Consider the following 71,493-nt stretch of genomic DNA (forward strand, 5'->3'; position numbering starts at 1 on the left):
TCTTGATATAGTGCTCAAAACAGTCCACTACTGAATTCCATGGCGTGTCTTGTGGGAGAGTTAGCTTGGTTCCTCCCACTTTTTTCAGAGCAGCTGCTGCAAAGTGGTTGTTACAGAAGTATTTTGCAATTTTAACAACATTAGCCTTTATTTCTGGAACACTGAAGTCTTTGGTAGGAGGTGCATCAAATGAGCACTGTATGTTATTAGCTTGGGACTCTCTTCTAAATTTCTTCTCATCTTGGATACTGTGATGGAGTCTGCTTACCTGCACTAGCAGAAACAGGGTTAAGCCCATATTATTGACAGTGGAAGTCCCGCCTCCCTGGCGAGACTGGGCAAGCTCCAAATGCTCAAGCAGTATAAAGGGAGAGAACCCAGCTCATTCTGGGCTGGAGGCTGCAGGGGAAGGACTTGTCTGGGAAGTGTCTGCAGCGGGCCAGCCACAGCCCCTGACTGTGCTGGGAATCAGAGCCGCCCTGGGCCCGGCTGCAGCCTGGCGACTGGAGGAGCCATTCAGGAGACTGGCCCTGCCGACCATAGAGAACCCGACATCTCATGGGAGACCCCAACGCAGACTCTGGTAGGAAGTGACCATGGGAGGGTGGTGAAGTGGTACCTCCCATCTGGGAAACCTCAGCGTGTTGTGGTAGGACCCCCCTGCTGAGTCAGTGGCAAGCTGTGATGCTGCTGTTAGGGCCCTGGGTCGGGGCCCAGTGGAGTTGGATGGGCGTGGGTCCCCCCTATGGGGTCACCACACCCCTTAGTAGGTGCCCCAACTTTATAGATTCTGGCCAGTAGGCCCCACTGGCCTGCACCGGAGGGTGGCTCTGTAGACTCTGGCTGCTAGGCCCTGCTGCCCTGCACCGGAGGGGCGTGGACTGTCACAGATACATTTGCAGCATTATCTGTGACCAAGCTGTGTACTAGATAGAATTTTTTTTCAGTTTGTTATAGCTTTTACTGCTACTTCTTGTAAGTATTCTGCTGTATGTGCATTTCCTGATGTATCAATTGTTTCTGTAGTCACACAAGCACATACAACAGGATCATCGTGGACATTGCTCCACCCATCAAGTCTCGGGGTAACAATTTCACCCTCTAGACCTTTTGCACACTGCTCAATTTCTCTTTCATACACTTTATCCAGCAATTTGTCTGCGATGTCTGCTCTGTTGGGTGGACTGTATCCTGGTCTTAATGACTGAACCGTGTTAATGAAGTATGGGTTCTCGATCATGCGGAAAGGAGAGTGTGTTGCATAAACAAACGGGGCAATTTTTTCATCAGTTACCTCTTTTTGTAATCTGCTGGTTCTTATCACAAACTTATCTATGGTTGTTTCTGGATGATGGCAATTTTTTTTCTTTTTGCTACTGTGGCTATGTGATATACATGATGTGATTGAAACACTATCATTGGCAGATAACTCTGAAACTAAAGAAAATGATGGTTATCTTGAAGGTGGATAGTCTTCAGAGTCCTGTATGTTGAGGATGGATTCTCCTAAACAAAATAAGTCAATGCAGTTATGTAATTATTATTACCCTACTGCTCATTTAGTATTACTTATTGCATTCACTGGCACTCAGTACTACTTGAAAGGTGAAATTGTAAAAGGAAGATCTGCCTATTTCTGCTATTTATTTTTTCACAACTGCATCTAAAATGATAATACCATAGAGTAACAACTATATTTTTTGCTCAAACATGAGAATTCAAGAATAGTCTAGAAGGAAGACAGGCAGTCCTTAAGAAAGAAGTATGAAATAAAAAAGTTTACCAACCTGAAGATCCTGCATGTTCAGATATGTTCCTTTCATCATCTTCAACACCGCTTTCTCCTGAGAAGGAACACTTCTCATGATGTTGTTTCATTTGGGCAACCAGGCCTTGCATTTCTTTGTTGCACTGTTTGCATTTTGCACGCATGCCTGTCTTACCCACAGGTAGAGGAACTTAATTAAAATATTCCCAAACTAGGTCTCTTTTATGGCCTGCTGCTATTGTAGATTTTCCCGTCTAGTGAGAGAATGGTATGGTAGATCTCAAATCAATGAAGGCTACACTCAGACCTCAAGACTTCTGGAATATGCTGCTCAAACAGTTTCACTTTTTTTTTCTACTGCCTGTCCCACCCTTCTCACATTTATCTCCAAACTTCTTCTCCTTGTCTAGATCTATTCTGCCCCAAATCATCTTCTATTCATTTAACTTTTTGAAACTTTGCACTTTTAGAGAGAGGTAAGGGACTGACTTTGTGTACACAATTTGCAGAGGGACAATAGAGTTGAGGTCTATTATTTCTCATCTCTATATATTTATGTAAAACTATTTTTGCTGTTAACAAGCATGTTATCTCTGGAAACACAAATCCACAGTTTGAGAATTGCAAAACTAAGCACCTCTGATGGTATCTTCTAGACTGAGCACTGAGTCCCATTGGGTAGATAGAAAGATTAACCTGAATAATCCATCCAGAAGCCCCTGGAACCCCATAAAATTGGATCCCTAATCCATGAACTACTGGAACTCATTTACAAAACTTTTCTTAAACATGAATATATTGTCTCATACTATAGAATTAAAATTTATAATCCCTATTCTATGATGAGATCTTTGAGCTATAACGTTTCTTAAGAAAAACTATCTTTAGATAGGTTTTCTCCTCAAAAAGCATTTTATCAAAGAAATCCGATTTAAATAAAAAAAATTGGATTTTTTTTATTCTTTAAAAAATGATTTTTTTATCCACCCTGATACAAGTTCTCTCAGTCCTACTTCTTGTTCAGCCAATTGCTAAGACAAACAGGTTTGTTTACATTTACAGGAGATAATGCTACCCTCTTCTTATTTACAATGTCACCAGAAAGTGAGAACAGACATTTGCATGGTACTTTTGTAGCCAGCATTGCAAGATATTTACGTGCCAGATATGCTAAACATTCATATGCCCCTTCATGCTTCGGCCATCATTCCAGAGGACATGCTTCCATGCTGATGACGCTCACTAAAAAAAAATGCGTTAATTAAATTTCGACTGAACTCCTTGGGGGAGAATTGTATGTCCCCTGCTCTGTTTTTCCCGCATTCTGCCATATATTTCATGTTATAGCACTCTTGGATGATGACCCAGCACATGTTGTTCATTTTAAGAACACTTTCACTGCAGATTTCACAAAACACAAAGGAGGTACCAATGTGAGATTTCTAAAGATAGCTACAGCACTCGACCCAAGGTTTAAGAATCTGAAGTGCCTTCCAAAATCTGAGAGGGACGAGGTGTGGATCATGCTTTCAGAAGTCTTAAAAGAGCAACACTCCAATGGGAAACTACAGAACCCGAACCACCAAAAAAGAAAATGAACTGTGTGCTGGTGGCATCTGACTCAGATAATGAAAATGAACATATGTCGGTCCACACTGCTTTGGATTCTTATCGAGCAGAACCCGTTATCAGCATGGACACTTGTTCCCTGGAATGGTGGTTGAAGCATGAAGGGACATATGAATCTTTAGTGCATCTGGTACGTAAACATCTTGCGATTCCAGCTACAACAGTGCCATGAAAACACCTGTTCTCACTGTCAGGTGACATTTTAAACAAGATATGGGCAGTATTGTTTGTCTGAGCGATTGGCTTAACAAGAAATAGGACTGAGTGGACTTGCAGACTCTAAAATTTTACATTGTTTTATTTTTGAATGCAGGTTTTTTTTACATAATTCTATATTTGTAAGTTCAACTTTCATGATAAAGAGATTCCAGTACAGTACTTGTATTAGCTGAATTGAAAAATACTATTTGTTTTTTTACAGTACAAATACTTGTAATCAAAAATAAAGTGAGCACTGTACACTTTGTATTCCATGTTGTAATTGAAATCAATATATTTGAAAATGCAGAAAACATCAAAAAATATTTTTAAAAAGGTATTCTATTGCACGATATTCTCACGATTAATCGTGACTAATTTTTTTTAATCGCTTGACAGCCCTAATTTTCTCCTAAACGTATTTTGAGAAATGTGTCAGCTACTTTTGCTGAAATGTTCAACAAATTTTAGCTTGATGCAAACATCAGGCATGGGAAATTTCAGCTTGAACAGTTAGTTTGGCAAAGTTGTACGGAACTGAAAACCGAGTCTTATGTAAAGTGTTGAGCAACCTTAACTATTATTATGAGTATCAGAGGGGTAGCCGTGTTAGTCTGAATCTGTAAAAAGCAACAGAGGGTCCTGTGGCACCTTTAAGATTAACAGAAGTATTGGGAGCATAAGCTTTCGTGGGTGAGAACCTCACTTCTTCAGATGCATAAGCTTTCGTGGGTGAGAACCTCACTTCTTCAGATGCATGTGAAGAAGTGAGGTTCTCACCCACGAAAGCTTATGCTCCCAATACTTCTGTTAATCTTAAAGGTGCCACAGGACCCTCTGTTGTATTATTATGAGCTGTGACTACACTACCTGGGTTCTGTTCTGATGGCCTCTGAGAACTCAGCATACCATCTCCACAGGACCTCTTACTGAGTTTGATAATCTGGTAGACTTTTTAATTCAGCACATAGCAAGGCCTTGGTGGGCCCTGGTACAAGAATAAAATAGGAACTCCCTTCCTGATTCCAAAATCCACCCCCTAGCTCTCCCACAGCCCCAATCTAGCCCCTGCCTCCTCCAGCTTCTGCCTAGCTTCCCTGAAGTTCTGATCCAGCTCCCCCTCAACCCCCCTCTAGTCTCCTTCAGTCCAGCCCCCGGCTCCAGTCCAATCACCCCTCCAGGCCCACACCCACACCTATTTAGCCCTCCACAAACTCTCCAGCTCTCTGGTGAAGTGGCAATCAGATCATTAAAAAGTTTTCGCCTACCCATTAAGTAGTTTTATGCACTAGTTTTCACTAATATATAAAACAAATCACAAGTTTTTAGACCAGGGACTCTCCAACGTTTTTCATGGGCTGGATCATATCTTAATAGAATGATTGTCTGTGGGATCCTGTTCCCACCCCCACTCCTCTTCACAATTATGTAACATCTTAGTAAGCAATTGCTGTACTTGCCACAAAATTAGAAAGTGATATTAGTCAAGTATTGTATTTTAATGAGATTTAGAAGTGGGAAACAAAATCCCCAATCCTGCAAATGGAACACTGGTGGGTAGGATTGAATCTGGGATCTCTGGAGCTAAATGCACGAGTTTCTACCACATGAATTAAAAGCAATCTGCCTCTTAGCTAAGGCCATAGAGCAGACTCAGTCTTTCTCTAAGTGGTTTCGGTGCTACTAGATGGAACAGAGCACCACACAGAGGGGGTGTGTGGGTTACACAAACACTTAAGCACATGTGTAACTTTACTTGTGTGCATAGTATCATTGATGTCTACTCATCTGAGCTAAACTATGCACATCTGTACATGCTTGCAGGATTGGGGTTTAGGAGAAAAAACATCTCCATGTGACCAAACAGTTGTGCTCAGACCATTAGCAATTACAGCTTGGATCACCAACGGTCCCTTGACCAATTTGGTAACTTCTTTTTAGACCAAACTAGTTTTGTAATATATGTGGACAAAAGTTTAGACTTTTAAAAAGATTAAAAACTTCTGTTTGTTTTTCCAAAGCTCAATATGTTACAAATTACTTGTCTCATTAGCCTTACCCTTTACAGCAAATAATCTGCTTTGGGTGGAGGCTGCACAAGTAAAAGATGGAAGGGAGACTATTTCCAGAAAGTTGTTGGGCAGGAAGGAAGTAAAATTTGGACTTTCTATAAGAGAAACTGTCACATGGTTATACATACATGTTAATATGCACAGCCCTACACTAAACATTGCGTAGACACATTGCATTATACACACAACCTTGTACATAAAACCCATTGCATCATGTACTCACACAACTGTACACACTTGAATTACAATGTCAAACTGTAAGGCTAGTTAGTTAAGGGCTGGAATAGGTTACCGAAAGAGGCTGTGGAATCCTATGGGTTTATGAGGTCCCTTCCAGCCCTACATTTCTATGACTATATGCACACAGCCTTGTGTTTATGCATGCATGTCACATACATCACACATGTAGGGTTACCATACGTCCTCTTTTTCCCGGACATGTCCGGCTTTTCGGCAGTCAAACCCCCGTCCGGGGGGAATTGCCAAAAAGCCGAACATGTCCGGGAAAATGGCGGCTCTGCTCCTCCCTGACTCTTCGGCTCTGTTTAAGAGCCGAGCTGCCCGAGAGCTACCGGCTTCGGGCAGCCCCCGTGCCTCCAGACCCTGCGCCCCCAGCCAGGCACTTCCCCGCCCAGGCTCCGGCGGCGCAGGGTCCGGAGGCACGGGGGCTGCCCGAAGCCGGTAGCGCTCGGGCAGCCCGGCTCTTAAACAGAGCCGAAGAGGAGCAGAGCCTCCAGCCGCGGCGGCTCTGCGTAACTGACACTCACTGTGTAAGTTACACAGAGCGGAAGAGGAGCTGCGGCAGCTCTGCTCCTCTTCCGCTCTGTGTAACTTACACAGTGTCAGTTACGCAGAGCCACAGCGGCTGGAGGCTCTGCTCCTCTTCGGCTCTGTTTAAGAGCCGGGCTGCCCGAGCGCTACCGGCTTCGGGCAGCCCCCGTGCCTCCGGACCCTGCGCCGCCGGAGCCTGGGAGGGGAAGTGCCCGGCTGGGGGCGCAGGGTCCGGAGGCATAGGGGCTGCCCAAAGCTCGAGCGCTACCGGCTTCACGGTTTGCCGGGCAGCCTCCAGACCCTGCGCCCCCGGCTGGGCGCCTTCCCTCCTGGGCTCCAGCTGCGCTGGGGAAGCGCTGGCTGGGGGCGCAGGGTCTGGGGGCTGCCCGGCAAACCCTGAAGCCGGTAGCACTGGGGCAGCCTTTTCCCCCTGGCTGGGAGTGGGAGGGAGGAGGGGGCGGAGTTAGGGTGGGGAAGGGGTGGAATTGGGGCGGGGCTAGGGGGTGGGGAAATGGGCGGGGCCAGGGCCCGTGGAGGGTCCTCTTTTTTTAGTTAAGAGATATGGTAACCCTACACACATGCCACATCTACAGAACTCACACAATATATTCGTGTGTTACAAATGTTATAGACATGTTACACACATAGTCCAGCCCTACACACAACCCCCCCCCCTTGCATGCATGCAGATTGCACACAGTGGTTACGTGCAAAGCTCTGGGCAGGCTCCATGGCACGCATGCATCCCGCCCGTCCCTTGGGGAGCATTCCCCCAACCCGCCCTTCTCGCGGTTCGCAGGGAGCCTTAGCTATAGCCTCGCGCGCGCCTCGCTTCCCCGGGCCCCAGGGGGCGCGCGCCGCCTGCCTCCGCGTTCCGAAGGCGAACGTTGGAACGTTTGAGTTTCCACGGCAACGCCACGCTTCCCCTTCCGGACAGCTGTGGTCGCGGGGTGATCGGGACAGCGGGGTCGGGGGCGCGGCCGGCCTGTGAGCGGAGGCGGGGAGACCAGCCCGCATCCCCCCAGGATGCCGCTGAAGGTGGTGGTGGAGCTGCAGATCCACGCGGTGAGGCGGGTGCAGGGCCAGAACTAGCCAGGGCAGCGAGCGAGGGAGGGGTAGGGCAAAAAGTGGACAGGGCTCCAAGGGGCGGGAGCAGCACATACAACCTTCCCAGGTAAGTACACGCGACAACACAGAGCCCTGACGTGCATCACCACCCCGCTGCCCTGAACAAATACCATTTCGCTGCCCCTGTCCCCAGAACTGTGCGGTTATCTCTACTCGCTCTGTCTTCTCCCTTCTCAGGGGCGCTTAAAGGAAACTGCGTGTTTAAAGGATTCTATGCGGTAATAATAAACACTCTGTGAAGCAGAACGAAATAACCTTCTAATTGCTTTTACATGGCCTTCGCCCTTCAGCCCTAGGACATGATGGATGGCAGCCCTGATTTCATATACGATGTACACTGCCTGTAGGGTGGAAACAATGGGAGTTACACAGAAGGGTGTGATCTAAATCAAGGGGAAAGGGGTTTAATGGTAAAGGTTAGGTAAATGTCAGGACTCAGTCCTACAACACTGTGTGCAATATTAATTGTGTAATAGTCTTTTTAGGGATTATTGTGTCAATTCAAAGTCTAGCAAGAGCAGATAATAATAATCTATCTTTTGTATAGTGCGTTTCATCAGATGTGCAAATAGTTATTTTTAAACATTTCTCTCATCTCTTAGCCTTTTAATTCCCTCTTCTGGCATCAAATTAAAATATTTCAGTTTCTGTTCAGTAAAATGTTAAAATCCATGAAATTTCTTCACCATAAATAGAGTTATTGAAAAAAGAAAGTCCCAAATATATGAAACATAAAACCAGCAAATGCACAACACATTAACACTTTTTTAAATAAAAAGGAGCAAAACTAAAGAAAACATTTTGGGCCAGCTCACACAGGCCAGCCACGGGTGTTTTTCTGCAGTGTAGACGTACACTTTTAGCCACTTTTGATAATCCCACTTCAAAAACTCAATTCTGCCCTTAGTTATACAGCTATAACTTTCATTGGTGTAATTCAGGGGCGGGCAAACTTTTTGGCCTGAGGGCCACATCAGGTTTCCAAAATTGTATGGAGGGCCAGTTAGGGGAGGCTGTACCTCCTCAAACAGCCAGGTGTGGCCCATCCCCTATCCAACCCCCCCCCCAATTCTCGCCCCCTGACGGCCCCCCTGGGATTCCTGCCCCATCCACCTCTTCCCCGTTCCCTGATAGCACCCCCGGGACCTCTGCCCCATCCACCCTGCCCCTGCTCTCAGTCCCCTGACTGCCCCCCAGGACCTCTGCCCCCATTCAACCCCCCTGTTCCCCGACCTCTGACTACCCCGACCCTTATCCATACCGCCCCCTGACCACACCCACAAACTTCCCTACCCTCTATTCAACCCCCTGTGCTCCCTGCCCCCTTACTGTGCTGCCTGGAGTACTGGTGGCGGCGGGGCTACAGCCGCGCTGCCCAGGGCACCAGGACAGGCAGCCGTGCTACCCAGCTAGAACCAGCCATGCCACCGCACATCACAGAGCATTGGGTCAGGCCACGGCTCTGCAGCTGCGCTGCCCCGGGAGCTTGCAGCCTCGCCGCCCAGAGCCGGCAGCGCAGTGAGCTGGGCTGCGGGGGAGAGGGAACAGCAGGGGAGGGGTGGGGGGCTAGCCTCCGGGCCAGGAGCTCAGGGGCCAGGCAAGAGGGTCCCGCGGGCCGGATGTGGCCCACTGTCCGTAGTTTTCCCACCTATGGTGTAATTGAAGATAGAACTGGACCCTAACTGGCACCCTTGTCAACAGAGAAGCCCAGGGCACAGATATTGTACTACCTACTTGACCATAATGGTAGTCCCTGCAGATTGTGCATGAGGCACATTGATGGGACAGAGTGGGGAAGGCTGCCCTAAAAGAATTCTGATCACCATGATTGTTTTCTCTCTTTCATAAGATCACTTGCCCTGGTGTGTTCCTGCCGGAGAAGCATGACATTTACCTCAGTGTCTGCATCATGGGCCAATACAAGGAGACAGAATGCCTTCCTCCAATTTTCCCTCTCTTGTTTCATGAGAAGATGTGGTTTGAAAAGGTGATTCTCACTTATTACATGCTTTGGGCTTGATTCTCTACTGCCTTCCACTGTGGATAGTTAGTAGAAGATTTTGATTTAGTATCATTTTACACTTGATTCCCATGCAAGGTAGCAAAGAATCAGTTCTGTTATATCTTTGAGGTACTGTAACTGGGAACAGGTTCTAAAATTTAACACTTTGCTATCTGAATTTTTATTCATGGCAATAACACCCAAGGTTGTGGATCACTGGTTAAACTGGAGTGTGCTCCCAGGCAAACAATCCTATATAATCCCAGAAAGGACATTAGTGTGATAGTTCTCTTGCTTGGTATTTATTTGGTTGCGATCCCATTTCTGTGGAAACAAAATAACATCTCCACTATGGGATGACTGTCATCTGATTTTCATGATCCTGGCAGGCATAGAATTAAATATAATGACTCAAATAAGTGGCAGATGAACGCTTTAACCAACATTTTACATGCCATTTAAAAATCTGAAATAATCAAGAACACAAGCCTTCAGCCTGAATTTCCTTGGGAGTAAATGATTTGGCCAACTCTAAAATGTTTATAAAAGATTTTTAAAAAATACTCTCTCTGCTCATTGGCTATCATATTGATGAATGGTGATTTATGCTTGATGATGGTTTTTAAAAATGATTTTAGCACAGTTTGGCGTTGCCCATAGTGACAAGAAAACTATGTTGAAACCACTACAGGTAACATAGTTTTAATACACATGTCGACATTTTTTAAGAGTACAGAGCACATCTGTTACCTTTGTTCTTTCCCTAATGGCTCTTGCTCTGCTCTGTTAGGAGAATCCCTGCTTTTTGCAGACAGCTTTCTGTGTGGCTCTGTTTCCACAAATAAATTTTACCATATCTCTCATAAGATTCCACTTTCTAAGGAATACGATTAAATGCCTTTCACTTCCTAGACCTGCAGTGACAGTTGAAGAAGACTTGAGAGTGAAATGAGCCTTGTCTTCACTAGGAAAAAAGGTGTGTTCTTACCTTGTGTTAGCTAATCCGCGATAACTAACATGAAGTAAAATCCTGTGAAGACAAGGGAGTTATAGTTTTAACAAGTGTTAGCAGGTCGAGATAAATCCTAGGCTCCCACATAGTCTTTACTTTGACCTGCTAACATGTATGAAAACTACAAACTTCCTTGTTTTCGCTAAGATATTACCTCATTTTTATTATCAGGTGTTAGCTTACACGACATAAGACCATACCTTTTTTCATAGCGAAGATGCTCTCTTTTGAGTTTCCTTCCTCCAAAAAGCCTGTCACTGAAGTACTGTCCTGAAAGCTTCAATATTATCAGAAGTTGAAAGATGTTGACAAATTGGGTGGAAAACAGAAAAAATCCTTAATCCTATCTCAGCACAGAGGGATGGGCTAAATGATCTCTTGAGGTCCCTTCTAGCCCTACATTGCTATGGTTCTGTGAAAAGCAACAAAAATGATTAAGGGCTGGGTTAAAAGATGACTCAGTGGAAATATAGCTGACCGTAGCTGCTTGAAAGAGGTAAAATACAAAGGGTTAAATTCTGGCCCTATTAAAGTCAATGGCAAAACTCACATTGACTTCAAAGAGGTCACGTTTTCACCCCAAGGCAGAGGAATCTCTTTTAGGGTGGACCAGCAAATTGTGGCTAGGAGTAATGGGATGAAATTAAGCAAAGTAAAATGTATTTATATTCATTTCATGTTCATAAAATGTTCTGATTTTATGTACAGTCTTTACAAATTACATAAAAACAAATAGGATTGTCACCTTAGACCAGTGGTTCCCAAACTTGTTCCGCTGCTTGTGTAGGGAAAGCCCCTGGCGGGCTGGGCCGGTTTGTGTACCTGCCGCGTCTGCAGGTTCGGCCGATCGTGGCTCCCAGTGGCTGCGGTTTGCTGCTCCAGGCCAATGGGAGCTGCTGGAAGTGGCGTCCCTTGGCCCGCGCTGCTTCCAGCAGCTCCCAATGGCCTGGAGCAGCAAACCGCGGCCACTGGGAGCCGCGATCAGCTGAACCTGTGGACACGGCAGGTACACAAACCGGCCCGCCCCACCAGGGGCTTTCCTTGCACAAGTGGTGGAACAAGTTTGGGAACCACTGGCCTAGACGCCTGAACTCCTCTCTTGTCTATATAGGGCTTGTCCTGAGCTTCAGGGTGATGGCAGCCCGCACTGTGGGTTGAGGCCTCTGGTTTGATCAAGAACCCTGTATTCCCCCAAAAAACCCTGTGTCCACTCTATACATTGCTTCTAGTAGTAGAACTATACTAATGTTAGTGCAACAGTGGGAGATTTCCTGAAAAACCCTTTAGACTCACTTCTAAGTCTGACTCAGAGGCTACAGTGTGTGAAATTTCAGGTTTAAATAACTAAAATTTTCAAGACTTTACATAACTTTTTAAACAAATTGTTGCAGCACTTTACAGCTGACATTAATAAACATGTAACACACAGTAAAATATATAGTATTTCCACAGGTTTATTTGATTTGCTTAATGACAACACAGCATGGTGTAGGGAAATATTTGTTGAATATATAAAAATGTTCATATAAATGCTAGATTATAAAAATGCTTTTTGTATTATAAAGGACGAATATACTCTGTATTACTTTCCTCTAGGTATTTGAAAGTGCTGTAGACCCTGCTGCTGTAACAGAGATGCTTGAAAGTAAGTATAATTTAAAGAACATTCTGAATGCATGTATAATTGAAGACAGTGTAGTTGCTCCAAATCTATCTATCCTTATTTTTTATTGTTATGCTACAGGAGTATTTTGAATATATTATCATTTCTCAGCCACCTTGACATCATTTATTTGTCTTCTTCTAGGCAATGTAACAACGTTTGGATTAATTCAACTAGTATCTTCAGGTAATGGACTAGTAAATATTTTACAAAATAGCGATTTATTAGACATTGAAAGGAGCATCCTAGTGGGTGTTAACTTTGAGCCTTGCCTCCCCACTTTCTTCCTCTTTCCCATCTCCTCTTCTAGGGGGCTTCAACTATCTGCTGTCCCCAATCCCAACTCTGCATACACTTTGATCATCTACCAGCGAAATTAAGATACATTTTCTGACTAGTGACTTACTGGTTGATTTGTTAGAAATATTCAAATTTATCTAATTTCTTTCCCCTGTCATTGATCTAATTTCTTTCTCATCTCTGTCACTATTATTGTTCCCCAATGATATTTAAATGTAACATGAATAATAATTTAGAGTTCCATTTGGCAAATATTAGTATTGGCTCTATAACAACTTTTTATTGTGGTTTTTATAAGTTAGAAAAATCAAGTGGACACAGGGTGGCAGAATAACCCTACTTTTTAAGGTAATCAAATATGGAACAATTGTATATATGGTAAAATCACTGGCAGTTTTCATTACTAAAAAATAGGTAGTGCTCTACCACTAATATAATATATTTAATGCATTTTTATATTACCGGTTGCTTTGTTAGGAGTATTCAAATTACTTTAATTTCTTTTTCCAGATTTTCTCATCTCTGTCACCATTATGGTTCATCAATGATATGTAAATATAACATGAATAATAACGTAGAGCTCTGTTTTTTGTTGTAGCCCTGCAAAAATATGTAGTTAGATTATTTTTTTTTACAATGGGAAGTTTGTATCTTTTTCACTCTTTCTTCACTCAGAAAGGTGGATGAAGGGATTTTGCTCAACTTTTAAAAAATCCAACTTTTCAGCTTGTTATTGAAACCAGCACTGATTCCAGTTTGTCTTGTACCGGGGTCAGCACCAGTGCAGTGAAACTGGTTGCTGCCATGTTTCTATTTTCTAGTGTAAACAAGGCCCAAGAGGGAGTTCTAGAGAGCCCCTAAAAATGACCCAGCTGAGAAGGATTAAGAATCTTGCCCTCTTTATTACCTTTTACTGTAGTTTTCTATCTTTTTGACTCTCTGTGTTAGCATCAGAGCTGCAGGCGCTAATACACCATCGCTACAATATGCAGCATCTTTCATAAGGACAAATTGCAGCGTAGCCCTCACCCTAAATTTTGAACAAAAATAGTTGATGATTTTCATTTGATGCGATACATCTCTCTGTGTTTTTCCCAAAGCTTCACCACCTTCCATCAGAAGCCTGATTGCACACTCTAGAGAGTGAGAACTGGCAGCTGCTCATTAGACAGAAGTAAAGGCCAGATTTTCAAAACTTGCATAGCACCTAGTAGCTCCCAGTGTGGTCATTCAAAATGTTGAACACTTTGAAAATGTTAGTATTTCATTTATGTGCCTACTTAGGAGTTAAGGTCTTTGAAAATCTGGCCCAAAGCCTTTTATGAAAACCAATAGGCCATACATTGCCTTTGGAGAAAAGTCTGAAGTTTAGGGTGTTTTAGTTCAAAGGATGTCTAAGGGTATGTCTCCACTGCAATTAAAAACCTGAGGCTGTTCCATGCCCATTGACTTGGACTCGTAGGGCTCGGGCTAAGGGGCTGCTTAATTGCAGTGTAGATGTTTGGGATCGGGCTGGAACTTAGACTCTAGGACCATTGCAAGGTGGGAGGGCCTTAGACTAAGTCTGAATGTCCAACAGCCCCTGAGCCTCGTGAGCCCATGTCAACTGGCATGGGCCAGTCACAGGTGTCTAACTGCAGTATAGACATATATTCTAGGTGGATAAAGCTTTGCCTTTAGTCTCATTATGAGTGGGGCAGGGTCCTTGTATCTGAATGTCACAGAACCGATTCAAGCGGGGGAGTAGCAACTTTTCTGGCAGGTATTCAGAACATGTTCTTATCAGAAATTTGCAGGGCTACTACTTGGGGGTTCATGAACTGGTCTTTGCTTGACACTGCAGCAAGTTTAGATGCTGGTTTCAGGAAGGCTGTGCCTCAGTCACAGTTTAGCAAATGGTGCGTCACAGTCCATCTCCTTGTTAGTCTTCTATCCTGGGAAAGCAATGTGATGAAGGAGAAAAATGAGTTGCTTACCAAAGTGGCCTTTGTCTCTGAATATATAGCTTATATAGTGCCATACTGACCGCTCTCCTCCCCTCTGCTTCAGAGCTCAATGTCATGGGCTTCTAGAAATAGAGAAGAACAACAGGATGGTTAGAAGGGTGGGGATATTTATACTCTAAGTCAGTTGAATGCTGGACTCAGCAGTACTCAAAAGGGTTTCATGGTTGGGTGGCTGGGTATGTGACTCCTGCACTGTGGCTGTATGGAGAGAGTACATTCAAAGAACAAAAGTTACCTTGGTAAGTAACCCCTATTATTTTTCCTGTCATCACTTGTGATGAAGTAATATCTTTTATTGGACCAACTTCTGCTGCTGAAAGGGTCAAGCTTTCGAGCTACACATCACTCTTCTTTAGATCTGAAGCAGGTAACCAAGTGTCTGAGATAAACACAAGGTGGGACAGGTTATTAAAATGAGGGGTACACACATGCTATAGAAGACCCCTTAAAATGAAGTGGGCCATAAAGGATTAGATTGTTAAGCATAAAGGGACCACAGCATGAGTGAACCCCTTATGCTTAACAACTTAACCTTTTATTACCCACTTATGCTTAACAGTCTGTCCCACCTTGTGTTAAGCTCGACGCTCTGGTTACCTGCTCCAGACCACAGGAGTTCGGTATAGCTTAAAAGCTTGTCCTTTCCACCGACAGAAGTTGGTCCAGTAAAAGATATTGCTTCACCCACCTTCTCTTTCTCATATCCTGGCACCAACACGGCTACAACAACACTGCAAATCACTTTATGACGACAGCTATACTGAACAAACATAAGAATGTAAATATGATTTTTATAACCCCATTACAAGTATTCCTGTTTGATTTTATTTAAATAGACAATTAATTAGGTTAATTAGTAGTTTGTACAGTGCTTCAAAAAAGTAGAGCTCTCTCTAAATGCTAATGAGCTAAATCCTAATGCCCTGAGGATATTAAGAAAACTCCCAGTGTACATCAGTGGGATCAGGATTTGACCCTGTATGGATAGACAGATACACTCTGCATATTCTGGAAGGGCCATGCTCGGTAAAGGCAGAATCTTGAATGCTTTCTTCTCCTAATCACATCAGTGAGATCGATGGTGCTCAGCTCCCCTGAGCTTGGGCCCTAATAAAGGATAAGCGACGGACAGATTTGAATTTGGTGTGCTCTCCGAAGTTCCACTGCTTTGGAAATTCCCCACAATACATGTGGATCGTTTGTCTCTGAGGTTATGCAGTTATTCCGATCCCAAAATAGTTTGGGGCACTGGTGACAAACTGAGTGTTAAAGATGGCATCAAGCTCCAGTGTTGCTGTGCTAAGCCTAATCTTTCATTACAGATGGAGGAGTAAATGGCCTCTCTCCCTTCTGCCTCCTTCATTTCACTTTCAAGATAGAGACATTAATCAGAAGCAGAGTAGTCAGAGCAATGGAAATGAGACTAACAAGTCATTTGATTTAAAAGCAGTTATTTTCTCAGTCCCTAAGACTAGAAGTATGACCGACCTTACTGGAGCCTTTTTCACAAATTAAAAATGAGCACACAGCTCAGGGCCCAAACTGAGGGTCCCCCATTTGCCATTTGGAGCAGGGCAATATACCAAAGAGGAGCAAAGTGCCGCTGTCCTGAAAGCTTCCTACATCGAGCCCCGAAGGACTTGTGCACCTCCTCATACAATCTCAGAGCAGATCCACAGGGGATACCACCCTTTGTGATTCCCTGTGACACTCCTGCCGGTGCACACCTATCCCAAAGACCTCATGTACTTCTGACTGAATCATTCCTAATGTGGAAAGAAGGGCAGGTCTCCTAGTGAGCCAGGGAGGGCTTGCACACTCTGTGAAGGGCTTGCTATAGAATGTGTGACTTTTCAAAAAATATTAACCATCTTGGAAACAGTTCTTCCTTTTTTCACTCTTTCAGTGGGGGACAGTCTCGCTTTTTATGAAGAGAATACTCGAGATTTTCTCTTCCCAGAGCCCAAGCTGACTCCTGTGTATCCTGGTGTGGAGAGAGAGTTACTAATGAAAACATCTCCTAGTTTCACAGTAAGTTGTCTCCAAGTGGGTGTTTGCAATGGGTAGCTGAAAAGAAGAAAGTGGGAGAGGTCTGGCCCAGCAGGCTAGTGTAACAGGGCATGCTACTTTGTGAGGATCTCAGTTTGAGACATGAATTTGGACTGCTCTTGAACAGAGAGACATGCTTAAGCACCTTGTATGGCTCTGTAGTGTCCTGAAAAAAGTACCAGGCATTACCTGACTGAAGATTAAACCTACTAGCCAGAGGCCAATGTAAAAGATGGGTGAGGGGCCCAGCCGCAAAGTTCCCATCCTCAGCTGCTGTGAAAGGGCAGGGTGTTGGGTAAATTTCCAGGGCGCTGCTCATTGACTGTGCTGGGTGGCATAGTCTTTCCTAGCCATTTACACACATGCACACACAAACATGCACACACATACATACATGCACACACATGTTAACACACTCTCTCTCTCTTCCGTAGTTTACTCTACTCTTCTCCGAATCGTCTCTTTGGGGGGGTCTTCTGTCCTTGTAAATATGTCCAGTGCCTGTCTTTCCTGATGCTCTTAGTTTTCTGAAGCAGAAATAGAAGAATAAAATTGACAAAATTCTCATCAGTTTCACTGAGACTGATTGGATTATGCAGTAGAAGCAGGGCCGGCTCCAGGCACCAGCCGAGCAAGCTCGTGCTTGGGGTGGCAGATTTCAAAGGGCGGCATTCCATCTAATCCTTTTTTTTTTTTTGGTTTTGTTTTGTTTTGCGCTTCACCGCTTTGGCCGCCCCTGCAGGTTTTTTCTTTTTGGTTTACTGCTTCCGCCGCCCTGTAGGGGGCGGAGGAGGGGAGCGCCCTGCATCAAGCCCGGTAGGGCAGCCCGCGTCCTTCCCTGCCTGCCGAACGGAGCCACGCGGAGCCCTCCCAGCAGGCGGCACAGCGGGAGGGGCCGCGTGGCAAATGCCCCGCTTAAGGAAGCCCTGGCCGCCCCCCTTCCCTCCCCCCCCCCGCTAGCCGGGGTGCGCACTCCACTGCCCGGGGTCTGCAGGGCCGGGAGTCCCCCTGCACCCACGCTCCCACCGCCCTGCAGGTATTTTTTGTTTGTTTTTATTTTTTATTTTCTTCGCCACTCCGGCAGGCCGGCCGGTTTGTCACCCCCCACCCCTTTGCTGCTCCGGCTGGCCGGTTTGTTCTCCCCCCTCCCCCTTCGCTGCTCCGGCCAGGGGCAGGTTTGTTTCCCGGGCCCCCACACACCCCCCTTTTGCCGCTCCGGCCGGTTTGTTGTCTCCCCCCCCCCCCCCCCCCGGCTGGGGGCAGGTTTATTTCCCCCCCCCCCCTTTGCTGCTCCGGCCGGCTGGTTTGTTCTCCCCCCCCCCACTTCGCTGCTCCGGCTGGGGACAGGTTTGTTTTCCTCCTCCCCTCCCGCCCCCTCCTTGCTGCTCCGGCCGGCCGGGCGTTTTTTGCTTTGGGCGGCAAAAAAGCCAGAGCTGGCCCTGAGTAGAAGCAATAAAATTGACCAAGGTTTTGTTCATTTCATTCCGTTACTGCTCGGGAAAGCTATGAGCAGCAATAGTCTGCTGGAGCAGTCTTGCTGCAGACTCAGAGCTTCATTGGTTCACATTTAGAAAATTATTTTCAGTACCCTAAGGGCGAGGAATGTAATTATTTTTAAATAAAAATTTAAATTCTGCATAAATTGCTGGTTTAGGTTCACACATACCAGGAACATTTTTCTACTCACCATTGGCAAGTTCTGCCTAATACAGAGATACTTTAATGGCACCATATAAACTTATAACACCTGAGTTACTGGTGTACATTTAGTCCAGTTTTCTTTTATGAGAATGAAATATTATAAAAGAATATAATTAATATCAGCCACATGTGTAGCATTTTATCGAATGTGTTAGGTAGGTCAAGGGCAGATTATCTGGAGATGATCATGTTGAGTATTTTGATGTGGTGTTGGAAATCTGAATATTTTATTAGGTTGCCACAGTAATGAGAGAAGAATAATTTCTCAATTTTAAGGCAGTCAATGTTTCAGGTAACAAGCCTTTGAATGGCTTTATTAACCTCAGCTTCCTGATGTTCCCTATAATTAAGATTAAAGAAAGTAAATTACCATTGCCTTGATTGAGAGTTAAAATTCCTATACACGCTTACTTCTGTTCTTTCTCTCATTCTAATTGTCTGTCTCAGTTAGTCAGTCTACTGGTACTGATGTTGTACAGCTCCCCTTCAAATCTTCCCAACTGCCTTGTAGGACCAGTGCTGGAACTTCATTTATAAAGAAGTATTTGGACTACAAGGATTGAATGTGTAAAAATAGCCCATTGCATTTCTTCATGCTGAGATTTCAATGTGGGCAAAAAATAGAAGGCAGCATTAGATTTAATTATCTAAAGTGGGGCTCCACTAATACTAGCTACGATTATAGCAGCTAATAGCTAGGTTTTGATTAATGTTGTGTTATTAAAACTAATTCTGTTAATTATTATAATACATTACTGTATTCTTGATACCACATTCATCTCTTTTGTTGTCATCCTTAATTTTTTCAGTATTCTAGTCCATGAGACATTCTAGGTGTATCTAACGACTCTTATTTGCTGTGTCTGATTGTTTCTGTTAATAACGTATACATTTTTCAGTTTAGCTATCTTGATTTTCCGGGTCCAGTCTTGTGCTGTTTATAATGCTCTGCGGAGTACATTGCATTCATACTTTAATTGTGACATTATTTACTGCAATAGTCTAGATTTTCACTATTATATTGATGACTTACTACTAACACAATGGCCTTCTCTTACTCCCATTTATGTTTTTGACAGGATGGTTTAGTGACTTACAAAACTGGATGAGCAAACCCTTTGTGTCCTAGCAAAGCAAAAGTGAAAAGTTAAATGTACTGCGCTGGGCCATCCAAATTTTCGATCACATTGCTAAGTCCCATATTATGATCCTGACTGACTGACGTAGTTCATAATTTGAGTGTATTTTTGTACATCATTTGAATTTTATATTGATACTATATGTTACCTAAGGGCTCAACTTGCAGGCTGACTCATGTGAACACTTCACTCGTATGAGCAGTTGCATTGAAATAACTGCAGCCACTAATATGAGTAAGGCTGGCAGGATTGGGCCCTGAATGTGTCCCTTCCTATCTTTACTGCATTTCATGCGATCCATCTTCACAGGAATTTGGGTGGCCTAGTGGACTTTCTCTAAACAGAATCTTTGGGCACTGGGATTTTTATGTCAGGCTGTTGTTACATTGCTGTAAATCCATTGAGTTCACCACCTTTACTCCTGATTTACAGCATTGTAAATGAAAGCAGAATCATGTCCACTCTGCATGTCCACTCCTTTGTGAGGTTTGGCTTTACTGACAACTGAAATATCAGCAAGTAAATGTAAGCATCTTCCTAAGCGTAGCTGTTCCTAGGGTTTCCCTACAGAGATCTCTCTGTCCTAGACACAGGCTCCCTATGCGCAAAGCCTCTGTCACCTCCTTCACATATAGGGTAGAGTTAATGAGCCACATCTGCCACAATGACTTAGCAGGAATCAAGCAGCATCTCCCTGAGGGGTCCATCATCTGCCAACAGGGTGGATCAACAGAAGAACCTTGCCACCACATTACACTTTGATACTTCTAGACTGTAAGACTGTGTAATAAAGAAAACGACCTGTTTTACAGTTGACATAAAGCATTTGTAATATTTAGAGATTAAATGCTGTAAAGCTATGTTAGTGCAGTATTAAGGTTGCACAGTTAAACCTTAAGTCCAAACATGCAACCTTAAATACTGTTCTACTGTGGAAAGTGACTCTGTAAAACGCTAGTTTTGTAGGATTCCAGTTTATTGTCTTGAAATTAATTACATCTTCAGTGTCCTCCCCTCAGGCAAAATCACTTGTCCACTGGTACCTAAGAATTCAGCTCTGGCTTTTCAACTAAAAAGTGGTTGATCCAGTTGTGGGACTGTCTCTTTCTCTTAAGAAAACTAAAGTTAAATATTGTTGCTGCTGTGGTTGTCTACGGCATTTCTCTGCATTCTGCTTGTTCAGTTTTATGCTGCTGTGACCAGGTGTCTCATTTTTATTCTCTTATTTTTAGTGTGTCTGACTCTCACTTGGTGTTATGTGTTTTATTTTGTCCCTCCTTTAATATAAATTTAAATGCCACTGCCTCCACCACTCTGAGACAATGAGTCAGAACTGGGAGTATGTAACAATTCATTTAGAAACTGAGAAGAAAATTCTAATACTCAATAATATTATGTGAAGTGTCCAAGTGGACTTCTAGAAATCTAGATATGACCATAGGGCTTCATCCAAAGCCCACTGAAATAAATGGAAAGACACCTTGACCTCAGAGGCTTTGGATCAGGCTCATACAGAGTAAGACAAGTGAAGTGCTCCATTAGTGCTGCCTTTTGTAACTGAGAGTGAATCTGTAAGTGTCCCCTGTCAAGCCAGAAAAGAATAGTCCGATGGGGCTGGAAGGTCTTCTACTCTTGAGTCATTCACATGTTTCTACATCAAGTTTTGGCATGTGCTTTGCTGCCTCTATGTGCCTGGGCTTATTTAGTTCAGTTAAATTCATACAAAGATCCATGTTCTTCCACTGTAATGCAATTGAACAATGAAAACAGAATTTCCATCAAGGTCAATATGTCCTGAAAGCAGGTGGCCTGGTGGTTAAAAGCTTTGTTAAATGTTTCTGCACTCTGTCATTTGTTGCAAATTTTATAGTATTTAAATATAATTTTAGAGACAACAACTGACATATTCCTCTCCTTTCCCTCCTCACTCAGTACCTGGGTAAAGTGGCCTAGCAGATAGTCAGTTTGTACATTGTCATAATGGGTTGATTCTTCTTTAGTCACTAAGCCACTATGTGGAGTAAAAGCACTGAAACAATAGGAATGCTGATTTCTATAGCCTGCTGAGGCTGCTGGCACCCAAATGTTCAATAGCAGCTTCAAGCAGATAAATTTGATTTTTTCTGCAGTGTTGGCAACACAGTCCCAGAAGTTCTTGCCCCTTCAAATTTGCTACCCTTAAGGAGTTCAAAACAGTTTTCAGTTGGCCGTTAGTAGCAAGTGTCATTGACCGGAGATTGAACCTAAGAATAAAATGTGCCTGAATGCATCTTGTAATCAAGGAAGCCTCTAACTGTGCTAACTTGATCATTTGGTTGTTAATTTTGTTGTGCTGATCCAGCTAAAGTCATTGTAGTTAAGCTAAAAGTCATGACGGGCTGAGTGGATTTGAGGAGACCTAACATAACTCAGTTTTGAAACAGACTAGATTGGAAGTTGAATGTCTCCCTTTAGGGCTAAATTGTGCCTCTTAGAGGGTAGAGTGATGTGAGGGAGGGGGAGAACTTTTGGAGAAGTGTGGTGAGCAGCAGGACTTGCTGCTATACATTTAGGCTCTGGCTACACTATAGAGCTTACAGCAGTTCTGCAGTGCTGCTAGTGCAGGTGCTCTAAGCCCATGGGAGAGAGCTCTCCCGTTGACTTAATTACTCCAGCCCCCATCAGCGGCAGTAGTGCTGTCCACACCGACAGTTAGGTCGATGTAACATATGTCGCTCAGGGGAGTGGCTTATTCACACCCCTGAGCGACATTAGTTATACCAACGTAAGTGGCAGTGTGTAGAAGTCCTCATAAAGGTATAGCCAGTGCTTCCCACAGAGGTCCCTTGCTTGCAATTGCTGCCTGTGCACAGGAATGGGCCCTGACCTGCCTTTTCCCTGTGCAGATGCACTTTCTCTAGGGCTTTGAACCTCGCAGGCACTGCTAGCTGGCACTACCCTTACAATGCAGAAAGTTTATGGCTTCTTGCTCCATCTCTCGCCATCTCAGTGCACAGATGTAGGGGCAGGCATAATTTGGTCCTTAATGTTCATACAGTTACGATGACTTCATAGTTACTGCTTTTAAAGAAATTGGAACTACATTAAATACAAATTCCAAAGCTGATTGCAAGTTAACAGATTGTGTTTATTAATTACAGATTATAATTGTCTTTCCGCAATATTTGTCACCGTTTCACCTACCTTGAAAGGAAAACTGAAATATTGATTCAGTTTTCACAGCTGTTTGGAGCATGAAGGGCCCATTAGGAAGACTGGTGTTTAGTAAATACAGCCGTTAAACAAACAGGAAAGAGCTGCCTGCCCCCTCAAATCTATAAAAAGAATTATTCTCCCATTTCATCCCAGCTATTACTCTTTGAGGAATGGGATATCTCTCTGGGGTTGTGCTAGTATCTTACATATTTTTCTACATTGTTGGCCTTGACCATCATCTTTCCCCACTTTGCAAGGATTAGATCCATAAAGAGGGTCCATTGCCTCTCTGCTCAATATCATGTTACCTGAATATGCAACCCAAGAGCACTTAGCTTCTTTTTACTGCCATATTGCACTGCAAGTTCATTCTCATTTTGCTATCTGTTATTACCCCTTTTTGGTTTTAAGTGCTTCCTCTAGTCACTTCTGATTCTGAAATAACAATTAAGAAGCTTGAGGAAATGTCTATGAATTAGAGGTGCTGTTGCTTATCTCTGTAAAACTGTAACACCTGCACTGTGACATTATTTTTAGTGATTTCACCTCTTTATTATTTTTAAGGGAATTGCACCAAAAATAGAATTTTCTACAAGAACAACCATTACTGAGCTTCCACTTCAATATAGAAAGCAGTTTTATGTAAGTACTTTAAATAAAGGACACAAACATGGACAGAAACATCAATGTTTGATCTGATCTGTCACAGTGCACCTGTCACCATTGCATTTAAGTGCCTCATACAGCAATAAGAATCACACCGATTCTGCACTGAAAGGCAAAATTTCTTTATTCTTCCCTCAGTTCACCTGCTATGACAAGAGGGCTCATTATTTGGTGGTTGTTGTCAGGAGGAGGATGTTGCTGATTATTCTGGGAAAGGCCAACACGAAAGAATGGGGCTTGCATTGTCTCCTAAAAGAGGCTAGACTGGGCAGATTGTGGTCTGTGGTGGGAAGGATTTCCCTGACCCATGGGCCTTTACTGACAATGGTTTGCTTCTGGCTGTGAGGGTTTCATTTTTGCAAGCTGTTGGTTGCTGTTTCTTCTGCTTGGTTCCCCCAATCCCCCCAACATAGCTTCAGTTTTCTCTGGATTGAGCTATAACCAACTAGCCAAGACACAATCTCCAGTGTCATTTGTTCCTCTGCACCAGCAGGGTTAGGTACATTACCAGATAATTATTCTTTATCGTCCAAATTTTGCAGTCCTTTCTGGAACAAAGTTCTCACTGAAGTCAAGGGAGTTTTTTTCAATTAAAGGTTGCAGAATTTGGCTCATTCAGAATTACTGCTTCTTCAGAGCCAAATGCTCAGGTCCTTACTCAAACAAGCTCTCATTGAAGTCATTACCTCAGGATTTTGACTTTAGGTCTCAATCCTTTGAGCTGCTGAATGCTTCTTTACAGATGCTCTTATCTCCAGTTGAATTCAATAGAAGTTGGGACTACTAGCACCACACAGGGGGCAATCAGCATCTCGCAGGATCAAGCCCTGGATGAGAAGTTGTCAAACAAAGGTAAAATGGATAAAAAAGATAGGCTTGAGTCCCTGCTCCCTTCTTTCTGTTATTGATTTTCTGTCGCTTCTCGGCACAGAGTCACAGATTCCCCAGTTTTAATTTGTAGCCACATAGAGCCATATTCTGCTCTCAGATGTGTAGGAGCCTCCCGTTGACTTTAAACCCTGCTCAGCCGACTGTCTTTTACAGAGAGGTTTGCAAATAGTTTGTACATGTTTCTGCTTGGATAATTACTTTATGAGACAATTAATTTATCTAGCAGGGCAGAAACAGAATGAGGATACAAAGATCTGCCTCTGTATCACCCAGGCGAAGGAGCATTTCACCAGCACGATATAAGACAACAAAGAAAAAGGATAATAAGATCTGTAAGAGTCTTACAAGGTTATTAACATCCCGCTCTCCATCTCCAAATGCTACAAAGCACCTGTGTCAGTTCTGCAAAGAAAACCAACAGCAGCAGTCAAGGCTAAGCCTGGGATCTGTTGGGTACAAACTGGATGCTGAAACCAGGCCACCATTTGTTGTTAGACACGTAAGTCTTAAAATTGCTGTACTAAGTTAATTTTTTTTATTATTGTGATGATATTAGAGTAAATTGGGTGCTCCTGTTATCCTTCCTCATAAAGCAAGAACAAGAGGAGACCCAGAGAAATTAACCAGCAGCAAACTTGTAAATGTAAAAAGAAATGCTTAATTGATCTGTGGAACTCTCTGCCACTAAATAGTATTGAGGTCAGCTAGTTAGCAGATTCAGGAAAAGATTAGACATTTGTATGATTAATAAGAACATCCAAAGTTACATTTAGATGGGATAAAAATTACAAGAGACTTAAACCCTCATTCTTTAGGCCATCAACAAACCACTAGCTGTCTGGGGTTAGGAAGAAGCTGTCTTCATGGACCAGGTTTTTCCTTAATGGTTCATCATAAGATTTCTTCCACCTTCCTCTAAAGCATCCAGTGCTGGTCACTCTCAGAGACAGGACATAGGACTAGATGGACCATTAGTGTAGCAAGATATAACAAACCCCATTTTTTTAATACGTTGGATTTCTTAAATGGCGAATCTAGAGAACATTCAAGTCAGTGGGAAGACTTCCATTGATTTCAGTGGGCTTTGAACTGATGGGGCCTTTCATCTGAAGATCTCAAAGTACTTTACAAACACTAGCTAATTAAGCATCACAGTGCCCATGTGAGGTGTGTGTGTGTGTATATATATATATATATATATATATGGAAAAGGGGTGGGGGATTTAAAAGTGCTGTATCTCAGTATTTTTATGTTAAGGTGATGGGTATTGTAGAGAAGCCTAAATTAGATCCTGGCAGAGAGACAGACAGATCTATCTAGTTACTTATCTATCTACCTATCTATCTAAACACCCCAGCCAATCCACTACATTATCTATGTATCGTTTTCCCCAGTTTGTAGTTTAATTTTATTTTAAATGGTCATTTATAATGTTTTAAATTTTTATAGATACCCTGTTGTAATCCATGAAGGGCATACATTTTTTGAGTCCCCGTTCCATGAAGATGAAAGATTTTTTGAGTCTTCGTGAAGATGAAAGCATTTTTCAAAACTGTCCTAACCACAGATTTAAAAGAAAACTCAATGTTCTAGTGCCACAGCCACTACCTTTTTTTATAACAAGATGGTGTCTACATACTGGTCATTTCCTTATTCTGAAAACATCAGTGATGTCAGAATCCCAGTGTTTTTTAAACTAGGTGGTTTTGCTGAAATGTCTGCACTGTGCTGTGTATATCGTTTGCCTCTTTTGTATATTTTTGTAGTTGTGAAAGAAAGAAATGGAGGGAAGGGAAGAAACAATATTTTTTTATTCTTTTCTTTATAGGCTGTAAGCAGCTGCAAATATGTTCATGTCCAGACCTAGTTTTCACAGAATAAAAAATGCAGCTTCATATTATTCCTTCATTTTAGATAGTTGTTTGCAGTGTTTCTGATTGTTGTCACACACTGAATATATGAGTAGAGACACTGGTTTTATGGTCCATGCAGGGCTGGCTCTGGCTTTTTTGCTGCCCCAGGCAAAAAAGCCGCCGGCCGCCCCCCCCTGGCGGCCGGGGGGAGGGTGGCCGGAGCCCTGGGAGGAGGGCGGTGAGCCCTGGCGGGGGCTCCGCTCTCCCCGGGGGCCGGAGCGCCGCGCCGCCCCCCTCCAGGTGCCGCCCCAAGCACAAGCTTGGTGGGCTGGTGCCTGGAGCCGGCCCTGGGTCCATGACAACTGTTTGTGACATATCCTGCTGCCTAATAACCCTCGATTGGCCTACTTCTGCCGAAGTGTTAATTGCCCACTTCATTTTAAGTGGTCTCCTACAACATGTATAAACCTAGCAATCAGTCCCACCTTGTATTTAGCTTGGGCCCCTGGAAACCTTCTCCAGACCTGAAGAAGAACTCTGTGAAGCTCGAAAGCTTGTCCCTTCCACCAACAGAGGTTGGTCCAATAGAAGATATTACCTCATACCATATCTCTTTCATTTCAGGTAGACAGTTCTAACCCATTTGGTGAAAAATCTTCGTCACAGTTACTTTATCGAAATCCAAAACAAAATGTGAGCTCAGCAAAGAATTCGCTTGAATTTCAATTGAAACGAGGTACTTTATAATTTGTTTTTAATAAAAAATAAAATGATGCTAATTAAAGAAGTAATAGCACCATTTATCCTAATTCTGAAGGTGTTTGAAAACTATGGCCTGCATTCTTCCACTCCCATTTCAAAGGGGCTGTTTGAGAATTGAAGCACTACTTGGAGTGAGTAAGGGTGGCAGAATCTGGCCTGAAATGCAAAAATATGCTCACCGCTGAATTGCAGCCATTGCTGGGATAGAGGAACATGGCTGCTGTTTTACAGTATGCATCAATACTACATGACAGTTTAGCGTGGGAGCTGATTTCTCTCTTGTTTAGTAGCATGCTCTTTTGAAGGAAAGAGTTGTTGTCCACAGACCAACATTACCTCCTCTTCTCCATTGTTGTGTGCTACCTCCGTCAGGAAGTCTTTTCTCTAAGGGACTTGTCCAAAGGCCATTGAAGTTAGTAGAAATACTCCCATTGCCTTCAATGTGCTTTGGATCAGGCCCCCTGAGGCCATGAAGATATATAATTTTTTGTATTCTTTGTTCTGATCCTTGTCACAAGCTGAATATTCGTCAAGTAATCAGGACACTAGGAAAAGAAAGAAAGTCATATACTCAAAGAGGAAGTTCTTCAAATAGTCACTTCTACTCGGAAAAGTGACTTTGTAAAAATGCCACCTTCTTACTCATGTATTTCCTTTAAGGTAGTTAGACTCATATCTGTTGCATTTATTAACAATGCTATGATTATAGTTCTCTTTGCTCCTGTTAGCCCTGCAGAGCCAGCACAGGTAGGACTGAGGACATGATCCTCCAGTGCATTTCACCTGGCAAAACTTCAGTGCCTGAAGAGACTTTCTCATTAGTAATAATTCACAAGATGGAGACAACAGAGTCTGACATTCAGATCCCCCTCCCTGATCCTGACAGTTCCTCCTCTCTGTGTCAAACGGATGTTGGCGAAGGAGAGAATCTGGACCATAATATTTCAGTTTCTTGGTCATTTGAATTAACCTCAACATATCCACTGTCAGGGGTTCTCAATCTTTTTCTTTCTGAGGCCCCCCCCAACATGCTATAAAAACTCCACCACCCATCTGATTTTCTTCATATCCAGTAGATAAAAAGCCAGAGCTGGTGTTAGCGAGTAGCAAACAGGGTAATTGCCTGGGGCCCCACGCCACAGGGGGTCTCATGAAGCTAAGTTGCTTGGGCTTTGGCTTCAGCACCAGGCGACAGGACTCGGGCTTCAGCTTTCCGCTCTGGGATCTAGCGAATCTAATGCCGGCCCTGCTTTCTGCTTTATTTTGGCAGACCCCCTGAAACCTGCTCGCAGCCTCTCAGGGGTCCCTGGATCCCTGGTTGAGAATCACTGCACTATGTATTACTTCTGCAGTTGGTGGTCTAAAGAGACTAGGTCATCTGTTGCAATTCCTTTGACCAATGGGAGGTTTTAAATTATGACTGTTACATCAGGCTGTAGAAATTGTAAGTGGCAGTGAGTTACAGAGGGATCTCACAAAAATGGGTGATTGGACAACAAAATGGCAGATGAAATTCAACATTGATAAGTGCAAAGTAATGCATATTGGAAAAAAATAATCCCAACTATACAAATATAGTGATGGATTCTAAATTAGCTATTCCCACCCACCCAAGAAAGAGATCTCGGAGTCACCCATGGGTGGTTCTCTGAAAACTTCCGTTCAGTGCGCAGTGATAGTCAAAAAGGCTGACAGTATGTTAGGAACTATTAAAGAAGGGATAGAAAATAAGCCAGAAAATACCATAATGCCACCTTGAATACTGTGTCCAGTTCTGATTGACCCATCTCAAAAAGGATATAGTGAAACTGGAAAAGGTTCCGAGAAGGGTCACAAAGATGATCAAGGGTATGGAATGGCTTCCCTATAAGGACTGACTAAAAAGATTAGGGCTACTCATCTTAGAAAAGATGACTAAGGGGGGATATGATAGAGGTCTATAAAAATATGACTGGTGTGAAAAAAGTAAATAGAGAAGTGTTGTTTCTCCTTTACCACAATACAGGAACCAGAGGTCACCCAATGAAATTAATAGGCAGCAGGTTTAATGCAAACAAAATGAAGTACTTTTTCACACAACACACAGCTAAACTGTGGAATTTGTTGCTTTGGGATGTTGTGATGGCAAGAAGTATAATTGGATTCAGAAAAGAACTGGATAAGTTCATGGAGGATAGGTCCATCTGTGGCTATTAAACCAAGATGGTCAGGGATGTAACACCATGCTTGGTATGACCCTAAACCTCTGACTACCAGAAGTCGGGTGTGCAAGACAGGTGTGGATCACTCCATAATTGCTCTGTTGTGTACACTCCCCCTTCTTCTTAGTGTATGTGCAACATGCCTCAAGTGGCACGTGACCAGGATTCATCACCAAATTTGGTCTGCTGGTAGGATCATTGGTTTCCCTGGCCCAGGCTGGGTACTGATGGGGAGTGCGACATGAACACTGATCCATGCCCCTCTGCGCTCCCCCTGAAGCTCTGGTACTGGCCACTGTCAAAGACAGGGTACCGGGCACGATGGTCTGACCCAGTATGGCAGCTCTTATATTCCTATACTCTACAAGGAACATTTTTAGTCATCTTGTGATTACGTTTTGAGTTCAATGCTAATATGTTGATGAACAGTGAAAGTAGTAATGTAAGAGTAAATGTTAATAATCAGCCATTGAAATGTCTTTTTTCTTTTAGCTTTATCTTTTGATAGCTGTGAAGCATCAAATTCCTCAGTTAAGGTAATTTAAAAAATAACTGTAAAATTATATCTCGTCTGTTAGTAGTTTAATCTACATATTTTAAAAAGAGAATTAAATGAGGGCAGTTGATGGCTCAGGGGATAGTAATGGCTAAGTCTGGTTATCTGTAATGAGAAATTATGAGAAAAGCTCTGCTCTGGTTATGGGGTGGAAAAAACCTCACAAATTTGTAGAACACAATGTCAAAAAGTTACAGGTCACATTGTTTTCAGCAAAAATTCTTTATTTTTCCATTAAAAATAGGTTGAAACCATTTAAAAATCAGGCCAGTTACCCATACTTCATTATACTGGACATCTACAGAGCCAAATTTGTAAAGCTCCTTAGAAGAATCTAGCTCACTAGAGATCTGGCCAGGGTGACAAAGACCCATGACTTTAGATATTAAGGCTGTGACAAACCTACATGGAAATCTATTATAATAGAAATCATGGCCTAGACAAACATACAGTTTTAATAATGGAATATGGCGCCATTTGCCCTGAAATCATCACTTCAATTCAATCTCAGAGCAGTATTAACAGGAAGTCATTACTCTATCTGACAGCTGTTTGGTAAGCTACTGTATGTCTCTGTGAAATTAGTTAATAGTCTCAGTTTGGACTGGTATTCACATAAAAAAATCCACCGCCGCTCTGATTGATATCCTTCTCAGCAACTTTAGCAGAAAGGCCAAGAAATAAATGTGAGCTATCTTACTTCTACATGGTCTCTACACATCTGGGTTGAGGCACATCGATAGGATAGCATCGGAGGGTTTGCATTACTGTTCTGCAATACACATCTCCATCTCCGGTGCTCTCAATCTACCACCTTTCACCAGTACTAAATTCACTTTGAAATATTTAAATCCTACCAATGTGCCAAAATCTAAGACCACATTGGAGGAAAAAGGTTGTCCATTCTCCATTGCCATTCAATCATTGGCCACTGTAGTAGATGTGTTAGCGCCAATTGTGATTATATTTTTTTTCTGATTTTGGCACAGTCAGGAGTCTTGGCTCAAAAGGGATGTATGGGGTTGAAATAGATATGGGTATTTTGGATCAGGATTGAGGTGTACTATGGAAAGTTGCACCACACTTACCTGGCTTAATCAAGATAGCACTATCAGAGTTAGTTCCTGGCACTACAGTCCACCCATAGAATAAAAAAGATTGTGATCAGAGACTGGCTTATCCATCAGCATCTATGACCAGGTGTCAGCACACAGGACCATGTGCAGGGGAGCAAAGCGATTTGAGCTGACTCGCCCTGGTGGCTAGGCTAGGAGGAGCTCATTAGCTTGACCTCAGGAATGTAAAAGGCTAAAGAGGAGTTCTCTGAGCCAAGAGAGAGTCACATGGGTTGACCAGAGCTATTACGGGGAGGATCCTGAAGCATAGGCTGCTCAGGAAGGAGCTCGGGCTAAGATTTGCCTTAGCCCTTGCATTAGTTAAGACTAAATGCAAATACCAGGGATGGGGTGAGTTTGGACCAAATTCCATTGTGCTTGTGCTGCATTACGAGTGAAGTAAAAGTCTCGTCCTTTTACAGTGCCCCTGAGTCTTTCTCCATAGCAGAATATCTGATGAGTGAGCTCATTTGGAAGTCACCCTGTCTCTTGTTGAACTGTGTTACACTGCTTCATCACTGACTGATTTGAACAGTAAATGGGAAAGTATCTTACAGGTATATTTTTGTGGCAAACAATGGAATGAGGTACTTTTGCCCCAGGTGGCTCTTCTAAAGAAAGTGTGCCAAATTCTGCTCTCCTTTTTACCCAGCAATGTCATTAACTCCAGAGAGGTGGGTTAGATAGGTATAGCTGGGACAGAATTTGACACACCACATTGCAACAGGTTTGGATTCTGCAAGGTTTCTGTTGGGTTTTAGCCAGAGAACTGAAGAGCAGTATCCAAAGTGGGACTGCTTCAGGGCCTGAGAGAATGGAGATGTTTGCTTTGAGTGACATTGTTGCACAAGCTCTGGCCCTGTATTTAATTATAAGCTCTGTAGACAGACCTATTTGTTGTCCTATCACAAGCACCTTGAAGTCAATATTCCAAAAAACTCCCAACTGGCAGGTGCAGGTTTTTTATAGGCCTTTTTCACTGTCCTTCTTTGTGTTGTTTTTCTACTTAGTCCCTTGCAACATCAAAAGTCAAGATGACTGACTGTGGGAAGGAGCTTCATTTTAATACAGCACAATTAGGGTTTAGAGCATTACAGTAGAAATAGCTTGCTTATCTGTTCCTACGCTACGCTACACTTTCACAAATAAGCTTGTTTCTGACTGGCTGAAATGTTGACTTTTATTAGCTTTTGTGAGTGATTAATGGTTAGCTGTCCAGCAGTGTGATTGATTCTGCTTATTATTAGAAAATGAGGCTCACAACTAATAAGAGCTTCTGTTTGGCCCAGATTTTTGAAGTGTTCCCATTTACCTGCCCAGATTTGGGGTTTGCTCATACTTAAAACAGTCCATTTATACATATGGCATTATGAGTTTTCAACTTCAGCCTGATATTCCACACCCCCAATGCAACAAAATACTGTAGACTGTCTCCTCCGTCTCTCTCCCCCCCCCCCCACTTGCCCTCCTCCCTGTGTCCTTTCTAACTAAAGAAAAATGTTTCTTTGTTCCACAGGTTATCAGGGAACCGGATGAACAGGCCACATCTGAACATGATTCATCATCTCTTGAAACAGATGAACTTGTAAATTACCCAGGCAGTTCTCCTACTCTAGGAGATTTGACATTTCACCGCACAGCGTCATTTGCCACCTCCCCACATTACAGATCACCTAGTCCTGTTCGGAGTCCCTCTCCTCTGCAACACAGGTTATTGATCCTGTATAAAAATCTGTAATTGAGTGACATGATACTGTAAGTAGGAGCAGTGATGTTGAATGACCAAAAACATCCAAGCTACTTTCTAAGGGTGTCGAGTTTGTGACTCTCAGATATGTTTCTGTGGATCATTTTGACAGTACTCAGTGATTATTAAAAGATATAGACCTGTGCGAACGTACATGGGAACATAGGAATAGCAGTACAGCAACAAACCAGTGGTTCTTCTAGTTTATTGTATCCTGTCTCTGACAGTGACTAATACCAGATGCTTGAGAGGAAGGTACAAGAATCCCATTGTGAACAATTGGGGAAAAATACATTCATAGAAGAAGTTTCTTCCTAACCCCAGTTAATTAATGGTTAATGGCTTATGTTCTGATAGGTGAGGCTTATGTACTGTAAAGAAAATCATACCTTATGTAACTGGATGTTCTTATTAGCCATAAAAATGCGCTCTTGGCCGCAATAATATCTAGTAGCAATTAGTTCCACACACAACTGATCCATTGTGTGAAAAACAGACCACAAATGTATTTCCTTTCATCAGCTTTAAATCGGTTGCCTTTAAGCTTCACTGACTGCCCACCTTGTTCTTATATTGTGAGAAAGAAGAGCTAGGATTTATCTTCTCTGCACCATTCATTAATCTTTATCCGTATCATGTCCCAGGATATTTGACTTTTAAAACTGAACAGTCCCAATCTTTTCAATCTTCCTTTAATGTATCTATCTATAAATACAGACTGAGGCTTACTTTAACCTGATAGAAGTTAAGGCTGATATCATTGCTGAGTTCAGTCCGCCTATCACCCTGAAATATGTTAAGGGCTGTTGATTGCCTCGGCTGAATGGGGAAATTTGTTGCCAAAAGTACAAGAAGAATAATTTCTCTGGTGTCCATTGGTCCTGCATTGCAGAACATGCAGGTCAGAGGTTAGAACAGTTTGTTGGCAGCCACATGTTGCCTCGGGGGAGGCTGGAACTAGTTCAGTATGTTTTGCAGAAGAAATGGAAAAAGCTCTACGCTTTAGAGTGCACATGGGAAACTTAACAGGACAGAAAAAATGGTCTTTTTTCTGAGAAAAATTGTCAAGAACATATATTATTGTTTGTTTATTTGTATTGAACCAGAACCCTGTTGTGCTAGGCGCTGTACAAACACAGAACAAAAAGACAGTCCCTGCCCCAAGATCTGAAAATCTAAGGAACAGTTGTGCTCTGCTTGGGTCTTTCAGAATAATCGTTAATCCCACCTTCCTCCCATCCCCCCGCAACCCTCCATACACAGAGTATTTTGGATATCAATCAAAATAACTTTTAAATCATTTTCCCATTAGGCATCAATCCAGCAAAGCACTTAAGCATTTAGTTAACTTAAGCATGTGAGTAGTCCCAGTTTTGCTACAATAAAGTCACTGGGAATACTCATATGCTTATAGTTAAGCACATGCTTAAGTGCTTTGCTGGATCAGGGTCATTGTTAGGAATGGCTTGTTGCTGATTATTCCTTGTCCAGTTTGTACTGATTCTCTAACTGCTGGGTTCTATGTAGTATGTAGGCTGAAGAGTCCAGAAAGATAATGTTCCATTTACAGGTCTGTGTAATGGATGGGAAAATAGGTGCTTCTGTGTGAAAAAAGAGGCGCTGACTAGCCTCAGACTTAGGATGGCTTAATTTGGCTAAATTTCCCTCCATTGCATGCCAGGTGAAAATAAAGCACTGGTGACTCTTTATCTTCAAGGGATCATCAAGAACAGAAAAACATAGTGTTGTAAGAGGGTTCCTCTAATATGTTTGTCTGTGTAGATGGGACAAATTGTATTGCAAAGCGTTGTGATTAGGTGCTCAAACAATTTTAACTATAATACAAATGGGCGATTAGGACTAAACTTTCATATTCAGATGCCTAAAGTTCAAAAAGTTAAGTATCCAATTCCTTTACTTATGCAACCCAACAGGTACAAAAGTAGCTGTGGTATTTTCTGATTAATAAAGCATCCTTTTACATGCTATTTCTTTAATAAAGAGCGTTCCTTCCTTTATGCTGCTCTAATGGTTTTCTGGCATGACCAGTTCTCTGTTCAAGCCACCTATCCTAGCCTCTCTTTCTGGGTAGACTAAATTACTAAAATAATTTAACTTAGAAAAATGACAGCCCCTTATTTCACAGATATAGTAGCATGATTGTTCTGCGGAAGAAGCGGTCTTGACCAATTCAGCAAAGTCCAAATCTCCAAATCTCGCATGTAACTCTTGATTATGGCCACAAGGGTAAGATGAACTTGTGGGGCCAAATTTTCAAAGTGGCCTCTTTTTGTGCACACAGTTGCCAGCCCATGTGATTTTTGTGTGTGCATGATCTCTTGGATGTGTCAAGTGACGTCATTTATATGTTCAAATCCAATTTAAATGTATTTTATGCCCATTTTGCACATGGAGACAGAGCTTCCATTAGGAAATCACTTGCAAATACTAATGTGCCAAAAAAAAAAAAAAATTGTGTGTGTAGAGACTGTGTTTTGAAAACTTGTTTTTTTTATACACAGCAGTGTGAACGTTATTGGTACACGTGTGGTTTGTGTCGGAGCTTTATCAAGATTGGTTATCTCTGTGAGCAAACAAACGAATTAGGCAGCTTTTTCAGAATAGGATTTTGAACAGTTTAACTCATTAAACCTAAGGGTGTTTTTTGTTGTTGTTGTTGGAAAGTTGTGTGGCAACTTATGAAATGGCAGCTTGTGGAGATAGTTTTGTGGTGCAATATACTGCAGGGCTAAACTGAGACAATGATATCAGATTAACATTGGAGATCACCTGGACTGCACTTAAAGAACTGGATTCTTTCTGTTCATTATCATTATGTGCAGCCCTGCAAACAATATGTTGGCTCTGCACTTTGCGGATCAGCTCTGTAAAATACTGTTTTCTTTTACTGGAGTTGCAAAGCATAGTTACTCTCTGAATTGCTGCGGATAATGGAAGTATGGTGCTGAGCGCTGCACTTTGTTGACGACTACGTGTTGTTCCTTGGCGGCTGATGTTTATTGACTATAAAAAGAATCATTGTGGTGCTTTTCATGTTCATTTACTTTAACATGAGCTTTTGGACAAAAGAAAAAATCATCTTTATCCTGGACTTTATCTCCCAAGGAATAAAGGAGCAGTCTTGCCTTTGCTTATAATAATCAAAGCAGGTGTAGCTGCACTACTTCTCAATAATGTTAATGCACATTGATTAATCCTCACACCTCTTCTGTGAGTTAGGAAAACAGCATTAGGCCATTTTACCAAGTGGGGACCTGAGGCATACAGTGGTTAAGTGTCTTCACCTGAAAGTAAGGGAGTGGCAGAGCAGGCTGGAACCCAGAGGTTTGGCCTTTTGTTCTAACCAGCAGGTGACATTGCCTGCAAATTTTATTTTGCTTATTCATTTCCTGCTTGTTATCAATGCACTGGTCCTGCCCAAGAGAGTACAAATCCTGCACTGCAGAACGTATTAGGCATGACTTAAACCGAATGTCCAAATTGCCTGGAGGCTTCAGTGATAACGTTAATTTGTGCATTTAGTTACACGGCAGAACCATCTATAATGCAGCCTTTTAAAGATGTTATAGTTGATTGACGACACTCTGTGCAGGGGAGGGAATGCTGCCAACAGGGAAGGGGAAGACTTCTTTGGATTGTTTTGCTGTATGTAGCGGGGGGAGGAGGGATGGTGCAAGAGAGCAGAAGACAGCATCAAAGGGGAGAGAAAGAGAATGGCAGGGAAAAGGAAAATATTTGAGGAGACGGGGAAAAAGTTAGGAAAAATGGGGAGAGCATGAGGGGAAGAATGAGGTGGGGAACCTGGTGTGGGGGAGAAAGGAGAAAATATCAGCAAAAGGAAAATGAAACATAATTCAAGTGAAGGAATGGGAATGAGCAGTAAGTATCACCAAATGTGAGCAGGGAGAGAGGGTGAGTGAGCGAGAGATGAATGGAGATAATAAAAAGCTGAAGGAAATGGCAGAATAAAAGAAAAATAGCGTGAAGGGGTAGGTGGGTGGTCTGTGAGAAACCAGCCGCCGGTAAAACTATTGCATGTTTGAGAATAATGAGTGTGAGGGAGATGAAAATGAGAGAGGAAAAGGTTCATAAAGATACAGAAGGGCAAAGATAGGGTGAAAGATCAGAAAAGGGAAAGAAGGAGAAGAAGGAAGAAAATACCTGTTGTGCTTTAGATCAGCAGGACACTTAAATAGGTGTCTAACTTTAAATATGTGAGTTGAAGTCAATGGAACTACTCACATGCCTTACTGAACAGTGGCCTTGGCCACTAATATCTGTTAAGATACATTATTAGAATACGTCAGGTTCTCCTCTTCTCTTCATTTGTACAGTACTAACACATCCATGTAAGAAGAACACAGTCAAAAGATTGCTGAGTCCCATTTTAAGTGCGTCCTTTAAATAGTGCATCATATTCTCAATGACATGACATACACCTGAACCCCGATATAACGCTGTCCTCGGGAGCCAAAAAATCTTACCGCGTCATAGGTGAAACCGCGTTATATCGAACTTGCTTTGATCCGCCGGAGTGCACAGCCCCTCCCCCCTAGAGCGCTGCTTTACCACTTTATATCCGAATTTGTGTTATATCGGGTCGCATTATTTCGGGGTAGAGGTATATTTTGTGTTTCAAGAGGGCCAAACACCTCTTGAAACGCTCTTGCTTTTTCTTGAACTGGTTATACCTATCAGCTCCACATTTAATGGGTCAGTGTGTGAAAAAGGACATTATGAATAAGGTACTTGGCAAAAAAAAAAAGGCTTTATGGCAGAGGAGAATTTGGGATGTAACTGTTTTGATACATTTTTGCAGGTTATACTCCAATCCTCATTTCAGTTGGGAAAAGATCCACAAGAGAGTGCAGAATCTCCTAACCTCAAACCAGGCAAAGCAGAGACTTTCCTTTGTGAGTATTAATATTACAACTCGAGAGCAGCTGGTGCCGATATGACAGTGTCACCTAATTATCTGCCCTTCCCAGGTTATAGGTTTCTTTGTCCACTCAGTCTCCCACTGCCCCCATACATATAATATAAATGTTCCAGTTGGGTTTTCAGCATCCAGAGTATTCACCCAAAAATGTCTGGCTAGGTCTGAACTAAGTATTGTCTCATTGGTATTCACCACCACTTCTGTATACAACACGAATGCAGCAGTGGTGTCCATGGCTGTAACAGAGAAGGGATTGAGAATGTCAGGGTGACTTAGGATAAAAAGAGGTGTAATAATGTTGGAACCCACACACCCTAAAGCATGGAGAGATGAATGAACAAAAGGAAATGGTTTCAGTACAGTTGCTGAAGCAGAAAGGCTTTTTTGATACGTTTTCTGCAGCTAGTCCATATGAATAGCACTCTGAACTATCTTGAGGAGTGAGCCACTGTACTTGTGTTCATGTATGAGCCTAACCTGCACAGTGGCCAGCTGGATGCCATTATTGACAGCTATCTCTTTGCTAATGTGGGGATCCAGCGTTCCTGGATCTAGCCTAGTATCCCATGCAATTTTAAATAGATCTAAGGGAGTGATTGGCAATTCACAGTCCTGCTTTACCGTGGCTGCCTTGCACAAATACCTACATGTTCAGAGCTACTCAAAGCATTCCACACTGTTGGCTTATTTCTAAGTTAACAAATGCACAGAATACATTTAATTGATACTAAAAGAGAAAGGATGTATATCTGAACCATGATGCCCGCTCCCCAGGCCAACTATCTGACCCTTACTAATAGGAATATCCCCACTGAAGTTACACAAGGAGTGAAACTGGTTCTCTCAGTGTCCCTTTACTCATCTGTAAAATGGGGTTAATAATAATAAATACTAACCTCATAACAGGATGATAGAAGTCAACGGGAGAACTTGCATGAATAAGGGTTGCAGGATCAAGCTTTTCATTTCACTGGGATATTTAAGAACTCTGGATCTTAAAATTAAAACAGTTGCTGTCACACCCTGACGTCACAAAGGGTGCATCTGCCCTGCATGCTTCTTTTGGCGGCCTGTAGTGTACATCCCATGTATATTCTAGCATAGGTATAAGTAGCGGTGTAAACAGTGAAGCATGGCTTAGGTGAGGAGAGTAAAGGCGCATCTGAAGGGTGTGGGTATGCATGTGAGTTACATACTCTACATGGCTCTCTACATGTCCAAGCTTTGCCTCTCCTTCTACACTTGCTATTTTTAGCAGAGTAGAGTCCTGTTGCTGCCCCACTGCTGAAGCCTTTCCCCACTGCCTTGCCTCTGCCAGAACCTTTCACTGACACATGGAGCTGCACATCAGAGTGTGGATGTGGTGTTCTTTTCAATGTGGTGTGTAGTTACATGTACACCACATGCTGCCAAAAATGGTGTGTAGTGTAGACGTAGCTATAGTGCCATTCAGTGTAACTGACCTTGACTCCACTTAGAAAGATGTTTATCATGAAGTCAAACAGAGCCAACATTTATACTCTCTAGTGCGCAAATCCACTTCCCAGTTCCACATTAATCCCTGCTACAACTCCATCTACTTTAGAGTAGTTACACCAGAGATGACTTTGAGCCTGAACATTTAAGTGACTTGCCACACAGTAAATCAATGACAGAGCTTAGAGGAGAACTTCCCTTTCAGTCCACTGAGCCACACTGCCACTTTGGAACCCTACATTCAAAGTACTCATGTACCCTCAGCTATTTTCTGCTCATAAAACTTTTGCAGTCATTTTGTCTCTGCTCATCCCATTATTTTCAGGTTATGCCTTGTATCAACCAGGAACTGTTCTTGTTGCGTGATTTCAAAAACTTCTAGATGGAGGCATCGTTTCAGTGAGTTTACGGAAGCTGGTGTTACTTGCTGCTATCTCACTGACATGATTCCAGCCAACAATGCTGGGAAATATAGAGCACAATCTCCTAGATTTATTGCCCCGAACTTATAGTAATACGTTGTTTTAACTCCCCTGGAAACAGCTGATAGGTTTGCTTTTGGCTAAGGACATTAACAGTGCTTATGAAGATGAACAATGAAATTAATCGGACAGGCTTTTTCAGGGAGCCACTGATTCTGAAATTGATGATGTCCTTGAAAGAAGGTCCATCTCTTTGAGGAGTTCCCCTCAGGATGATTCACTGGAGCAAAGATATTACTAAGTAGTTGTCATCAGAAAGGTAAGTGCCTAAATGCTTCTCTTCACTTTTAGATTTACTGGGATTATTTCGGATCCAGGAACTTTATAAATTTTTGTATTCCTGCAGGAAAATCTGTTGTAAAAGTATGCTAAGCAGCCCTATTTCCTGACTATACAACTGCAATTTACTTGTAATTGCCAAAATAAGCTATATTTTTTGTGTTCTTAAACTCCCAGTCACTTTAAGAACCATTATACTCAAAAAAGTGACTCTAAAAGTGGCATCATGGATTTCCTTGTTTGCCATCTCTCTAGGATACCATTTCATTAGTTTACATGAAAAACATTTTTCTCTCTCTCTTTCTTTTTTTTTACCAATTGCCAATGCTGCAAACATCATAGTGGGATCTGAAAACCATGCTAGGTTCTTTCTGGTTAGTACATCAGCACTGGCAGCAAAGATTCTGTAGCTGGAACTTCGTTTAACAGTTCTCGTTAGGTTTTTCAAAGGGGTCTAGGCAAGTTAAGGTGCCCAACTTCCATTGAATTTCAGTGGGATTTGGGTGCCTAACAATCTTAGGCTCTTTTGCAAATCTCAGCCACTGTTATAAGAGAGAACAGAATCCAGCTCAGTCTTCCTCAGATGTGTTACCTCTACATTATTAGCAGGAGTAAAAAACTGGTCAACTATTAATAATTAGGAATTAGGAAATAATTAGAAAAAATTACTGAGGTCTCTAGTGTATGGTGACATGGCTCAAGATACATACAGGGAGCAGATTTGATGAGTAAGAAGATGGCATTTGTACACAGCCCCTTTTCTGACCATAACCACACTTTAATATGTTTCTATTTCTCAAACATTTTTCTTCACTGGAGACTTAATTTTTGATCCATTGACTCTGTGTGAAACAGCAGTCTGTGGTTTCATTTCTCAGCCAGCAAATGAAGGGCCAGATTCTATCCTGCTTACATTGAGTGAAATCCCATTTAAGTCCAGGGGAGCTTTGCCCAATTAAGGATTTCAGAATTTGGCCCAAAGTGATTTAGTTCATTTGGATTTTAAAGGACAAATCCTGTGAGTAAACACACCTGTCAGCATATCCCTAAAGAGTATGTTAAATATTTTCTTCTCCATCACATGCTTGCTTTTTTTTTTTTACCTAAATGTCACTCATTTTGATGGGATATTAACATTTTTTATTAATGGAAAACTGGGCAAAATTCTGCTCTCAGTTAATCATGCACAAATTCAACTCTGTTAACTTTAGTTGAGTGGCACACGTATAATTGAGGGCTTACCTACAAGGGGGACAAGCCTGAAGCAGCTACTGCAGAAAAGCTATTGCAGGAAGTATTCATTTAGACAAGCCCTTAGGGAGCACCTTTCTCCACCTTCCTCTGCAGCTGAGGATGCAATACAACAAAACAGATAGTTCCAAACTTTGGATAACAAAATTGGTCCAATAAAAGATATTACCTCACCCTCCTTGTTTTACTTAACTAGGTTTTGGATAATCAGGGTTTTATTGTAATTCAAACGGGAATTTGATTGGGACACCAGGATTAACAACAATCACATTCTTGCAAAAGGAGCCAGAGTATCTTTGATGACCACCCTGCAGCCAGGACCCATCTTTCATGTCTCATTTGAAAGGTGTCCTCTCCCATAGCACAGTGTCCCCAACACTATACAAGGACATATGTTCAGTAAGGCCTCACTTACTGCACCACTTTTCACCGGCACTACTTCCTGCTGCAATAAGGGCATTGCTGGGGGTCTCTCGTCCAAATATTGAGAAGGTCTCACTCTTAGCTTATGACATCAGATAAGATCACCTCCTAACATGGTAGAATTGCAGACAGCAGCCCCTGTAGTTCTTTCTCCTTTGCTATACCTGGCATCCGCGTGAGCAGCCACCAGTGCTGGCAAGATTAGGGTGAACATAAAGGATGGCAAGAAAGGTGGAAATTCCCTACTTGCTTAATTTGCATTGATTTAGCCTATGTGATTATTTATAGAGGAACATGGGTTCTAGTCGTGCAGTTGCGCCTCTGCCTAGCACTACATTCTCTTCAAGATGTGCAGTGACTTTAAGAAAAGTTATGTAGATCCTGTTCTGTACGGCTGCTGTCACAACTGATGACACTCTTGAACCGGATGCTGCTTATAACTGTCTCTGAAATGCCAAGTATAATTTAAAATGTAATTTTCACAGATGACAATAACTGGTTTTCTTATTTCCTGAACTAAGAGGCTAAAGGCTGAATGGGCATGGAAACTGAACAGCTCTCTTACAATCTACAAGTGTTTCCTCTAGGTCAAATTTGAGTCATATGGGGGAGCTTTGTGGTGACGCTTGCACTGCTACTGATTATGCTGTATCTGGTTTATGGATTAACGAACTATGCAGTCTCCACCCTAACCAAATTCTCCTATAGCTTATTTAAATCCATCTCATTTTTAACAGGAATCCATCTCCGAGGCTGTACATGGCTTAGAGGTGCTTTTCTCAGTGAGAAGTTTCACAGAGCACTGATAGTGCAAGTAACAGCTTCTGCTTGAGAAATGTAAAGTTGCACTAAAGACTTATTTTGGCTGGTAGAATTACAAGTTCTGACTTAAAATCGAAGGGCTGAGGGAGCTCTTAGGCACTTGAAATATCGACTAATTGCAATAGGCCTCCTAAATGTCTGGTTTAACAACAGCAAATATTCTGTAAGCTGTCTTTATGTTTACGTATATATTGGTTATATAGCGAGTACTTAGGTGGTAAATTTCATGTACTTAATTGCATAGTAATTACATTTTACAACAGAAAATCCTCGTGACAGGCCTGGTGGTAATTACTATAGGCCAAATCGATCATTTCCATGGAAGATTCGTGGAAGCCAGAGAGACTGGGAGGTTTCCCCAGATCATTTTGGGGGAGATAGGATGGGCACAGTGTGTGCAGAGGGTTCAGCCCCAGAACTCCTAAGAGTTGATACATAGGAAGCCAGGATGGTCTATTCATAGACCCTGTGCCCCCACACTGATTCCAGGGCCCTGGGTGCCCTAGCAAGCTCCTTGGCAGTACAGCTGTAATGGAGGCTCTTTAACAGGGTTTCCTTCCCAGGCCACTCCCTCTTGAACATCCCTTCCAGGGATTTTGGGGTCAATGGCACAAAAGCAAGCTACAGAAAAAGTAATAAAGCCTTAGGCTCTCTTACCTTTTCAATTGACTCTGTGCAGTTTTGAAGGGGATAATGTGCATAGCACCCTGTCCCATCTGCCCTTCTCCATATGTGGCTTACCGCAGAAACAGAGAATTGGGGTGGTGCCACAGAGTGATTGAATCCCCTTCTTCGGAAGCAAGGTAAGATCTGCACAAAAGCATAATAATCCTGGTCCAAATCCTGCAGGCAAAAGTCACATTAGATTGGGTGGGAGTTTTGCCCAAGTTAGGAGTGCAGGATTAGGCTCTCTTTGTTTGGGAAACATTGTTAACTGGAGGTGAATTAATAAGTACATTAAGAGGACTTAATTTTGTGTCCTGTAACTTAAAATAGTTTTTCAAAATCTTATTTCTCTGAGATTACAATTTACAATTACCTAAAAAACTACTTGCCTGTAAAACAGACTTCAAAAATGATTTTTTTAAACAAAAATTCTTGGAGCTATTTTGTAATATACACTCTAACTCCTTTAGCAGAGACAACTCAACAACTGCTGGACTCCAATTTGAAGAGTTGAGACGGACGTCTCCATCTCAGAGTTGATCGGGGGTTCATTTTCTGTGTGGTGTTATGTCTAATTTCTTTCTTAAAGTGAGACTCTGTATTGTGCTGGATAAGCACGGCTGATTAAATGATTGCAGTGTGTGGCTCAGATATCATTTTCATATGAGTGTACATCTATTAGCTTATTAAGGACTAAAAATAATAATAATGGTGCTGCAGATCTTTGGGCTTTGGTTGTTGGCAGAATTTTCTGCAAGTATCACATTTGGAATTACCTTACCTGTGACTGTTCCAGCATTAGAAATGACTATCTAGAATGAGTTGCTTTTTTCAGAAGTCAGTTCTCTTCTCAATATATGCACATCATTCTCGTTGGTGCACTTGTATAGAGAGGAAACAAGACCCTTTGAATACTGAATTACTGTATGACATACATTTTTTCAGACAACCAGTTAAAATGAACCTGTGTTAAATGTGTATCCTTTCTTGAAACATTTCTTTTAATAAAATATTTCAAATAATTGCATTATATAAAATAAATTTTATTTAAATTGAATTTGTAATAAAATTATGAAGATAGCATCTAGAACCTTTTTCTGCATGTTTAACTGTAGGCTTGTCTGGTGAAGCACCATATATGGTGTTATGCTAAGTTATTATTCATATTAATACAAGAGTATTATTGTCAGAGGCTTGCCAAGTACAAAAACCCCACAGAGGATACAGAGAAATCAGAGAAAGTCATAGATGCAAATGTTGGAAAGGAATTATAAGAGATCTTTGGAGTGAAACTAGAGGTTCTGCTATAGCCCCACTAAAATGCATTGGAGAGAGTGAGAATGAAAACAGTGGCATCTTCCCTTCCAATGCCTTGATCCTACCAAGATCTATGCATATGGTTAGCTTTATGCGGTGAATGGGACTGCTCACAGTTCGTAAAGCTAAGCACAAGCTCTTTCTTTGCAGGATGAGAGCCTAACTAAAGACTGTGAGTCCAACTGTCCTCATAGACTCATAGACTTTAAGGGAAGGGACCGTCATGATCATCTAGTCTGACCTCCAGCTAACCCCAGTGGTTTGAGCATTGGCCTGCTAAACCCAGGGTTGTGAGTTCAATCCTTGAGGGGGCCATTTAGGGATCTGGGGCAAAAATCTGGGGATTGGTCCTGCTTTGAACAGGGGGTTGGTCTAGGGGGGAGGGATAGCTCAGTGGTTTGAGCATTGGCCTGCTAAACCCAGGGTTGTGAGTTCAATCCTTGAGGGAGCCACTTAGGGATCTGGGGCAAAATCAGTACTTGGTCCTGCTAGTGAAGGCAGGGGGCTGGACTTGATGACCTTTCAAGGTCCCTTCCAGTTCTAGGAGATGGGATATCTCCATAAATTTAGATGACCTCCTGAGATCCCGTCCAACCCTGATATTCTATTATTCTATACTCATGCAGGTGGTTGGTTGTTGGCATCCTTTCATCTGCGAGAGACGGTGGGAATTGCAGCCTATGATGTAGATAGTTTGCAATGTCTCATGTGACTGAATAGTCCATAATTTGCATGATCTTTGGCAGTTATTGCAAATGTATGTATCTTGGTTGGGAGCTCCTTGCTTCCTACTGGCTCTTTTCTCTTCAAGCTGTAGGAGCCAGCTCCTGTCTGGACTTCGATACCCTGATGGAGACGATGACGCCACTTGTTACGATCACTTGCCAAGATTTCCCGTTGGTCAGGATCAATTCCAGATTCCTTCATATCTCGCTTGCATGTGTCTTATAACGAAGCTTGGGACTTCCTGTTATTCTTGTTCCCTCTGATAGCTCCCTGTATAGCATGTCCTTGGGTATACGTCCGTCTTCCAACCTACTCAGATGGCCCAGCCAGTGCAGTCGTCTTTGCTTGAGCAGGGCTGTCACTCTTGGTAAATTTGCCCTTTGAAGAACCTCTGTGTTGGTGACTTTATCCTTCCATTTGGTGTTGATTATGTGGCGTAAACAACGTAAGTGGAAACTGTTTAACCTTTTCTCCTGATGAGCATAAGTTGTCCATGTTTCCCCACCATACACGAGGGTGCTGAGGACGCAAGCTTGGTACACTAGCATTTTGGTCTTAATGGTAAGCTTTGAGTTGTTCCTTGCTCTTTTAGTTAGTCTGCTAAAGATGATGGCAGACTTTCCAATGTGAACATTTAGTAGCCTGCATTTCATGCAGATAGCCTCACTGAATTCAGCGAGTCTGGTTATTCTATAGCTGTACGTAGGATCCATAGGCTGTAAGCTCCGCTTTGTATAGGAAGGAGAGAATGAACTGAGCCCAGTCGGGAGTCTGTTCTATAACAAAATCCATGTTATGTAATATTCCATTAGAACAACACCCCATTTCAGATAATAATTTAACCTTATCAAGAAGCCCACTTTTGTTGGTGAGATCTGGCCTTTTCAGAGTCGTAATATGAACTGCCTTGTCTTGTCTCTGGAAACCAGCTCTATTGCCCTCGACTGCTGGCTCCCTTTGGCTTCAGTCTATCAGCCCCATGGGTTTGTGTAAGCGTTTTAAACCACAGACTGACAAAGAGATGGTAAAGGGCAAATGACACCATCCAGACATGAGAACAGAATAAATAAATACAGAAAAAGACCATTTTCAGTTTCCCAGTCATCTGAATGGGAGTCTGCAATACTGTAAAGTAACAGAGGGGTAGCCGTGTTAGTCTGAGGCCTGGTCTACACTACGGGTTTAGGTCGACTTTAGCAGCGTTAAACCGAATTAAGCCTGGACACGTCCACACAACGAGGCCCTTTCTTTCGACTTAAAGGGCCCTTTAAACCGGTTTCTTTACACCACCTCCGACGAGGGGATTAGCGATAAAACCGGCCTTTGCGGGTCGGAATTGGGGTAGTGTGGACGGAATTCGACGTTATTGGCCTCCGGGAGCTATCCCACAGTGCTTCATTGTGACCGCTCTGGACAGCGCTCTCAACTCAGATGCACTGACCAGGTAGACAGGAAAAGACCTGCGAAGGTTTGAATTTCATTTCCTGTTTGCCCAGCGTGGAGAGCACAGGTGACCACGCAGAGCTCATCAGCACAGGTAACCGTCATGGAGTCCTCCCAGGATCGCAAAAGAGCTCCAGCATGGACCGAACGGGAGGTACGAGATCTGCTCGCCATATGGGGAGATGAAGCAGTGATAGCTGAACTCCGTAGCAGTAAAAGAAATGGAAAAGTATTAGAAAAGATCTCCAAGGCCATGAAGGACCGAGGCCATAACAGGGACACACAGCAGTGCCGCGTGAAAATTAAGGAGCTACGGCAAGCCTACCACAAAGCCAGAGAAGCAAACGGAAGGTCCGGGGCAGAGCCGCAAACTTGCCGCTACTACGCAGAGCTGCATGCAATCCTAGGGGGTGCAGCCACCACTACCCCAACCGTGTGCTATGACTCTCTCACTGGAGAAACACACAGGGAAGACGGTTCGGGGAACGAGGAAGATGACGATGGAGGTACTGTAGGTAGCTCACAGCAGCAAGGAAGCGGAGAAACCGGTTTCCCCAACAGCCAGGATATGTTTGTGACCCTGGACCTGGAACCAGTAACCCCCGAACTCACCCAAGACCCTCAGGGCACACAGGAGACCTCTGGTGAGTGTAACTTTGTAAATATTTGTAAACATTACAAAAAAAAGCAAGCAAGTCTGTTAACGTGTATGGGGATGGAGCGGAAATCCTCCAGGGACATCTCCAGAAAGCTCTCCTGGTTGAAATGGGGTGATTTTATTAAGGGGGACATTCAGAGGCGCCCGTTCCTGCTATTCTGACCAGAAATGTTCCCCGCTGTTAACCACGCGGTGGGGGGGAGGGGTGAAGTGATCATCCCAGAGAATCATGTGTGTGTGTGTGTGTGTGGGGGGGTGGTTTACTTGTGTTTGTGCCGCATGTTAACCGGGAAACCGCAGCCCCCTCCTTTTACATTGAAACCCCATTTTAAATGGACAACCCAATTCATCCTTGATATGGGAAATGCGCTGCTGTTTGCAACCTTTCCCGCATGTTAAGAAGGTTAAAAAAGCCAAAACACTGTGGCCTACGATGGCTGCCTGCAAGCCGAAATATGCGACCTTGTAATGAAAGAGTGTACCCATTGTTCCCTAAAATGTGTCTTTTTTAACCACCTCTCCCTTCTCCTCCACCAGCTGCAAATGTTTCTCCTTCGCAGAGGCTCGTGAACATTAGAAAGAGAAAACGTAAGACGAGGGACGAGATGTTCACGGAGCTGCAGATGTCCTCCCACACTGATAGAGCACAGCAGAATGCGTGGAGGCAGTCAATGTCGGAGATGAGAAAAGCCCAACATGAACGAGAGGAGAGGTGGCGGGCTGAAGACGATAGGTGGCGTCAGCTTGCAGACAGACGGCAAGAGGCAATGCTCCGTCTGCTGGAGCATCAAAGTGATATGCTCGAGCGTATGGTTGAGTTGCAGGAAAGGCAGCAGGAGCAGAGACCGCCGCTACAGCCCCTGTGTAACCAACAGCCCTCCTCCCCAAGTTCCATAGCCTCCTCACCCAGACGCCCAAGAACACGGTGGGGGGGCCTCCGTCCACCCAGTCACTCCACCCCAGATGATCGCCCAAGCATCAGAAGGCTGGGCTTCAATAAGAGTTAAAGTTTTAAAATGCAGTATGTCCTTTTCCATCCCTCCTCCCCCACCCATCCCAGCTACCTTGGCAATTATCCCCCTACCTCTGTAAGGAACTAATAAAGAATGCATGAATGTGAAAAAACAATGACTTTATTGCCTCTGCAAGCGGGAGGGGAGGGGAGGGTGGGGTGGGGTGGTTGGTTTACAGGGAAGTAGAGTGAACCGGGTCGGGGGGGGGGGTTTGGAGGGTTCATCAAGGAGAAACAAACAGAAGTTTCACACAGTAGCCTGGCCAGTCACAAAACTCGTTTTCAAAGCTTCTCTGATGCGCACCGCGCCCTGCTGTGCTCCTCTAACCGCCCTGGTGTCTGGCTGCGCGTAATCAGCGGCCAGGCGAGTTGCCTCAACCTCCCACCCCGCCATAAAGGTCTCCCCCTTACTCTCACAGATATTGTGGAGCGCACAGCAAGCAGCAATAACAATGGGGATATTCTTTTCGCTGAGGTCTGAGCGAGTCAGTAAGCTGCGCCAGCGCGCTTTTAAACGTCCAAATGCACATTCCACCACCATTCGGCACTTGCTCAGCCTGTAGTTGAACAGGTCCTGACTCCTGTCCAGGCTGCCTGTGTACGGCTTCATGAGCCATGGCATTAAGGGGTAGGCTGGGTCCCCAAGGATCACGATAGGCATTTCAACATCCCCAATGGTCACTTTCTGGTCCGGGAAGAAAGTCCCTTCCTCCAGCTTTCGAAACAGAGCAGAGTTCCTGAAGACGCGAGCATCATGTACCTTTCCCGGCCATCCCACGTTGATGTTGGTGAAACGTCCCTTGTGATCCACCAGGGCTTGCAGCAGCATTGAAAAGTACCCCTTGCGGTTTACGTAGTCGGTGGCTTGGTGCTCCGGTGACAAGATAGGGATATGGGTTCCGTCTATGGCCCCGCCACAGTTTGGGAATCCCATTTCAGCAAAACCATCCACTATTGACTGCACGTTGCCCAGAGTCACTACCCTTGCTATCACCAGGTCTTTCATTGCCCTGGCAAATTGGATCACAGCAGCCCCCACAGTAGATTTGCCCACTCCAAATTGATTCCCGACTGACCGGTAGCTGTCTGGCGTTGCAAGCTTCCACAGGGCTATCGCCACTCGCTTCTCAACTGTGAGGGCTGCTCTCATCTTGGTATCCTGGCGTTTCAGGGCAGGGGAAAGCAAGTCACAAAGTTCCATGAAAGTGCCCTTACGCATGCGAAAGTTTCGCAGCCACTGGGAATCGTCCCATACCTGCAGCACGATGCGGTCCCACCAGTCTGTGCTTGTTTCCCGGGCCCAGAATCGGCGTTCCACGGTATCAACCTGCCCCAGTAACACCATGATTTCCACATTGCTGGGGCCTGTGCCTTGTGAGAGGTCTATGGCCATGTCAATTTCCTCATCACTCTCGTCGCCGTGCTGCAATCGCCTCCTCGCCTGGTCCGGGTTTCGCCTTGGCATGTTCTGGCTCTGCATATACTCCAGGACAATGCGCGTGGTGTTCATAGTGCTCATAATTGCCGTGGTGATCTGAGCGGGCTCCATGATCCCAGTGCTAGCTATGGCGCCTGGTCAGAAAAAAGGCGCGAAAGTAGTATCTGATGGACCAGGAGAAGGAGGGCGGGAGGGAGGGAGGGCCGAGTGACGACATGGCGTACAGGTACAGGAACAGGGAGAAACACAAACAACTGTCACACAGAATGGTGCCCCCAAAGATTAAACTGGAAACCCTGGGCTTAGCAGGCCATTGATTTCATGGAGGAAGGGGAAGCAAATGAACACAGAACAAATCTATTTTTTACATCTTAAGGTGGCAGCCGACGCTGCAGCATGAGTGACAGCCATACCAATACGACGACGATGGGTACCAATCATAATATACCATCATCTGCCAAAAGGCAAGGGGCTGCTGCTGTGTAGCAATGCAGCCCCACGTCTGCCAGCCCCACGTCCGCCAGCACCCAGCATCGCCCTCGGCCTCTTCTGGGTGCTTAGCAGACAATACTGGGCAATTGGCAGAAAATAGTATATTATGACTGGTAACCGTCATCATCAAAACAGTAGCATGTCTGCCCAGGTGGCCATGATTGACAGCCATACCAGTATGACGACGACGGGTACCAGTCATAATATACCATCGCCTGGAAGGGGCTGGTGCAATGCAGCACTACGGCTGCCAGCCCCACGGCTATCACTCATGCTACACTGTCTACCGCCAAAAGGCAGTTAGCAGCTGCTGCTGTGTAGCAATGCAGTCCCACGTCTGCCGGCACCCAGAGGACATATGGTGACGGTGAGCTCAGCTGAGCTGAGCGGGCTCCATGCTTGCCGTGGTATGTTGTCTGCACAGGTAACCCAGGTAAAAAGGCGCGAATCTATTGTCTGCCGTTGCTGTGACGAGGGGGGAGGGGCCTGACGACATGTACCCAGAACCGCCCGCGACACTGTTTTGCATCATCCGGGCATTGGGATCTCAACCCAGAATTCAAAGAAAAGGCGCGAACCGCTTCTCGGCTCGAGCTGTGGCGCAAACGTAGTATCTGACGGCCTAGGGGAAGGAGGGAGGGGGGCCGAGTGACGACATGGCGTACAGGCACAGGGAATTAAAATAAAGAACGGTGGCTGTGCATCAGGGAGAGACACAAACAACTGTCACAGACTGGTCCCCCCCAAAGATTAAACTGAAAACCCTGGGTTTAGCAGGCCGTTGATTTGACGGAGGGAGGGGGAAGCAAATGAATACAGAGAAAATCTATTTTTTTACATCTTAAGACGACGGTGCAGCGTGACTGATAGCCCTCGGCATCTTTCTGGGTGCTTGGCAGCAAATACGGGGCGGCGTATGACGATGGTCTTCAGGCCTATTGCACAATCGGCTGCTCGGGGAAGACTCTGCTAACGTGCGATGACCCGACTTGTAATAGGCCGGCTAACAGTCATAATACACCATTTACTGCCAAAAGGCAAGCCCCACGGCTGCCAGCACCCAGATCGCCGATGAAGGCTACCAGTCTACTGCACCGTCTACCGCCAAAAGGCAGTTAGCAGCTGCTGCTGTGTAGCAATGCAGTCCCACGTCTGCCGGCACCAAGAGGACATATGGTGACGGTGAGCTCAGCTGTGCTGAGCGGGCTCCATGTTGTCTGCACAGGTAACCCAGGTAACCCAGATAAAAAGGCGCGAATCTATTGTCTGCCGTTGCTGTGACGGGGGAGGGAGGGGCCTGACGACATGTACCCAGAACCGCCCGCGACACTGTTTTGCATCATCCGGGCATTGGGATCTCAACCCAGAATTCCAAGGGGCGGCGGAGACTGCGGGAACTGTGGGATAGCTGTGGGATAGCTACCCATAGTGCAATGCTCCGGAAGTCGACGCTAGCCTCGTACTGTGGACGCGGTCTGCTGACTAGAGCACCTAGAGCATTTTATTGTGTGGACATACACAATCGGCTGTATACAACCGATTTCAATAAAACCGGCTTCTATAAATTCGAACTAATTTCGTAGTGTAGACATACCCTCAATCTGTAAAAAGCAACAGAGGGTCCTGTGGCACCTTTAAGACTAACAGAAGTATTGGAGCATAAGCTTTCGTGGGTGAATGCCCACTTCATCAGACTCAAGTGGGCATCTTGCGTCTGATGAAGTGGGCATTCACCCACGAAAGCTTATGCTCCAATACTTCTGTTAGTCTTAAAGGTGCCACAGGACCCTCTGTTGCTTTTTGCAATACTGTACTACATCTGCCACTGTGGGAAGCTGTGGGAGGGAAGACGTAAATCAGCAGCACTCCCAAGGGGATCCCCACATGTGAGAGCACTGCTGCCTTCTTCTAAGGTCCAAGGCCAGTCTGCTAGGACAGTAGTTTCCCAAGGAAAGTAAGTAAATGCTTGAGTTTTCCTGCAAGACAGTGGGTAGGAGAATGGAAGGAATCAGCTCTGTAGTGTGCATCCTGCCTTTAGGCATCCATATTAGACTTTATTATAATTAGGATAAATGACTGAGTTAACTCTTCATTATCTGTTCCCTGTGGGCTACTTCTTGCTCAGGGCTGGATTGTTGCATCATAGGACTGCTCATGTGAGTAAGGCATAGGCGCCAACTTCTCCTGGTGCTGATGGGTGCTCACACCCACTCACCCCCTGCTCCAGCCCTGCTGCACCCCCATTCCAACCCCTTCCCCAAAGTCCCCACCCCAACTCCGCCCCCTTCCTGCCCCTATTGGACTCCTTCCTAAAATCCCCGCCCCAGCCCCGCCTCTTCGCCTCCTCCCCTGAGCGCACCGCGTTCCTGCTCCTCCCCCCTCCCTCCCACAGCTTGTTATGCCGCGAAACAGCTGTTTTACGGCAGCGAGCACTGGGAGGAGAAGTGGGGACGGCGCGCTCAGGGGAGGAGGCAGAGGTGAGCTGAGGCAGAGGTGAGCTGGGGCGGGGAGCTGCCGGTGGGTGCAGAGAATCCACCAATTTTTCCCCGTGGGTGCTCCAGCCCCGGAGCACCCACGGAGTCGGCGCCTATGGAGTAAGGGTTAGCAGGATCACACTCACAGTCATACTTATCCAATCCTCAGGAGTACAATGGGAATAGTAAAGTAGGGAAAAACAAAAACTATTTTTAAAGCCTTTAAGATTCTCACTGGAGGCATTTTATAGACTGCTGAGGTAGAGGAGTGTTAAGGATCACATCATTTGCAGACTTCAACATTCACTTTGTTTAGGCTGTTCAGCTGCTGTGTGGAATTCATCCAAACCGCACGTTGCTGACTTCTCTTTGGTTTTGAAGGCTTTTTCTTTGCAATCCATGAAATGCTTTTCAGAAATAGAAAAGCCATTCATGAATTAATCAGGAGCTAATGAAAAGTCAGGGTAATGATCTCATATCTATAGAAATGAGCTCAGTCCCATGTCAGCTGCTGGTAATAACCAACACACAGCTGTTTCCTTACCAACACTCCCTTATTTGAAATGTGGAAGTTTTGCATATTATTTTTAGCAGTGAGATGCTAAGTCTGGTACTGGCAGAGGGAGGGACCAGAAGGTCTAATAAATCTTTTCCAACTATGACCCCTGTAGGTTTGACCCTGCCCGGCCAAGACTAGAATTGACGTCGGTCCTGCAGCTCCCATCATTCCCACCCTCATTGTGCCTTGTCTCTCCCATATAACGTCTCACTTAGCACCTGCATTCTCTAGTAAGAATTCTGTTACACCCCCTCAGGACCAAATCAGCAAAGCCTGTTGTCTCTCTCTCAGCTACTGTAAGTGACATGAGGGACACCCAGCCCCAGGAACTGTGTAGTATTGCTGGCCATGGCTTGTCCAGAAACCGAGGGCCAGGTTAACATAGGATCTGCACACATGCAGACCCATGAGAAGGTCCCCTGCAGCAGAAAGTCGGCCTTGTGGGGAGGGGGGCAGGTTGTGGAAAGCATGATGTACTCACAGTCTCCTCTCTGCTGAGGGCCATGCAGCCAGACAGCTAAGTCCCCAGAGTGATTGATGCTGGCCAGGGAAAGAATGTGCCCAAAGAAGTTTATGCAGCACATCTCCACTGCAGTTTCCACCTGCAGGTCTTGTATAATGTCTGGGTGGAGATTAAATCAGCCCTTCCCTGGAAGAACTCACTTCCGCTGAGTGCCCTTCTCCAGGTTGAATCCCCACTCTGGATTCCCTTCACCAACAGGAGTTAATTTAGCCTGAACCCAAGAGTCACAGAATCACAGCAAGCAAACCTGGAGAAAGACAGGTCCTCCATTCCATCCTCCCTGCCAGTGAAGGATTGCTCCTTCGGGATGTTTTCTATGTTTTGGGGTGCTAGTAGTTCAGTCTTGTTTAAAATGGAGTTTGTCTTACTTTCTTTAAGACTATTCCCCGTATGGTAGCCTTATACCATCCTCAGTCTAATGGGTTTTCCAACTTTGCTGATGTTCTGAACATTGTAAAAATAAGATTAACACAAGTACTGCAACAGAAACCAAATATTGGCTTTAGTTTTCCTTCATTTGGGGCCAGCTATTTGAAATGGCTTCTGAATTTGTGTGCTGATGTTTTTATGCACTTACTTTTTGCCTTTTAATTCTCAGGTGGGCAAAATTCCATTGTGGATGCACAAATGTATTTGCAGATACAAAGCGGGTAGATTGGTGAGTTAGGTGCTAGGTTCTGAGTCCTTTCAATTCCTTTTGAAGTGAATGGAAATGAAGGGTGCTCAGCACCTCATGGGCCTCAGCTACTCACTCTGTGCATGCAAACACTTTGTGCACCCTTGTTCAAGTTTTGCACTATCTAAAAAGTAAGCACCAAAATACAAGTGTGCAAATTTGAAGAATGGTTGAAACGCCTTCAAGTATTTTGTCCTTAACATGCAATTTTACTCTAAAAAAAATTACTTCAAATTTGTTAGATCTACTGCTTGTGTATATTCATGATCATAGATGCTTACTTCAGTGGGAAAATATATATTTTTATTACTTTTCATTCTCTAAGTACTGTAGAGCCAGCACAGCTATGAGTGAATGAGCTGGATTAGTTTCTTTTTCTCACATAATCAACAGGTTTATTAATGATATTCTAGCTGCAGGGCCAGATTCTGCCTTCCCTTTTTCCTGTGCAAACTCAGTGTCTTCAGTATGGCTGTATGTGTTTAATCAAAGGCAGAATTAGGTTGGCACAATCTGTGTTACACTGGATAATGTACAAGCCCTCTCCACCCCCCAAGTAAACAAAAAAACACCTCTTCCCAACAACAACAAAAACCCACCCAGCTTGTCTCTCAGTTTCCAGGTGAAATCTTTTTGCCAGAAGCTGGGAATGAGCAACAGGGGATGGATCACTTGATGTTTACCTGTTCTGTTCATTCCCATCGGGGCACCTGGCACTGGCTACTGTTGGAAGACAGGATACTGGACTAGATGGACCTTTGGTCTGATCCAGTAGGGCCATTCTTACGTTCTTCTGGTAAATTGAATGAGTGATCTGCATATTTTGAAACAATACAGATTAATGGTAAAAACAGCAGTGAGATGTTGCAGGTTTATTGTGTTTCAAAATGTACATCTTTAAGTCAGTAGTCAATTTAACTGACAGGAAACAGTTTCCTGACTGTTTTAGAACCTAAAGAGCTCTAAAATTAGTCTGTAAGACCCTTCCTGGCTCTGAAGTTAGTTCACGTAAGATTCATAAGCATATGTTTTACTTTTGTAAATGAAATATGACAGAATATTACAGCAAAATATTTTAAATCATAGTTTTATATTGTGATGGGCATCTGGTTCTGGGGTGTTGTTTCTTGTTCAGGTGTATTAATCTGGCAACAACTAATTTATTATTTGTTATGATAAAGTGTGCTTTGGATTCTCTCTAGTAAAAATGCATAAGGGATACAATAAATGTGGAAAGTTGGCATTCTGATTCCGAGGGTAAAGTTTCTTTTCATGATATATCATAGCTAAGGCAGGAACTCAGGACACTGGGGACCAGTTTTGACATTGGTGCAAAACTCAAGAGCATGTACAAATCCCAGTAATCCATATTGATGTATATCCTGAGTGGAGGGTAAGCCCTTAGAGGTTATTGGTGGAGGTAATGCAGATTGATCTTGCAGAGTTGAGGCAGCATGCCCGGCCAAACATTGTCATTAAAAAGAGATTGCTGTGCCTCACTTGCACTGAGCACGTGCTGGGTGTAGTTAAGTGAGGGAAGGCAAAGATGGCTTATGCCTCCCCTGGTCCTGGAGCTGCTTTTATTTGACACTGTGTAGAGCAATTCCCTAGGGACCATTCCTCCATTTGGGGAGAGGCTGAGAGCATCACTCTGTGGCCCTGCTCCCTTCCACCTGCAGCCAGGCACAACACCCCCAGCATCTCTCCTCTTCACACCCTGTGTGGCAGTGGGCAATGTGTGTACCAACAGGGGCTGGTGTAAGAGCAACATAGCAAGCCCCCCCAGTCCCAGAGTTCCCGACACCAGGACAATCCTGGCTTTGCCTCGCTGACTGCACAGAGATCTTGGCAGAGCAGAGGATCTGGCCCATAGAATGGAAATTGGGGGTTGCAGACTCACCTTAGTGGTGGCAGGAAGGATGGAAACAAGTCATGGTTCTGCTCTATAATAAAAAGAATTGTGTGTTTTCATTTAAATATTCATCACTGAATGAATTGAATCACGCTATAGTTCAGTTCAGGAAAGAATTGCCCCTTACAATGCATCCATGTTTTGCTAAGAAACTCTGTGCCTTGCATAGTTCTGGCCTGCAATAGATTTGTCCTGGTCTGCTTCGCCCCGAGGAAGGAGAATGGCTTTGAGCCTCTAACTTCATCTCCTCCATTACATTAGCTTTTGTGTGTGTGTGTATGTTTGGCTTTGTGACACTATTGACACAATATCCCAGTCTTCTCTGACCAGGTGGAAGTAAAGGGAAACCAAAACCATTCACCCATGAAATGACAAGTCAAAGGAAAGAAAAATAAAGAAACAAAAGCAGAGCTTTTGCAACTTCCTATTCATCTCAATGGAACGCTGCACTACTACATTTCTGCCACCATGTGGAGCTGTATGAGGTTATAAATCAGTGACACTGGCATGGGGTCCTCTCACCTGATGCCAAAATGGCATCTCCCAACAGTGAGCAAGCACAGCTGGTCTTCTAGTGTGCTCCTGGAACCAGAGGAGAGCTAAACAGGTAAGCAAGTGCCCAAGTCTCACTCTGTAATGTTGTGGGCAGGGAGACTGGAAGACCTACCTCTTCAGTGTGCTTTCTGTTTCCCTTATTGGGCTTCAGGGAAGAGATGTTACACCATTAGGATAATCTTTTGGGGTTACCCCTCAGTGACTTTCCCCCTCCTTGAGCTTTCTCTTCTTTAGGGGTGATGGCTTTGTCACCGTGGCTGCCTTTGTCAGACCATTGGACCCCTAATATGAACATTGCTTGTGGCTCATTAACTAGGGTGTGACTGCTTTATATACCCAGTATTAAAATGCACCACATATAGTGAGATTTGCTACTGTAGACATTGGCTATTTCATCTTAGCATGTTTCAAGAGTGTTCTAAAATAGCTGATTCACAGTCTAGTAGTGAAGGCTGAGAGCATATAAAACAGTAGATAAAACTGAGCTGTCAAGGTATGCTTCAGGCTAGTTTACAGCACAGTGTCAATTTTGTTGCAAATTACTTGGATTGTCTACTACTGTATGTTAGAGGCCCCAGACCTAAGACAAGCTATGCACAGAAGCAATGTGATCCTTGTCTATATAAATACTTGCTAGAGTGATTGCTAGATAAATTTGAATAATTATTTGAAATTATTGGAATAAATTGTTCAAATGTTATTTGCCAGCTCTAGTACTTATTATACAGGGATAAGATATTTGCATGTTAGTTGTATTAGGGCTACTAATTCATTCTTCTAAATGAGGGTAGGTGCCATAGCAGTGGTTTTTGTTCTACTGTAATTGAATATAGAGTAATCTGCAGGAACATCTGACTCTTGCTGTTATTACTATTTATTTAGAGTAATAACTAGGAACTCCAATCAAGAATCGGGCTCCATTGTGCTGGTGTGTGCGCCACAAGTATCACGGAAGACATTCTGTGCCCCAGAAAGCTCACAATCTAAATACCAGACAGGACAAACTGGATAGAGATGGGCTGGGAGGACTAGGGAACAGAAAAGCAAACAGTTCAGAAGAAAAAGAGAAGTCACAGTTTACCACTTGTCTGTGTGCACAGGATTTAGCCATAACTTTATTAAAAGACACTGTCAATCTGTTTCACTCCTTGTATTGACATTGCTTAAAACAAGGCAAATCCAGGCTGGTACCTTGTACATATTATTATTAGTTTTCAGTTAGTGCTTGGTTCCTTGGCATTGTTTGGCTTGAGTCGCTAAAGACTCAAAACAATTATTTTTTAAATGTTAGTTGGTCTGTGCTTTGATCTTACACTGGTATAACTCAGGAGTAATGGTGTCACACCTATGTAACAGCGACGGAGAGCAGAATCAAGCTCATGTTTTCAGTATTTAAACAGCTGCCTGAGATACTTCATAGGACTGCGTTCCTTTAAGGACAGTCAATTGGTGGCCTAAAAAAAAAAGACTGAGATGCCATTTAATTACAAAGTATAGTTCAGAATTATGGTACTGCAAGGACATTGTAAAGAGAGGGGCCAATCATAATTTTGCCCTGCTTGAGAAACTGTTGTTTTTCATTCCCTAAAGTTTTTTGATATGTCAGTTCACAACATCCCTGAAGTAATCTGCAATCACTCATCACACTTTGGAAAAACTGGTGACAGCAAATGAAGATAATTAACTGAGTCTCCCAGACACTCACTTTTTCATAGGGCTCTAGGCTCTTATTTCATCATTAATTCCCTTTGGGACAGGTGATATGCTGTTTCCATATTCCATGTGAAGTTGAACTCCTGAGATAAGTCTCCACCTAATGAGAAGCAAAAAAAAGTTTGGAATTTTGTCTCATCTCTCTTCTTAAAGCAGGCAAACTTCAAAGGCCATTCATTTCCATTTCATTGTTATCTGTCTCTCTGAACCAGGAAAACTGTCTCCAAACTGTCATTTTCTGAGATTATTTATTACAGATCAGATTTATGTATCTCTTTGCATCCCAAGATGGATTGTTTCCATCTTGGTGCAATGATGACCCTCTTATTTGGGTTAAAACTAAAACACCCTCTAAAGAGGGATGTTAGTGATTTGCAGTGGTGACATTCATCACCAAGGGAGATTTCTTCTCCCTGCGTTTCTCTTGCACACAGAATGGGTCTCCTTATAGTTAGAAGCTGGTTTTAAGACATTGCAAGTTATGGGGGAGTGAGTAAGGAGATGGAGCAGAGGACAGGAATTTATAACAGTTAATACAGATCACACAGGGAGGCTACTGACATGTTGCATGACAGGCATGTTGCATGTCAGTCAAATGTACTTAGGCACCAGAATTCACTGAGATTGTAGGGCTCTCTTTATATCACCATGGACATCCATCTGCTGACAGTGTCTCCTCTCAGGAATGTGACCAAAGCTGTGCCCGAGTCGCTGTTCATGAAGTTTGTTATTTTGGGGCAACCTGCATTCTTTTCCTGCTCCCAAGAGCGGAGATTCTTTCATTCCCAGGGATGTGCAGACAGCAGGTGTAGCCCCCAAATCAACCCCGTTATAGTTGCATTGAAATGTGATACTGTACAAACAAAGAAAAACCAAACAAAAGCATTGAAACGATTTCAGCTAGGCAAGGGCATAAAAGCCAATGATAATATGGTCCAGAAAACATACATTCTGTCAGCCTCATAGATTCACAGTATTTAAGGCCAGAAGGGACCATTGTGATCATCTAATCTGACCTCCTGCATAGCACAGGCGATAGGACTTCTCTGAATCTCTAGTGTGATATGGTAAATCCATGACATTGGTATTTTTAGGCCGTATGTTACCTTGTCGACTCTGAAGCCTATTGGGTTTGCTTGTAGCTTATGCAGTATTAATACTCCCTTGTTTATTCTCAGTTGTTGGCCATCTAAATCAGTCAGTATGAGCAAGCATCTCTTTAGTCCCTTTTGTATGGATCTCTAAAAGAGCGAGGATGAAGCAACAACTTTCTCTCTCTCCTGTTACTGGGTGACTCTGCTTTCAGTCATAAGAGCAGCCATTTCAAAATAAAAGGGAAAACCTAGGGTTACCATATTTCAACAATCAAAAAAGAGGACACGGGGTGCCACCCTAGCCCTGCCCCATCTCCACCCCCTCCCACTTCCCGCCCCCCTCAGAATCCCCCTACCCCCTACCTGTCCCCTGACTGCCCTCTCCTGAGACCCCCCCACCCTAACTGCCCCCAGGACCCCACCCCCTATCTAGCCCCTCCCGTTCCCTGTCCCTTGCCTGCCCCAACCACTCTCTACACCCCCTGCTCCTGACAGCCCCCCCAGAACCCCCGACCAATCTAACACCCCCTGTTCCCTGTTTCTTGCCTGCCCCAACCCTTCTCCTGACAGCCCCCCGAACTCCTGACCAATCTAACCCCCCCTGTTCCCTGTCCCTTGCCTGCCCAACCACTCTCTACACCCCCTTCTCCTGACAGCCCCCCCCAGAACCCCTGACCAATCTAATTCCCCCGTTCCCTGTCCCTTGCCTGCCCCAACTGCTCTCTACACCCCCTTCTCCTGACAGCCCCCTCCCCCCCCCCCGGCCGAGGGAGAGCTGCGAGCTCCACGTGCAGCCAAACACTGTCGCGCTGCTCTGCAGGGGAGGAGGGAGCGGGGGCGGGGGAGGGACTCTGGCTGCTAGAGGCCCCAGTGGCTGCGACGGCTTTCAATCAGGCCCAGCCGTCCAATCAGCCGCACTGCACTCTGCATGAGGGGAAGGGGGAAATCCTGGACATTTCTACTTTATTAGAAATCCCCCCCGGACGGCCATTTAAAGCTGAAAAAGCCGGACATGTCCGGGGAAACCCGGACGGATGGTAACCCTGGGAAAACCTATTATTATTTCCTAAATAAACCTTGCAGGCTCTAGCTAAGACTTGACTACTTCATTGGTGTCATAGGACTTCATTTGGGGAAGAGGGGGAAGCTATCTTCAGTGGTAGAATCTGATTAACTTTGGTTTTGGCTTCTTGGTGCTTTTTGCAAAGATAAAATAAGATGACCTTGGAATATCCTAATGTTTTCTCTCAAAGGAATCAGAATTTTTACTTCATGTTTGATCAGTTGGAAGAAGATCAAAGTAATCTTCTTTAAAAATTGCTGCTTTAAATGTTTGTCCATGATCAGCACCTTGTAGGAAGTGATTTATAGAAATGAAAAGCAATGGCAGAACTCTTTATTTCCACTTCGATACTCCACGGTGCACAGCCACAGGGCTGTAGTTTTCAATTCATTTTGATCAATAGTGTCACTTAACCTTGGAAGGAGTAAAATCCCACATAGCAGGAGAAGGACGCAGCTTCTTCTTTCCACTCCCATATTTCTTGAATAAGTCTACCACAGAATTCCAAATATTTTTCTCCTGTCTTTCAATTAAGAATCTTTAACACGAAAATTCCATTTGGATGCAATATCTGGAAGAGGAAAGGGCTGGAACAGTTTATAGGGTGCAGTGATACAGATTAGAACTATTGTAAAGAACTCTCATCTCTCTGCAAAAAGGGTGTAGAAACAGATGCTGATATGTAGTCTGAAATAACAGGAACTCTAAGGGTTAAAGACAATAACAGAAAAGGTGGAAATGGCAGAGGTGCTTAATGACTTCTTTGTTTCAGTTTTCACCAAGAAGATTGGTGGCGATTGGACGTCTAACATAGTGAATGCCAGTGAAAATGAGGTAGGATCAGTGTCTGAAATAGGGAAAGAACAAGTCAAAAATTACTTAGACAAGTTAGATGTCTTCAAGTCACCAGGACCTGATGAAATGCATCCTAGAATACTCAAGGAGGAGATATCTGAGCCATTAGCGATTATCTTTGAAAAGTCATGGAAGGCGGGAGACATTCCAGAAGACTGGAAAAGGGTAAATATAGTGCCCATCTATAAAAAGGGAAATAAGGATGACCCAGGGAATTACAGACCTGTCAGCTTAACTTCTGTACCCGGAAAGATAATGGAGCAAATAATTAAGAAATCAATTTGCAATCACCTAGAAGATAATGAGGTGATAAGTAACAGTTAGCATGGATTTGTCATGAACAGATTGTGTCAAACCAACCTTATAGCTTTCTTTGACAGGGTAACAAGCCTTGTGGATGGGGGTGGGAAAAAAACGTAGATGTGGTATATCTTGACTTTAGTAAAGCTTTTGATACTGTCTCGCATGACCTCCTCATAAACAAACTAGGGAAATACAACCTAGATGGAGCTACTATAAGGTGGGTGCACAGCTGGTTGGAAAATCATTCCCAGAGAGTGGTTATCAGTGGTTCACAGTCATTCTGGATAGGCATAACGTGTGGGGTCCTGCATGGATCGGTTCTGGGTCCAGTTCTGTTCAATATTTTCTTCAATGATTTAGATAATGGCATAGAGAGTACACTTATAAAGTTTGCGGACAATACGAAGATCGGAGGGGTTGCAAGTGCTTTGGAGGATAGGATTAAAATTCAAAATGATATGAAGAAACTGGAGAAATGGTCTGAAGTAAATAGGATGAAATTCAATAAGGACAAATGCAAAGTACTCCACTTAGGAAGGAACCAAACAGTTGCACACATACAAAATGGGAAATGACTGCCTAAGAAGGAGTACTGAGGAAAGGGATCTGGGGGTCATAGTGGATCACAAGCTAAATGAGAGTCAACAGTGTAACACTGTTGCAAAAAAAGCAAATATTCTGGGATGTATTAGCAGGAGTATTGTAAGCAAGACATGAGAAGTAATTCTCCCGCTCTACTCCACGCTGATTAGGCTTCAACTGGAGTATTGTGTCCAGTTCTGGGTGCCACATTTCAGGAAAGGTGTGGACAAATTGGAGAGAGTCCAGAGAAAAGGAACAAAATTGATTAAAGGTTTAGAAAACATGACCTATGAGGGAAGATTGAAAAAATTGGGTTTGTTTAGCCTGGAGAAGAGAAGACCAAGAGGGGTCATGATAACAGTTTTCAAGTACATAAAAGGTTATTACAAGGAGGGAGAAAAATTTTCTTCTTAACCTCTGAGGATAGGACAAGAAGCAATGGGCTCAAATTGTAACAAGGGCGGTTTAGATTGGACATTAGGAAAAACTTCCTAACTGTCAAAGTGGTTAAGTACTGGAATAAATTGTCTAGGGAGGTTGTGGAATCTCCATCATTGGGGATTTTTAAGAGCAGGTTGGACAAACAGCTGTCAGGGATGGTCTAGATAATACTTAGTCCTGCCTTGAGTGCAGGGGACTGGACTAGATGACCTCTCGAGGTCCCTTCCAGTTCTATGATTCTATGGCCCTTTGTTTGCCCCCTCCGCACTTTTTAAAAAGTAAACTATGACTAAGGCTCTAAGTAAATCTGTAGATTTGTTTCATAATTAGTTCTCAAGGATGAATTATAGCAGCAACACTATTAAATTTGGAGAGCAAAGCTATTTACTCCACCTGCTGCAAGAAAGATTAAATATTTCATATATACATAACGTTCACTGTATTAGGTTCATGTTGTTTTATTGCTGCCTCATTTTTCCTTGAACATCATAACTAACAGTGCAAATGAACTCTTAGTTCCTTAGAAATGGCACAAAATACTGTGTACAAAACTAGTGCCTTCAAATCAAGTACCCTAAGTACCTTAGTTCGAACTTACCGTGGGTCCAGACACGGCAGGCAGGCTCCCCCGTCGATGCCGCGTACTCCTCTCGCCGAGCAGGAGTACCGGCATCGACGGCGAGCACTTCCGGGATCGATCCCAGAAGATCGATTGCTTACCGCTGGACCCGGAGGTAAGTATAGACCTACTAGATTTATAGTGTATTATGGTAAATGTTTACACTGCATAATTTTCCCAATAACTACTGTAGAGTTTTCCACACTTTGTCATTCTCACAATGTAGCTAAACAAGTTTATAAATCTGTATTGAATTTCCCACCTCCACAAGCACACGTTTTAAGAAGCAAACAGGTCAATAGACATAACTAGTATTGTTGAACTACTCTTACTACATAATGTCATGTTACAGAACTCTTAGTCTGTAACTTCTTGTCATATCAAGCCTTACACTGTCTTATCTGACTCCAGTGCTAGTAGCCCAGATTTCTTTTTTGTTGTTGAAGAAAGCAAGTGACATTTTCTGGTATCTTTTAAGGGCCAAATATTTGGCAGTGCCAATTTGCAGCAGCTAAGCATCTGACCATATGTTTTCAAATGTTTTTGCTTGTAATATAGGAGGGAGCTAGACTCTGCAGATCATCTTACATAGGGTTACCATACGTCCTCTTTTTCCCGGACATGTCCGGCTTTTCAGCAATCAAACCCCCGTCCGGGGGGAATTGCTGAAAAGCCACACATGTCCGGGAAAATGGCCGGCACTTCCTCTCCCCCTGTGGCTCTGCTCCACTCCTCCTCTCTCAGATTTACAGAGCCAAGCTGCCCGAGCAAGCGCTACTGGCTTCAGGCAGCACCCCCCCCCGCCTCCGGACCCCGAGCCCCCAGCCAGGCACTTCTCCTACCCGGCTCCAGCTGAGCTGCTCCCACGGTGCAAGGTCCGGAGGCAGGGGGGGTGCTGCCTGAAGCCGGTAACGCTGGCTCCTGCAGCTCTGCTCTGTAAGTCTGAGGGGGCGGAGCCGAGCAGCTCGGCTGGAGCTGGGGAAGGGACGTGTCCAGCCAGCTCTGGGTCCTGAGGTAGGGGAGGGCTGCCAGAAGCCAGCAGCTCAGCTCTTACAGTCTGAGCTGGGAGGAGCAGCTCAGCTAGAGCCCAGGTAGGAGAAGTGCCTGAAGCCGGTAGCACTAGGGCAGCTTGGCTCTTAAACAGAGCCGAAGAGTCAGGGAGCAGCAGCAGTCACCAGAGCCTGCTCTAAGGTAAGCCAGGGATGCCAGCAAAGCTGGGAGTACCATGCGCCGCTGATTGCACAGGTGGGGGGCAGCGCTGGGGGAGCTGCTCCGGGGAGTCGCCAAAAAGCACTGACTGGTGGGGGAGGAGGGGATGGCAGTGTGAAAAAGGCAGGAGTGTGCAGAGGGATCAGAGCTCTGGCTGCGATGGGCATCGGGCTGCCTTGCCTGCAAGTGGATCAGAGCTCCTGGGGCTGGGGTGTGCTGTATGGCACTCAGCTCCCCATTTGTGATGAGACACAGCAGTGTGGTGGATCACTGCGAAATACCTGCCCAATCAGAGCTGCGGGGGCAGGGCTTGCAGGGGCTGGCTCCGACAGCTCCCATTGGAGCTTTTCCCAGCCACTGGGAGCCTCTGAGCTTGGCTTGTGGCGGGCCCAGCACGTGGAGACCCTGGCTGCCCCTGATCCTAAGAGCAAACACAATGCCAAAACGAAAATACAAAGTTCACTACATATAAAGAATTACGTTTTAGAATTAAAGAATTAAATAGCTCAAAATGTCCGGGATTTTACCGGGCAGGGAGGAGAACTGGGTGCTCCAAGGCATCTGGGGAGCTGGGAAACAGAACAGTGTGAGCTGCGTGTCCTGACCGCTCCCAAAAACTGAGCGCCGGGGCAGATCCTCCACTGAGCAGCTTCATTAAAGTCATGGGAGTCTATACTAGTGGAGTGCCTGACTTTAGAATTGGTGCAGCTGTTTCGTGTGGCTGGGAGGGAGGAGGGGGAATGTGGGGTGCTCAGGGGAGGGGGCGGAGACTTTGGGGAAGGGGTTGGAATGGGGGCAGGGAAGGGGCGGAGTTGGGCGGGGCCGGGGGTGGGGAAAGGGGTGGGACCGGGGGAGGGGAAGGGGCGGAGTTGGGGCGGGGCCGGGGCCCCATGGAGTGTCCTCTTTTTTCAATGTTCAAATATGGTAACCCTATCTTACATGAACTGCTAGATGTCGTAGGGTGTAGTATTTTGTAAAGCTAGCCAAGAAGAGTGGGCATGGATTGAATTTCTGAGTCCTACAATTGGTTGGCAGTACTGAGTCATTTAACCTTACTCTAAGGTCTCTACCCTCTCCTTCAAATCCCTCCTCAAGACCAACATCTACTGTGATGCCTGTAAGTTATTAGGCAACTAATAATGACTAGGCCGGGGGGCAGTTGCAGACAGTTGATATCTAATTTTTTAAAATGTATTTTGTGTTTATCCCTCTCCCTCACCCATTGTCTGTTGCTTGTTGTCTTAAGATTGTGAACTGTCTGGGACAAGGACTGAGTCTGTATGCTCCTAGCACAGAGTAGGTGCTCTGAGTGGGTGCTGTAGTAATCCTAATAACAGCAACAAACAGCACCGTCATAATTTATTTTGTAAAGAATGTAATCTTTGAAAGACAGGGGCCATGCCTTTGCTCATGTTTGGAAAGTGCCTAGCCCATTGTGGATGCTCCTGGAACCAAAAAATAAAGAACATGCCTGAGCACAAAAGCTGATTTCCCCTCCCCCAGGTCTCCTTAACTTCGCACAGGTCTCTGTAGCACTTGAGCTCTGGTATATTTACAGCTCACTTGTGTCCCATTGACTGGATTTTGATCAAGAACTTCCATTGTAGTCAATGGGCATTTTGTCTGAGTAACTGCAGGAGAGGACCTTTTCCTACGGGATTGTTGAACTTTTCTGCTATACATGCAAGTCAATGCATAGTACTGTCAGAGAATGATGACCCTGTAGGTTCAGTACTGTGGCCCTGATTCATCCTGGTACTTAAGCATGTGCATGACTTTAACCATGTGACTTGTCTTATGGAAGTCAGGGGGACTAACCAGGTGCTCAAAGTTAGTCAGGTGCTTAAATATGCTGCTGGCTCAGGCCTTTAAGCATTCCTGTATGCTATGCCCGTCAAGAGTGAAATAAAGTCAGCAATTTACAGAATGCACAGTCCATACAAAGAAGTGTAAATAATCATCAGAAAATTGGAAAAAAAAAGTTTAGCTTAAAAGTTTTCAAACTATGCGTATCTAACTCTAGATTAGCGAGGGACAATATACAGCACATGAGAGTAAATATGGTATTAGCAAATTTAAAAGATTAATATGTTGTTGCAACTCCTGCTTCAAATGAGCCACATGGATGGAAATGTGAAATAATTACACCTCAGATGACAACATACAAATGACATTTCATCTTTATTTGATCTGATCCTGCTCTCATTGAAGTTAATGGGACTTGAAGTAATGGACTTCAGTGGGAACAGGACTGAACCTTAAATGGAGAAAAGTAGGGTTACTGCAGCTTGTGAGATCAAATGCACAAAAAATCAGGAGATTCCAAAAGTTAATGGTGCTTTTGCAATGCCAGCACAGTCAAACTGCACACTCTGTATGTCATGTTTATGGTGGGTGGGTGTAAATTGTATACTAATAGAGGCGGATATACACATCTCAAGATTCTGATGCCATCACAAATTGATTAAGCATCACCCTAGCTCCATGGTATAATGGGAGTCCCCTTGAATGAATACAGTCATATAGTACTAAGTGGCTGTTGTATTAGCCATATTCTCTTATAAAGGCATACTGTGGCACAGGCATCATCTTTTAGGCTTAATAAGTTTCCTCATCCATTTACAATAATAGACAGTAGCTGCAAGGAAACCAAAGCTCTGCAGTTTTAAAATTTGTAAAAATTGCCATTAAAAATGCAGAAAGAGGGGCAACACCATCTAATAATTTCTTATTTGAAAATAAATTGGCAAGGTACAGCAGCCCTGGAGGATGGTTATATTGCTTTTAAAATTAATAGTTCCTACAATAGCAATTTGGAGTGAAAGTTGTTCTAATTTGAACTGGGTTACTCTCTACTCTCCTGGATTTGTCTTTGAGTATTGTGGTAGGTGACATTATGGTTTCATTATTTATCACAAATCATAATGCCAAGAGATAAATAGAAGACATTTATCATGTCTACTTTTTATTACTTGGAATACCTTGTAACAATGTTCCTGGGACTTTCTGTTATAGTTGAAAGCCTGTAGTGTCCAAAAAGACACAGTCATTGCATTTAGGATAAAGGATTTGCTTATGTTTTTGGGGTAAATGAAGGTCCATGTCTGGTTTCCTTTGCTGTCCTGCTTCCCATGTGCACTGCAGTATTTAACGTAAGCTCACTGAGTGGAAAGTGCTATGTTTTTGCCTAACAACCTTCTGTACTGGGACAAACAACACAAAATTTTGGCAACAAAGACAAAGAATTACCTTGGCAGGCCCATGACATGTTACTCTGATCATCAGGAAAGGAACATTGATCAAAAGAGAAAAAAAATTGGCTGTATATACACACACCTGCTATTTGGAAGGCAGTTGGACAATGAGGGAGGGGGAGACTGACCGCCACAAAGATGTTAATACAAAAGAAAGTATTTATTAATGGTACTTCTACTGGGTGGGTGGGTGTTACAATTGCATTACTATGCACTGCTTTCCTAGCAGTACGCCCAGAAGAAAACTCCCTAGCCCTGGTTCTGCTTACACACGGCTTTATACTGGTATACCTCCACTGATGGCAGAGGGGACACTCCTCATTCTCACTCTTACAAGTAAGAGAAAAATGGGGGTCCTGTGTTTCCCAATGCAAGTCTATCCCCTCATTTGTTTTCTTAGCTCAAACATGAGCTGGGAAAGCACTGAACGTTGAGCATGGACATTGAAATGTGCACCCCAGGAATCTTGATTTGCTTAAATGTATTCAACATGCCCCAAACAGGCAGCTTTTGAACTGGAGCAGGCTCTGTATACTGGCCTGATACATTCCTCGCCATACAATGTAGCATCCCTGTTTCCCTATGTTCCCATTCCTGCACTTGTCCATTCTTACTCTTTTTCTGTATTGTGCATAGGCCGGACAGCAACCCATACTTGATTCCTGATCTCTGAAATGCCAACAGATAGTGCCTCCGAGTTCTAGGTTCTACAGAGTTTTGCTGCTTGCCCCAAAAGCTAGATGGAAAACAAAACCCTGTTAATATACATAAGAGATGTTGCTCTCCAGAAGTGGAATCCACGATGGCATATATGCTGTGAACAGAATATTTGCACCAATGCAGTCTCAGCTTGTTTGCCCTTACACCGTCATATTTTGTCCAGTCTGTAGCCCACACATTTTCCCCTTTATACAGTAGTTGACTTCATTCCAACCTGACAGTGATGTAAGCAGAGTCAGGATGAGCTCTACCCTGACATCTGGTGGTGAATTATGGCGAGTGTGGAAAAGAACTCCAGGGGCTGATCTTGTTTGCATAGGCACACCCACTCGCCTGGCAGGAAACAACAGCAACTCAAAGTGGTTACTTTGGCTGGTGTGGGATCCCCAGTTTCTCTGTTATTGGGGCAGGAAGAATAAAGTTTTGTTACCCTGATTCTGTGAATCAAGGCCAGTGGAACTGGTGTATGACAGAAGGACTGAGTGAGTCATTCACCATTACCTAAGTAGCATTTGCTTGTCAAGGGGCATGGGTTACAAAACCCAGTGAATTGAGAGAGGTTGGGGGCAGGTATTGGTACCTGGTGGTGTGGGTCCCTTTTGTGGGCCTGAAACACCAATTGCACCTCCTCCTCTCTCCACTGTTGAATGTCAGAGCTAACTTTGATTCCCTTAGGAGTCTAGTTACGGACTGCTGAGCTGAATTCACTCTGGGCCGATAGTGCACCAGCACTGGGGCTCCCCTACTACTAGCTGAAATCACTGAGAGCTGAAATCACAAAAGAGCTAAAGCTATTTAAGAGCTGAGATCACTGAGGCTGTGTTAACTAGTGGGGGAGCCTGAAGCTCTAAGCTAATTTAGCTTAGCGGGGGCGAGCGGAGCGGCTGGAGGAGCAGCGAGCAGAGCAGAGCCTTGTGGGAGCGGCCCAAGGGACGGGCGGAGCGGAGCGGAGCAGTGCGGCTCACAGGTCGGTGAGCGGAGCGGAGCGGCCTGGCTCACAGGTCGGTGAGCGGAGCGGAGCGGAGCGGCGCGGCTCACAGGTCGGTGAGCGGAGCGGAGCGGCCTGGCTCACAGGTCGGTGAGCGGAGCGGAGCGGAGCGGCTCACAGGTCGGTGAGCAGAGCGGAGCGGAGCGGAGCAGCTGCCAGAGCAGTTCGTGGGACGGCAGGAGTGGGACTGCGGGTGGAGTGGAGCAGTTCGTGGTAAGGCTGCGGTAGAACCCCACGGAGAAGCAGCCGCGTTGGCCTCGGATCACGTAAGGTGCCCCTTAACACCCTGCTCACCCCCCCTTTTTGAACTCTGGGGCTGCACTGATCAGGGACAGAGACTTTGGGGGGTTGTCGGACTTTTGGGACTTTTGTGATTCTTGGGTTGCTGGACCCAAGAGACTTTGGGATCGGTGGACTTTTGGGACTTTGGTGATTCTTGGGTCGCTGGTTTCAAGAACCAACAGGAGAGGACACGGCCCAATTTGCTGGGGTGGGTCTTCGCTCATGGTTTGGTCTATGAATTCTAGTTGTGGTGTTTTCCCAATTTAATGCTATGTCGTTTACCTCATGTTATTAAACATTTTCTGCTACACCGAGGCTCTGTGCTTGCGAGAGGGGAAATATTGCCTCTTCGAGGCGCCTAGGGGTTTGTGTAAGATTTTCCCAGGTCACTGGGTGGGGGCTCGAGCTGGTTCTGTGTCACGCTGTTGGGAAGGGACCCCTATGTACTGAACCCGGCCCTTGCTGCTATCAACTTGGCCTGGCAGAAGGGTTACATTTTTGGGGGCTCGTCCGGGATCCCTGGGTCAGTACCCCTCGCAAGCACATCTTGGGTGATTCATTAACTTGGGAAAACCTAAAAATCTTCTTGTTGTTGTTTTGATCTGATATATTTGTAAAAAATTTTACAGTTTGTATAATGGCCCTACACTTGCTAGAGGACTGGTGCAAGGGGATGAATATTAACCCTAGGAACTGTCTTTTGGTAACGGGGGTGCCGGAGGCGTTTGATGAGGGTGCAATAGAACCTATCTTAAGGGTATCCACTGAGTACCTGAGTAAGTGCAAAATGCGTGGGCGCATGTTTGTGAGGGAGGAGGGGGCTTTTGCTGTACTGTGCGAGCTGCCATCGGCTGTGGAACCCCTACAGGTTCCAGGCACGATAGCAGTGGAAGATGGTGAGTGGACGGTAATAACCACTGGGAGCCAGCCCTCACCAGTCCCTGCCCCTGATGTAGAGTTTTTAAAGAAAATGTCAGCCTTTTTGGGGAAAGAGGGAAAGACTTTGGCTGATATGCCAGGTCTGTTGGGCCTTGACCCAGGAGTCCCACACCGGGAAAGTGCTCCTTCACCTGATGAATGGGTGAAGGCTTTGGGGCAAGCATTAGAGAAGGTTATGGCACCCCACCCTGAGTCAAGCCCCTATCGTAAACTGAGGTTGTTTTCTGGGGGTCCCACCCCAATACCTGGGGAGGAAGCATTTGAACCCTGGCTGGAACACACCACTGAAATGCTGCAGGAGTGGGCGGTGCCTGATGCTGAAAAGAGAAGGCGACTAGTAGAGTGCCTCAGGGGGCCAGCCCTAGATGTGATTCGCACCCTGAAACTCAGTAACCCTGGAGTCAAGGTGAAGGACTGCCTAGAGGCCCTTGATCATGCCTTCGGGAGAACCGAGGGCTCAGATGATGTCTATTGCAAGTTCCTCAATGCCAGGCAACAAAAGGGAGAGAAGGTTTCTGCCTATATCCAGAGGTTGGAGAAACTATTGCAGAGAGCCATCATGAGGGGAGCAGTGGCAGTTGGGCAAATGGACCGGACTAGATTGGCTCAGATTGTGAGAGGAATTCAATATCAGAACCCAATCCTTCTCCACCTCCGATTAAGAGAACGGCAAGACAATCCACCGAGTTACTCTCAGCTGATAAAAGAGGTCCGAGAGGAAGAAGAGAGGCAGGCAGCTGGCGAGGTTTGGGAGGTGCAGTCACACCCGGCGACTGGCACAACATCCACCCGAACGCCCAAGGCACTGATGGTGAATCCTCAAGAGGAACTTACCCAACGAGTGCAGGTCCTGACACAGAAA

The 71,493-nt window shown here is 44.3% G+C and overlaps 3 protein-coding genes across 15 annotated transcripts in view; all 3 read left to right on the forward strand.

Moving 5' to 3' along the window:
• The first annotated feature begins 216 nt into the window (after positions 1 to 216).
• Positions 217 to 43,806, forward strand: SPATA6L (spermatogenesis associated 6 like). Of its 13 annotated transcripts, none has more exons than XR_010588870.1 (14): positions 228 to 583; positions 9,416 to 9,553; positions 12,177 to 12,225; positions 12,388 to 12,429; positions 16,456 to 16,580; positions 23,198 to 23,275; positions 24,417 to 24,689; positions 26,669 to 26,780; positions 29,500 to 29,543; positions 32,195 to 32,388; positions 37,266 to 37,359; positions 39,486 to 39,602; positions 42,865 to 42,921; positions 43,255 to 43,806. XR_010588870.1 is itself a non-coding variant. In XM_065550430.1 (13 exons), exons 1-12 carry the CDS (start codon positions 350 to 352, stop codon positions 39,582 to 39,584), a joined length of 1,482 nt encoding a protein of 493 aa, XP_065406502.1. In that variant the 5' UTR covers positions 229 to 349; the 3' UTR covers positions 39,585 to 39,602; positions 43,258 to 43,806. The 13 variants fall into 13 exon arrangements, 10 of the variants coding, with proteins under 10 accessions (XP_065406504.1, XP_065406505.1, XP_065406502.1 ...); XR_010588869.1 differs by having other exon boundaries at positions 229 to 583; positions 24,414 to 24,689; XM_065550430.1 differs by lacking the exon at positions 42,865 to 42,921 and having other exon boundaries at positions 229 to 583; positions 43,258 to 43,806.
• Positions 43,807 to 46,242: 2,436 nt separating this feature from the next.
• On the forward strand, positions 46,243 to 48,034 carry LOC135972420 (myb/SANT-like DNA-binding domain-containing protein 2). The gene is made up of 2 exons (XM_065550434.1): positions 46,243 to 46,914; positions 47,466 to 48,034. The coding sequence occupies exons 1-2, from the start codon at positions 46,374 to 46,376 to the stop codon at positions 47,933 to 47,935; spliced, it is 1,011 nt and encodes a 336-aa protein (XP_065406506.1). The 5' UTR covers positions 46,243 to 46,373; the 3' UTR covers positions 47,936 to 48,034.
• A 22,445-nt stretch (positions 48,035 to 70,479) lies between these two features.
• The window catches only part of LOC122173470 (paraneoplastic antigen Ma1 homolog), a 1,350-nt gene continuing 336 nt past the window's right edge, over positions 70,480 to 71,493 (forward strand). Inside the window, exon 1 of the mRNA XM_042848108.2 lies at positions 70,480 to 71,493. This exon is cut by the window's right edge and continues 336 nt beyond it. Coding sequence (XP_042704042.2) covers positions 70,480 to 71,493 — 1,014 coding nt within the window.

Source organism: Chrysemys picta, chromosome 6 (assembly GCF_011386835.1).
Source record: "Chrysemys picta bellii isolate R12L10 chromosome 6, ASM1138683v2, whole genome shotgun sequence".
NCBI classification, from domain to species: domain Eukaryota; kingdom Metazoa; phylum Chordata; order Testudines; family Emydidae; genus Chrysemys; species Chrysemys picta.

Bases quoted from the DNA above. Each gene is read 5' to 3' on its own strand.
- SPATA6L (XM_065550428.1), top strand. From the start codon at position 350: ATGCTCAAGCAGTATAAAGGGAGAGAACCCAGCTCATTCTGGGCTGGA. The intron at 26,781-29,499 runs GTACTTTATAAT...TTTTTCTTTTAG, and splicing joins TGAATTTCAATTGAAACGAG to CTTTATCTTTTGATAGCTGT. The intron at 32,389-37,265 runs GTTATTGATCCT...ACATTTTTGCAG, and splicing joins CCCTCTCCTCTGCAACACAG to GTTATACTCCAATCCTCATT.
- LOC135972420 (XM_065550434.1), top strand. From the start codon at position 46,374: ATGGAGTCCTCCCAGGATCGCAAAAGAGCTCCAGCATGGACCGAACGG. The intron at 46,915-47,465 runs GTGAGTGTAACT...CTCCTCCACCAG, and splicing joins GGGCACACAGGAGACCTCTG to CTGCAAATGTTTCTCCTTCG.